Source organism: Aquila chrysaetos, chromosome 8, assembly GCF_900496995.4.
Source record: "Aquila chrysaetos chrysaetos chromosome 8, bAquChr1.4, whole genome shotgun sequence".
Taxonomy (NCBI): Eukaryota; Metazoa; Chordata; class Aves; order Accipitriformes; family Accipitridae; genus Aquila; species Aquila chrysaetos.
The window spans coordinates 3089057-3141862 of record NC_044011.1 but is presented as its reverse complement, the minus strand read 5'-3'; the positions used below and the strand labels follow the sequence as shown (position 1 = coordinate 3141862).

At 44.0% G+C, this 52806-nt stretch overlaps 2 protein-coding genes and 1 long non-coding RNA gene across 7 annotated transcripts; 2 read left to right on the top strand and 1 right to left on the bottom strand.

Annotated features, from left to right (window-relative positions):
• Positions 1 to 863: 863 nt before the first annotated feature.
• LOC115344369 (speckle type BTB/POZ protein) lies at positions 864 to 31613 on the top strand. Of its 5 annotated transcripts, none has more exons than XM_030021564.2 (11): positions 887 to 959; positions 4436 to 4507; positions 16744 to 16886; positions 17242 to 17363; positions 20449 to 20600; positions 20705 to 20832; positions 24499 to 24676; positions 25244 to 25299; positions 25747 to 25869; positions 29462 to 29604; positions 30346 to 31613. In XM_030021564.2, exons 3-11 carry the CDS (start codon positions 16809 to 16811, stop codon positions 30488 to 30490), a joined length of 1125 nt encoding a protein of 374 aa, XP_029877424.1. In that variant the 5' UTR covers positions 887 to 959; positions 4436 to 4507; positions 16744 to 16808; the 3' UTR covers positions 30491 to 31613. The 5 variants fall into 5 exon arrangements, with proteins under 5 accessions (XP_029877427.1, XP_029877424.1, XP_029877423.1 ...); XM_030021563.2 differs by lacking the exon at positions 887 to 959 and adding an exon at positions 1554 to 1877; XM_030021567.2 differs by lacking the exon at positions 4436 to 4507 and having other exon boundaries at positions 864 to 959.
• Positions 31614 to 38514: 6901 nt separating this feature from the next.
• Positions 38515 to 45664, top strand: LOC121233502. Its single transcript, XR_005933079.1, has 3 exons — positions 38515 to 41663; positions 41772 to 42198; positions 42893 to 45664. It is a non-coding gene; the product is annotated as an uncharacterized LOC121233502 (long non-coding RNA).
• A 2160-nt stretch (positions 45665 to 47824) lies between these two features.
• On the bottom strand, positions 47825 to 49932 carry NXPH3 (neurexophilin 3). The gene is made up of 2 exons (XM_030021582.1): positions 49833 to 49932; positions 47825 to 48581 (listed from the first exon to the last, which is right to left on the bottom strand). The coding sequence occupies exons 1-2, from the start codon at positions 49887 to 49889 to the stop codon at positions 47850 to 47852; spliced, it is 789 nt and encodes a 262-aa protein (XP_029877442.1). The 5' UTR covers positions 49890 to 49932; the 3' UTR covers positions 47825 to 47849.
• Between the last annotated feature and the right edge of the window lie 2874 nt (positions 49933 to 52806).

Sequence of the window (52806 nt, the reverse complement as noted above, 5' to 3'; positions counted from 1 at the left end):
ATCAGGCCTTGAAAACCCCCAATAGAGACTGTGTTGTCTCTCTGGGCAACCTGTCCAAATGCTCATCTATGATCACGATGAAAAACAATCTGATATCCAGTCTAAATCTCTCATTTTTACTTTTGTTTGTCATCCTCCTGCCACGTACCACTGTGAAGTGCCTGGCTCCATTTGCTTGATAACCCCCTTGTGGGTACCAAAAGGTCTATAAGGTCTCCCTTAAGCTTTTGATCTAGACCCCTGAATGACAGACATAAGCATGTTTGCTTTATAATCCTTTTCTCAAAATGTTAAAATAAATGCTGTGCTTTGAGAAAACTTACCAATCATCCTCAAACTTGGCAAGAAATTTTCATTGTGCAAGTGTGGGGAGCCGTTCTTCACAAGCACTGGAGACCCATGTGCTGAAACGGCCCACAACCCAGCCTGAAGTGAGAGAAGGGGGAAGAACTGTTTGTATTTTCACTACGTGACAGTAAGCCCAACCCTCAAAGGAACAAGGAGGAAAGGTGAAACCAGACCACACCACCACAGCAAGAGAAAAAAAAGTACACCCTCTCATCTCCTCTCACACCTCCTCCTGGAGTGGAGATTTAAAATAAAACCCTACACCAACTCCAAGCAGAGCCCTCAACCCTCACCCAACACCAGAAAAAAAGAGTTCTCCAAAGCAGAAAGGGGAGAACGGCGCGCCATGACCCCCGCCAGCCGATTCCTCACAGAGCCGCGAGGAAAGGGCAGCCGACGCGCGCCACCCCACTCGACGCCTTTCCCGCCTTTTCCCCCGCCTCCCTTGCTCCCCGTCCCTCCCCGCGCAGGCGCAGCTCGCCGCTCTCCTCTCCCCCCCCGCTCCGGTGGCGTGTCGCCGAGAGGCGGGTGTTGTGGGGAGCCCGGATGTGTCAGTTTAGGGCGGTATGAGGAGACCGCAAGGGGACAGCAGGCAGCGGTATCCTTCTCAGGTGAGGTGGGAGGGGCCGTGCGGGGAAAAGAAGCAAAAAAAGGAATTGGGCGAGGACTTGGAAACCTCCGCAGGGACGGGGGGGAAGGTAGTGTTGTCGTCGTCGTCCCCCCCCACCACCGCTTGCCTCTGCGAGGTTTATGTGGGGCAGCTCGCCTCTGTTCACTGCGGCAGCCCTGCCGCACGACTGGGAAGTGAGAGACCCGCACGGGCCTGCCCGTCCTCCCCCGTCTGTTTTTAAGTGGCACTGCGACAAGGAATAGCTCTTCGCCAAATAGTGAGCCGTGACACTTGAGGGGACCCCAGGGCACACAGCGCATGCTCCACCGCGCTGCCAGAATGTGAGCCGCCGAGAGGAGAAGCGGGAGGACGGGGCCCCAGCGCGCATGCGCAGCGGAGGGGAGGGGGGGGAAGAGGGCGTGTCCGGAGGGGCCGGCGCATGCGCGGAAGCTGGACTGGCGGCAGAGGGCGCGTGTCCAGGAGGAAGCTGGAGGCGGGCGGTTGGGTCGTGCGCGAGGGTTTATTACGCATGCACGGTGTTCTTGGGGGGGCTGGGGGGGGGGTGGCGGAGGCGTGGTTTGTCTGTTGCGCATGCGCGGCCGGGAGGGGAGCGCTGGGAACAGCCATATCCTGCTTGTTCGTCAACTCGGCGCCTGCGCAGAAGGCTTCTGCGGGGACTTGCGGAATATTGAGCCTCTGCATCTGCTTGGGGGGAATCGGAGGAGGAAGACATGCTGCCAAATAGTGAGCTCCAGCTGCTGGTGTTCTCCTAGGGGGGCTGGCTGCGGAGTGGGGGGCAGAGTCCGGGGGACGAGAACCCCACCCGCCGCACCTGCCTGGGACAGGGCTTCTCGGGCTTCCCCGCCTGCCTCGGAGCAGGGCTTCCTCCGGCGGTAGGAGTCACTCGTAGGGCCAGGAGGTAAGAGCTGTGGGGAAGGGGGGCAGGAGTTGAGAGGAGAGAGGGATCGGTCGCTCGGCTGGGTGGAAGGGTGCGAGCGAGGGAGCAGGGCCTGAGGGGGGGGGGAGAGGTGCGGCGGGGAAAAGTTGGGGGGAGGCCTGGTTAGGGGATTCCTAGAGATCCCCGGGCAGGGATAGAGGTTCAGTGGGGTGCCAGGAACTGGGTAAGGAAACACGAGTGGGAGAAAGGAAATAAGGGCTGGAGTGGAAAAACTGAGATGACTAACAGCATAACCAAGTAAGGGATGACAGGTTGTAGCTTCGCCACTGAGGACTGTGAGGCACATTTCTAAATCGGGAGGGAACTCGGTCTTCGTATGAATTAGACCCCAGGGTGTCTGGGATCAGTACTGGTATTTCTTAGCTGTGTCTCAGGCCTGTAGTGGTGTTTAAAGGAAGTGGTGCATCATCATGCAGTATGGAAAGGCAAAAGAATTCCCTTTCGCAGTTAAATGTGTTGCTAATGCGATTTGATAGCAGAGTGCTAGTGCTTGGTACAGGCATTATCTTGATTAGTGATAGATGATATTATAAAGGTAAAATATTATTCCCGGAGTATTTGTCAAGCTGCCTGTGAAATACAATTGTCTTTTTCTGACAGGAGGTTTTAGACGGGAGAAAAATATAGACTGTAATGTTATTTGTTGTCATTTTTCTGTAACTCAGCACTATTAAATGTGTTTACATTTGTGATTGTAGAGCGTCATTGTGACATAATGAAAAGGAATACTTTTTTGTGATCTCTTTTTTTTTTTTCCTTTGCTTTTAGAGTTCTAAGTGGTTATGTCTGGAGTGGCTTGATGGGAAGCCCTATAAAAGTCTGAAGAATTAGATTATTATTTGTGCTTTATAAAACAGAACTCTTTGGTTATAAAAAACCCTAAATTAGTTAAGTAAAACATATACCTGGCTTGCTTCTTTTTCAGTGACATTTTCTAACCAGATGCCCAGAGTGATTTGGTTTCATTATGTCACTTGCTTCATTGTGACCTGAAGAAAAAAGATTTTTTTTTTTTTTTTCTTAATGGTACTTCTGTCATGGATGGGTATCGAAATCAAGACAACATGATAGCAGAAGTACATTGCAAGCTGTCATCCTGTCACTGTATCAGTAGAGGACAGTAATACAAAACTGTACCTACCATAAGATCATAGAAATTACTAACAAATCTATTACCCCGATTTACTTGAGTATAGTTACCACTATTATAAAACTAATTGTGTTTCCTCCCCAAAACCTCCAGGATTTGCACATAGATACAGATCAGGGAGGGAGTTAAAACGGAAGGGTTTTTGGTTTGACACATGGTCTCAGTAAGCAGTACCATCGCTGATTGCACAGATCATAGTGGAGTGCTTAAAAAATACTATTTCTTGTGTAATTGGTCTTACAATTACCTGATGTTTTAACATGGAGAAGGTACCAGTACTGGCAATAGTATTAAGTTGATTAGACTTGATAAATGTTAAAAACAATTCCATTCACCAGAGTCTCCTGTCAGTTAGTTTCCACTGAACCAGCTTGACCAGTGGGGGGGGGGAGGTTTAGGGTTAATCTCTGAACTGCAGCTGAGCCTCTAGATGGACCTAGTGTTAGGTATGTACCGTGAACTGAGTTCGTTGCCCTGTGTGATTTTTCTAGATACCAATCCAGTTTACAATAAGAGGGACTTACCAGCTTTATTCTTGGCACACCCTTCTGTTCAGCATTTCACTCATGGGGCTTGCCATTCCACTGCCTGGCTCACTGTGGACCTGTAAACTTGAAATCATCTGCTTCATTTCTTCCTGGACATTATTTCTGCAAAATTGGGCATAAAGCTGGGAAAGGTATCTATTTCTTGTACGAACAGGAGCTATTGCTATGTTACGGATTGCATTCATAGTTCCACACTTGGAAATACCCACTGTAATTTTGTAAAATTCCTTCTCTCCTCCCAGCTTTGGCTCAATTTTCTGCACGATTGGAGTATTATGTAAGATCTTGCTGTATTCCTCCAACCTCTGACTGCTGGTGTTTCCTACTCAGCACAGAAAGGAAATACAACAAAAATGTTTTTTAAAAACAAAACAAAACAAACCCCAAATAAAAACCCTTTGAGAGTGTTGCTTCTTGATTCTCAGTCGATAAGCTGCTACTGCATTCTGTCTTGTACTTTGTACTTGAGAGACCTCTTAAATAAAGCATGCGTCCCAAGTTCTAGAAACACATGACTGTACAGGAAACTAGCCTGAGATTGAAGTATTTGTACCCTTGAGGAGGCAAAGAAGTTGTTGTTTTTCAGAAACCATATCTGTAAATATATTAGAACTTCTTTTCTTAGTTTCATGTTGTTAAGTGTCCCTTTAATGAAATCTGCAGCAGTGTTTTGGAAGGAAGGAGTTGAGTGATTCTGGAATTCTCTTCCTTTTTGCTGATGTGCATAGCTGAGAATTCAAGAAAATACGTAGCACACATGAAAAGTAATTTGTGGGTTTTTTTGTTTTTTGTTTTTGTTTTTTTCCTCTCCACATTTTTAGGACCGAAAAGATGCAGAACCACTGACTGTGTAGCAAATGCCTGGAAAAGACTTGGGAGTTCATTTTTATACTGTGAGTAAATTCTTTGGCTACAGGCAGGAGTTGCACTGTTGCATTCTGTGAGAGGTAGCTGGCTTTACAACTCTGTGGATTTTTAGACATCCATAGAGTTTTATAAAGTCAGGACCATGGGAGGGATTAAACACTCCAACATTAAATTCATAACTGGAAGATACTGTTTTGGCCATTGATAGAATAGAAGCCAGTAGGATACTGGTGACTTTAGATACACTGACTAGAGAAAATAGTATTAAAATTTTCATATTGAGATCTCAGTTCAGCTTTTCTTAGCATGTGTTGTAGGTCTTACTCAATAGCTTATATTGTATGACTGTGGACTTTAAAAATGGCTTTAGGTAGAAATATAGTGTGTATGTTGTGCATTTTAAATTGGCTCTGATGTAATACTTGGGCTGTGAATCATATACAGTAATGTTAATGCTTTTAAAAAAATTGATCCAACTTCTGGTAGCAGAAATAATTTTCCAGCAAAAAAGGATGCCCTTGTGCACACTTTTAAGAGACTGGCATACAGAAAAAGTCAGAATATTCATTTGAAAATATGCTAATTTCTGTGCATTTTAAATATTTAGGAATCTCATAAGTTCAGTAATATTGTTTCTGAAAATATACTGGAAGGTTTAGAACTCTAAACACTTAAATTTATTACATATTCAGAAACAATTTCCTGTCACATTGTGTGTAAACTTACAGGGTATAGTTGCACACTAGGATGCTTAAATTGCTGACTGATAGTTTAAGGTACTCTGAATCACTGATTTTTCTTTGGAGTTAACATGCCGCCCTTCGAGTTAATAGAGGTACAGTTGGAACAATTTCATACATGTCACTGGCATGTCTGACGTCACATCTATGTAGTATCAGTCTGAAAAGGCTTGTGATGTTCTAAAAATGGAAACTGTATCTTTTGATGTCAAACAGAACTTAAAGAATTACACTTTTTTAATTATGGATATGCAGGAATCGTACTTGTAGAGGTTCACAAAATGATTTGTGGGACTTAAACAGCAATGTGTAGTTGTTCAGGGTTTTTTTCCTCCTTCCATGAAGTCTAAGTCCTCGTATTTACTGATAAACAGCAATCTCCAAAATGAGTATAACGTGAATATCTCTGAGCTGTGACAAGAACTGATACTTAAGCCAGATTGCATGGGAGAGTAGATGGTCTAGAAAAACTTCCTGATCTTAGAGCCAAACAAGATGTAGAAGTTTGCTTACGGTACTTGATCAGATGAAGAAGTAACTTAAGAATGTGTGTATTTTTTTAAAGTGTGGCTTTAGTTACTGTTCTGCCCACATTCTTTGCTCATTGCTGCAGAAATTTGTTCAACAAATCATAAATCAGATCATAATTGTATATAGCAACTTTAACAGCAGTGGTTTACTAGTGGGAGACTTCCCAAGATTATTATTTCTTCAGCTTAGATTTTAAAGCTAGTGAGGCCTCACTTACCTTCTCTTAAAAAGAAATCCTTTTTATTTTTTATTTAAAATAGTGGATTTGCCTTTGTGTCTGAAAGAAAAGCTCAGATGACAGCCCTAGTTTTAGAGACATGCTGATAGCAGTGAGACTGGAGAGCAGGTGGAGACAAATACACTAAGTCGTCTGGAGCTGCTGTATAGCAATGCAGAGAAGCTGCCTGGCTGCCTCCCAAGTGTTGCTGCATAAAGAGGCTAGAACAGACGCTGACTGCATCAATGGAAAAGTTTTCAGTTAACGTGGCTAGAATCATGCCTACAGATTAACTGTGTTGACTGTTAAAGAATGTTGTCCTATCTGTCCCCCGCCCCAAATCCATTATCCATTATCTTATGGTGAAGGCATCATACAGTACCTTCCTCAGATGCATAGAAGGCAGGCTATTGTAGACTGGGTATCCGGACCTTATAGATCTGCCTTTGCAATTTCAAAATCATATTAAATAACACCACTATATTGATGCCTTCATTTCCTCAGCTGCTTTTTTGTAGAAGTGTGCAACCTCAACAAGTTGTGCTTAAAAACCACAGGTATCAGTTTGATTAGTTTCTTAGAAGCACTTGTGGGCAGTAAATGAAATTCAGAGAACAGTCTTTTACTACTGCATTTGAGACAGATGATATTTCTTAAGATTTACTGTTAGCTTGTGATTTCGTTATACTTGTTCCCAGAGAAGAACAGTGTCTCGGTGTCGGTGTTTGAATCCAGAAGTTTTGAAAATTGCTGTCACATGTTGTGGTCTGCCTTACAGATCTCTGCTTTCTAGCAAGTAAGACTACAGTGAAATGACTGTTGTTTAAATTTTATATAATATAATTTTAATCAGGGAGCGCAAGCACAAGCAGTATAGTATATTATAGTCAGCTGTATCCTCCTGGAAATGTTCTGCAACATCCGTGTTTAGGTTGGTGCCAACCTTACCAAACCTGCAAGTGTGATAAAAGTTCTAGTGTTACTTGGTAGTAAAGATCTATAACGTATGTGATTAAGTTGGTTCTTGGCTAGTGGCTAGTTGATATTTCTCTTTAGATAATACTGTCCAGTAGCTTATTGAGTTTTACTGTTGATGGGGAAAATAGTAGGAAGGCTTTTTAAAGTGTTCTTGGAAGAACAGAAGAGCGTAACAGGAAGAAATCAAAAGCAACAAGAACTGGTTTCTTTGAGGCTGGACACAGCTCATGGAGATGGCTTGTTGGTGTAAAAAGGGAAATAAATGCAGGTATCCTCTGGGAATTTGTTTTCATGTAGTTTTACCTTTCCCTCTGTTTTTTAAGGATTCAATAAATGGCTTATGCCAACAACAGCTTAGAGTGTGTAATTAAAATTAAAAGTCAGCAAATCAGTTCCCTGTGTCCAACATACTTCCTTGGAGATTTTTTTCACTTATAATACAAGTTACGACATTAGTGCCAAAAGCAGTGAAAAGAACGCACCTTGCTACCCTGCTACCGAAGTGTCACTAATATAAACAGACATATAATAATGCCTCTGGCCCAGTCTTTTTTCCTGTTGACTAAAAACGTATTAAATATAGAATGTCTAAGCTACCAAAATTTTTCTTTGCTCTTTGTCTTATTAATTTGATAATCTTGGTCTTGAATGGTAAGGATATTCAAATGTGGGTGTAGGTGAATGCCATAATTGTTATTTTCAAAGTGTGATTTATGGCAAGATGTGATTTGTTTGATGTTCATCTGAGTAAGATTATTAAAACTATGCTAGCAAAACCGTCATGCCTTATTGAAGTTGGTGTAATATGTTTTATAGAAAACACATCTGCTGGTTTTTGAGGAAAGTAGAGATGGGTTGGAAGTGGAAGTTCATTGTAATTTGATTCCCATCTCCTTCCTCTCCTTATTCCTTCTAATGTTGATGTCTGATAAGGTCAGAGAAAAGACTGAACACAGTAACTTTGAAAATTAAGGACTCTTCTTGCCTATAAAAACAGAAGTGTTGGAGAAGCATCACCTGATAGCATAGGTTGCAAACAGGAGTCTCTTTGAGTGTTTGTAATTGCTATTTATTATCTGTTAGAAATAGGTCCCAGAGTGAGCTTTCTGTTGGAATGAGGCAAGCGGTTGATTTCTTTTCATGCTTTTCCAAAAACCTGGGTTTGTATGCCGATTCTAAGAGTGCTTTTATTTGGCAATCATATGATCTTTACATTTAGCAGGTTAAAATAATTCTCATAACCATTTTGAAGTCATGCAGCAATTGCAAGTAGGTGAAACAATCCAGTAGTTTGATGTCTAGTTTTGGCCATGCATTGTAATGTCTAAACTGATTATTTGAAAGCTTAATTTCCAGAATAATAATGGCAGAAACTGTATTGCAGCTCAAGTTGGTTTTGATAAGCTCTTAGAAATATTAATGCAAGATGGCAACTGGAAGATGTTATGTGAGGACTACCAGATGTTTGTATTACTGGAAAGTTGATATAAATAAAAGGCTCCAGAGGGGATTATAGTCTTGGCGGCTTGCTAGAGGTCAGATCTGCAATCCCATTTGAGTGCTTTAGCAGTGTTTGGTACCAGGTCTCACCACATCAGATGGAAAAATGCACTCCTGCTTAATTTTCAGGTTTTGCTTCTTCTCTGATTAGACATCATACCACTTAGGCATTTTCTTCCAGTTATTTTCAACTCCTCAGGAATCTGTTGGGATTTTAGAGGTGTGAGGTATTTCTAGCAGTGTGTTGCTCTTACAAGAGCAGAACAATCTACAGAGGAGAGAAAAACCCCCGCTGCTGCCAGCCTGCTTTCAGAGTCAGAGGCTTCCCCAGGATATTAGGAGGTTTTCTGGGAAAGAGTAGTTTTCATGGCTTTATCTTTTAATTTGGAAGATGATTTACATGCCATGAAAGTGCAAATGTTTCACTTTAAAAAAAAAAAATTGCTAAAATGGCAACTGAGTTACTTGACAAGTGACAGGTAACAATTTACCCTACACCCTAGAAACTGAAGCTGTAAAATACTTTTATGATTTGCCTGTGAGGGAGGGAGACTCTACAATAAAAGAGTTCACGGGCAATAACAAAATCCTTCTTTTAAAAAATAAGATCAGGTTTCTTATTGAAGACAGAAGTCTGCTCAGGCTGATTGTTTCTGTAAAACCTAAGCTGGTGTGTTTGAGTAACATTTTTCCTTAGGAGAGGAGAGAAATGAGCAGGAATGGATTGGCAGGAGGGAAAAGAGGTGAAAAGGGGAATTTGGAGAAAAAGAAGTAAGAGATTTATTTCTTTTTAACATGCTTATGATCTGAATTAAAAAATTATGAGGAAGATTAACTTCTGAGGAAAGACAGTTTTGAAGATTTAAGCTTTAAGCATCTCGGGATGTACCTCAAGAGAATTAAAGATGGAAGTAGAAAGAGTTAAAGAAGAGGCAAACATCTGGTGAAAATAGGAGTGGTGACTTAAAGGCAACAGTAACTCTAAAATAAAAAAAAGTTTTGTTTGCTTTTAAGAATTTGATTGCTTTCTATATTTACTGGTGTGGATGTAATTCTAATATACTCTGGGTAATTTATAGTTAGGGTTGGATGTGATTAAAGGGGATACAGTTTTCTGCATCTGTTCAAACACCGGCTTGAAGCAGTCTTAGAAGAATGTTGAAAATAGGACTTAACTTAATGACTGAAGAGCAGAAATTTTCAGTGGAGGATTTGTTTATAAAAGCAGAAGGTTATTTAGAGAACTCTCGGCTGCTTCTTACCACCAACTTCCTCTCTCTTTCATTGGTTTAGTTTTAGCTGTTTGCTGTTTTATCTGGTGATATTTGGGGAGGAGGGGGAAGGGCTGGTAGATGGTCTACAGCTAAAGAATGATGGTGTTTCTTTTCGTACGAAATATATGTAAAACTTCTAATTCTCCTTACAGTGCTGATGTTTCACTGACAATTGTCCCATCCTTTAATAGTTTCTTACAAGTTTGTTGGGTTTTTTTTTCCCCAGTTTTATAACCGGAGCATTGGTTTAAGGGAAAAAAATTTAAAAACATTCCAAGAATGGAAAAGAAACAGTTTCGGAATATTTCTCAAAGTGGAATTTTGGTTACTGAATTCTAGTGGGCTGCCAATATTCAGTGCATTTTGAGATAACTCTATCCGTCTATCTTATTAACTGTGTTGAAGATTATTTTTCTAGGTAACTCCTCCACTTTTCCATGATCTTTCATCTCAGAAAAAAAAAAAAAGGAAAAAAAGTAATTCTGGATGTTCCAACTTGATAATGAGTTTTCTAAAATAAACTGAATTAAGGTGTATGTGTCACCTTAATTAAAAGCTTTTTATGCAGTGTCCAGAGGGCCCTGTAGTGACCTCGTGAATTTGGCCTTCTCTAATGTACTTGGCAACTTTGGGGTATAATAAAAAGAAGGTACCCATCCAAGTTCCTGAATGCCACTGATGGTATAATGAGGACAACTTACAAACTGAATCAGGACTGATATATGGTGCCTTGGAATCAAGAGAAAAGCACAGGCACTCCCAACTGTTGAGAGATCTCATTTGCACTGTATTTTAAGGAAACCAGGTTATGTTTATTGTCTCTGTCTCCCAAATGAGAAGTTGTAGTTCCTGTGGCCTGGTATGCATGTTCCACTGGATGCCAGTTCATTCCTTTTATCTCTCTGCTATGATTGTGTTGATTTTCCAGTCTGTTCTCTTATGACTGAAGATTGTAAATGAAACTCCATGTGTCATTTTGAGCTCAGCAGTTTTTGTGGCACTCAACAGGGTACAGGTTAAGTAAGATCTTTTTTTGGATTTAAGAGCACAGAAGGTAGAGAAGGTGTAATGCACACACACCTGGTTTTTGTAAAGTGTTCAAGCTTAATCCACCAGCCACTTTTTTTGGCATAAATTATTCTTCCCTCTAATTCAGGTACAGTTAAGTCTGTATATATCCCCTTTATGTTGCTCCTTCATAGTTTTTCTCCAGGCAGTGATTGGCTTATTTTGTAGAACTGTTCACATTTCTTTGTTCCAGAAAGATAAGCCTCTTGCTCTCTTGCTTTTGTAAAGCAGGCTTCCTGTCAAGACGTAGCTCTTTGGTATTGGTCACTTTCATCTTTAATAAGTGTTGATTTCTAATCTTAAGTCTATTTCTATTGGTACAGATTGTTTGCTACCTTGGTGCAGTCTCTTCGACACCACCATGTTAATAATTAGGCAACTTTGTGTAACCTCTGGAATTCACTGTGCCTGACTTTCAACCTGCATTTGTAGCTAGACAAGATTTCCTGCCACACAGGAGACATTTCAGTCAGTATGGCTTGGCAGTCGTTAGCACAGGGTCTGTGAATGCTTTGCCATCATTGCTTTCTTCTGTGGTATGCCAAGTAGGAAGAGTGGTATGACACCCTGTTTAGTGTATACATTAAAATCTGAAAACTTAATTCTTTTATTCATTCACTAGTTAGATAGCATTGAATCCCACTCTGCTCTTTCAGTTAACTTGCCCTTTTTTTTCCCCCCTTTTCTTCTTTTTCTTTCTTTATGGCAGTGAATTCAGACCTTCCGTTGTCCTTTCCAAGGCTTTGAAGAATGCAGGAAGATAATGGTCTTTTCCTGTGCTTCCGCATCTCATCGCCTTGTTTTATTGCTCCAATTATCTTTGTTCTGCTCCTTTTCTATGCGCTTTCTGCTGTTCTTGGATAGTCTTTGATACGTTGCTGGTCCAAGAAGCAACCACCCCAGTCTTTGAAACACTTAATTAAAAATATTCTTTTTTTACAGACTTCTGTAAGTTATCTTCTGCTGAATAAAACTTCCTGAAAACGAATAGACTTGGAAATTTCTGGTGTAAACTACTGCTTTCTTAAAAGGTAGTTGGTTTATCTTGATAAGTAGAAAATGACAGGCTGTTTAGCAAAAGTCTAGTAATTTTGAGGCCTCTTCTAGAATTGTTGAGTTGATATTCCCCACTTCTGTCAAGTCAAGTCTCTGCTACTCACAGAATAGTTTTGACTGCTGATTCCTACAGTAGATTAAGTTTTGAGCTGAGATGTCTTGGTACAGCTGCTAAGTCAGGAGGTAATTATGAGGACAAGGTGGCAAGGGAACATTTTCCTGTACTTCAAAAAGGTCTGATCTGGCTGCGGTTCTTAGATAAAATGTCTTCATCTGGAAGTTGTTGTGAATGAGGTGAGAATTATTCTTTTTCTTAACTGTTATCTTAACTATGTCCAGAGACAAGTGCTGTTTGTTATTTATATCCAAGGGAGTAAGAGACTTGCAGACTGTATGTGGGCTTGCAGGGGTCCAGAAGATAATATTTTGTATTTTGTTTCCTGTGACTTGATAGTTATGCCTGTACCCTCAAGTTTGTCCCTGCCTCCCCTGGCCAGAAAGAATTTTGATATCCAAACTATTTACAAAATGTTTTCCTAAAACCTCTGCCTGCAGCACTTTTTAATTCACTCCTACCTAGTTCAGAGGTGCCAGCACTGTTAGTGAAGAAGTGTGAACTGGTGAAGTATTAAGTGTTCATTAGCAGATAAACACCGGGCTGCCCTGCTGATTTCAGAAACTTAACTTTACCTTAGGTCAGCTGTGGTTCTTTTTAAAATGCATTTAATACTGGTCCATGCCAGAAGAGCGATTCAGCGTTTGAAGGTGGAACAGCACATGGCGATTTCTAAGGCACACTTCTAAGGATATACTTCAGTGACCTTTTATGTGCTTCCCCTGTTCGTCTGCATGCTAAGCAAGGCAAGTGGCAAGTTTTTCCTTACTGCTAATTTTTGCAAAAGGCAGTGATGGGTATTACCTGTTTATTCCCATTATGACTTGCTGCAGCAGTAGAAGTGCCAGTGATGTCATTTGATGACAAGTATTTGATGGTTGATTGCTGTATTGACCTAGGAGTATGTTGGAGTTTAACTGTATTTTTAACTGTATTTAACTGCCTCACAAAGCATCTGTAGAAAGCTTTGACATACCAGACTGAAAGTATTTTCCAAATAATAGAAAATCTTTAAAATCTAGAACCTTTGTCCCCTTTGGGCCATTTTAAAAGCGTAACGAGCGACACACTGGCATGCAGCAATTCTATTAGCACATTGTCATAACTTTTATTACCACCTGCCTATCCAAGCCATCTGGGGGAAAGGATATAAGATGTAAAAGTGACAGTTACTCAGAGGATATTAAATAGTCCTGTGTATCTCAAGCTCATACATTTGTGTTGCCTTTAGACTACAGAAGCTTTCTAAAACTTCTTTGCGTATGTAAGATGGAGGTAATATTTAGGTACATCTTAAAATCCTGTTGAAATACAGAAAGTAGCTGTTAAAGTTTCAATTTTTGCATCACATTATTATCTATTTCCTTCCCCAATTATATGATTGATGGCTGCAGCCTTCTGGAGTTTGCTTCTTGGAGACCAGTGAAAGGTACAGGAATTTAGGATTAACTTCTGCCCTTCGTCCAGGAAACTCTTCAACTTCTCAGCCTGTTCCAACAGGCTTGATGAATGTGCCACTGTAACATAAAAAGTTGTTGTTGTCTCCTCTTTCCCTCCTCATTAATCCCTTGTTTTCATGCCATAAAGGGAGGTGTTACCACTAAATTTACCAATTTGTCTTCAAGAAGGACCCACTGGAGTCTTTCAACTGCTTAATTACCTTTAGTGTTAAACCACTTCTCTACTGTATGTGTGGAGATACTGAATTGCTTCAGTTTACCTGGAAGTAGAAGTCGTCTTACAGAAAACTGCTTATTGTTGATAAATACTTCATGTGGAAATTGGTTCCTTATCCAAAATGTTCTGGATCTGTTCCTTGTAATTATTCTGAAGCCAGACAAGGAGAACACCATTGTGGCCTCACAGAGTCACCAGGAAGATGCTGATCGGACACTGCTGCTGACTCTCTGGCCATTCCTCACATGGAGCTTCAGGGTGTCTCATGGTGATGGGCTGTGCCCAAAATCCCTGTTTAGGAGGAAGAATGAGTAGGTTGTTGTGGCTTGAGGTTTAATTCACACCTCCGATTTGACCAGGTGTATGGGGAGATATATGGAGGGCCATAGTGTCGCTGTTTCAGAGAATTCAAGTTATTTTAATTAAGTTATTTTTACGTCTTTTCTTCATCCCTCTAATGCTTCTTAAATAAAAGTTGCATTATTTCTCACTCTGCATAAGGAAGTATTTTAAAAAAGACCGGAATACTTCTGTGTTGCAAGTAGTTTGAGTAAAAAGGCATTAGTTAAAAACTAAAATCACTGAAACTAACTACAGGTTTAACAACAACCACCAAAAAAATCTAATTTCATGTCCCACACGTGTGTTTTATTTATTCGTTGTGCTTTCTTCCAGTAAAACCTTTTCATTAGGCTTAGCATCTTGTTGCTCAGTGTGCAGACAGGTTGCTGTCTGTGAGGACATGAGCTTAAGAAACTTCATCCTTTCCCTGGCTGCTTATTCTCCTCTCACAAGTTTGTGTCCCAGTTGTTTGTGCCTGTGCTATAAAACAGATCACTAGAATAATTTAAATTAAAAATAGCTGTGAATAGAACAATGTAAAAGCCTGGGTGGAGTTGAGCAGTGCTTCTGTGAACCCCAAGGGGAAGGAGAAAGCTTGGGTCTCTCCTGCCCATAGACTAAAACCAGCAAAAAGGCGTCATTCCCTCAGCCATGGAGAGGAGGAGGTGTTTCTTGCTGCTTGTGCTGGAATTTCAGGTTTTATCCCCCAAAGACGGGTGACTGGAGACAGTGAAGCAATGATGTCCTCGGTAGCAAGACTGAATGTTGCCCATGGAAGGGCAGTTAGCTAAGTATTCAACAGTAGTGTCTGTTAATTGTGGCTTAGTGTGAATGACGTGAGTCGTATAATTTCATTTCTTTGGAGGAATTACGGTAATTTTAAGTTTTAATCTAATAAAACCTGCAGCAAGTACCTAAAGTGCATATTGATGTCCCTTTCTTTTTAAAATGTTGATTTTAAAAACAAAATTTAAAACCTTTTTTTTTTCCTCATTCCACGTGCACAGCACAAACTGCAGATGCAAGAAGTTTGTAAGACCGTTTGATCTGAGAGCATGCGGTTTTGCATTAGGGCTAGTTGTCTGCAGTTCAGATCTTACAGAGTCAGCTGTAGCTGTATTTCCCGGAGCAAAGCTCAGGAGCAAAAATTTCCATTGAGTTAAGTGTGCATCTCTACAGGGTGAAATACTTATTTCTTAGCTCCCAATAGCCAGTATCTCTTTTTCAGTGTTTACATGGGCTCACTTGTGCTTTTTTAAAGGAAATTAAACCTGAAAAGACCCCACTTGTTTTACAGTTAAATAATGCCTGTGTACCAGTATTTCAAGGTACTTTCTGAAGGTGCATAGAATTTAAAACCCAAGTACAAAGCCGTAAACTGGAGTGGAGGCTGATGTGAGCCTTGCTTGAGAGAGGTCTGGTCTGCAGCTGGACCCTGCACTCAAATCCAGACCTGCCCTGCAACTGTGCTTAAAGACTCCAAATTATGTTGATAGCAGTTTGTGGGGAATTATGTGCATATATGTTGATGTGCTTTTTGTGAACGTTCTCCTGTTTTGAGATGTGGGATTTTTAGGTATATATTCTCTATGCTTTCCACCATTTCCTTTTCAACAACTAATGACTTGGCCTTCTTCAAGAGTGTGAGTCTGTGCTTTACCCTTTCTCCCCCAACAACCCTCAGTATCAGCCTTTGTATTTAAAGCAATTCATATCGCAAGATAACAATTCTATGTCTTTTACTCTTTTTTTTTAATCCTTTCGAGTTCAAAACTAACAGCAATGGAGTTCTTGTGGTTCACTGGCTGTCCTGTGCAGTAAGAGGAAGGCAGATAAGTACCACAGAAAGTGTTTAGCAGAAGGCTAAACTGTAAGGCATGTGATGCTATTATATCTGCCAAAGTTATGAATCCTAGTTTCCAAGCTCATCTTTGAAAGTTATTTTGTGTATCTGCCTTAGGGATCAGGACTCTGAAGTCAGAGATGGGTTGATTATTCTATTTTGTTTTAAAACCTCCCCTCTGGTAACTGGGTGCCTGTTTTATCAGTTGTGCCTGTGTATTCATTCAGGTGTGTTGCATTGGTTTTAATCGCATATGTTCTCTGCAGATCACAGTTTGACTTGGCACTTGGGAACTTCACTAGCATATAAAGGCAATGAGAATTTCCTTTTGGCCAAAGGGATTCGGTTTGAAGGAGAAGTCATTACCAACACCTTCTCTAATAGTAAGGCTTCAGGAGAAGGTTTAAGCTATAGGAAGTTATTCTGTTGATGTTACTGGAGACACTCTGAACCTAGGGTTTTGTTTTGCTGCTGAGTTCGGGTTGCATGTTGCTACCTGTAGCTTTTTCAGATTAAGAACTTCATTTGTCAAATCTATCTCTGATAGTCTGAGACTCTCAAAATGAAAATAGGGAGTAAGTAGTGAGTTGAAATGGTAGCCTCAGGGTGAAGTAGTAAATCCCATGTCAAGTGGGGGGCTTCCTATTTGAGTCTTGGACTCCTTAAAGGAAATTATATGCTAGGCTTATTCCTATAAGGAGCTGCATATTGAAAGAATGAGTGGAGGTGGTATATCCCCTCTTCAGAAAACATATGGTAACACTTTAAAATGTTGAAATGTAACGTATTTTGAAGGTGCTAGGGGGGAGGGAGAAAGCATGATGGCTTTAAATTGTGTCCCATGAGATTTAACAGGACTCCTGAAATTTTTTTTTCTTTGTTCTTAGTTTGGGGTTTTTTTCTCTTTTTGGGGATGGACAGGGTGAAGATCAATTATAAATTTCTTCTGCTGAGTTGTGAAATTCTGTTTAATATTCAAACTGGCGATGTCAAGGGTGCCGAGTCCTCCTCCTCCGGCAGAAATGTCGAGTGGACCTGTAGCAGAGAGCTGGTGCTACACTCAGGTAAGTCCACACTGTGCTGAGATACTCTTGACATAACGCGATGAGAACCTGCGGTAAGAAGTTTAATCAAAACAAGTTTAGAGTCTGGATTTTCAGGTGATGTCTTGCTTGCTAACAGCGAGCATTCACCAAGGCAATAATAGAATGTTGTGCTTGGCCCTTGGCGGAAGTTTGGAGGAGGCAGTTGGAGAGGTCCAGCTGCCACTGCCAGCCGTTTCCAGACTCTTGTCTTGTGCTTGGGGGTCATTTGTCATGCAAGTGACTCAGTAAAACTTCCAGGTGTTCAGTTTTTGCCTTTAAGATGGAGGAGGTGAATGAGCATGACCCTAAACTGCCTATTATCCTCTCTCTTAAGATCAAGGTGGTGAAGTTTTCCTACATGTGGACCATAAACAACTTTAGCTTCTGCCGAGAAGAAATGGGTGAGGTCATCAAAAGCTCAACCTTTTCATCTGGAGCCAATGATAAACTCAAATGGTAAGAAATAGAGCAGAGAGGTTCACCCTGTTTGTACAACTGTGTGAAAGAATTTGGGCTGTGAGGTGGGTTGACCCTGGCTGGATGCCAGGTGCCCACCAAAGCCGCTCTATCACTCCTCTCCTCAGCTGGACAGGGGAGAGAAAATATAACAAAAGGCTTATGGGTTGAGATAAGGACAGGGAGAGATCACTTGCCAATTACCATCCTGGGCAAAACAGACTCGACTTGGGGAAAATTAAATTTATTACCAATCAAATTAGAGTAGGGTAATGAGAAATAAAACCAAATCTTAAAACACCTTCCCCCCACCCCTCCCTTCTTCCCAGGCACAGCTTCACTCCCAAATTCTCTACGTCCTCTGCAGCGGCACAGGCGGATGGGGAATGGGGGTTGGGGTCAGTTCATCACACGTTGCCTCTGCCGCTCCTTACTCCTCAGAAGGAGGACTCCTCGCTCTTCCCCTGCTCCAGTGTGGGGTCCCTCCTATGGGAGACAGTCCTCCACGAACTTCTCTGATGTGAGTCCTTCCCATGGTCTGCAGTTCTTCATGAACTGCTCCATGGGTCCCTTCCACAGGCTGCAGTCCTTCATGCACAGACTGCTCCAGCGTGGGTCCCCCACGGGGTCACAAGTCCTGCCAGCAGACCTGCTCCAGCGTAGGCTCCTCTCTCCAGGGATCCGCAGGTCCTGCCAGGAGCCTGCTCCAGCATGGGCTTCCCACAGGGTCACAGCCTCCTTCGGGCTTCCACCTGCTCCAACGTGGGGCCCTCCAGGGGCTGCAGGTGGATATCTTCTCCACTGTAGACCTCCATGGGGGGACAGCCTGCCTCACCGTGGTCTTCACCACAGGCTGCAGGGGAATCTCTGCTCTGGTGCCTGGAGCACCTCCTCCTGCTCCTTCTTCACTGACCTTGGTGTTTGCAGAGTTGATTTTCTCACCTGTTCTCACTCCTCTCTCTGGCTGCAGTTTCTGTTCTGCAGCAACTTTTTTCCCCTGTAATATGTTATCACAGAGGTGCTTCCACCATCACTGATGGGCTCGGCCTTGGCCAGCAGCAGGTCCATCTTGGAGCCGGCTGGCATTGGCTCCGTCGGACATAGGGGAAGCTTCTAGCAGCTTCTCACAGAAGCCACCCCTGTAGCCCCTGCCGCTACCAAAACCTTGCCGTGCAAACCCAATACATTCTACTCCTCGCCTCTGTGCATCACATATTTAAGAATTATCATTAAAATCCACATTGTTCACACAGTCTTCACAAAATTCACTTGTATCGACAAAGAAGAATTCTCCACACCAATATCAAAACAACATTGTCACAACACCAACAAAAAGCAGACAGTTTACATGCAATCCACCCCTTGTCCCTTCACCACAATTACAACATCATAAATTCCCCACAGTCATTCCGCTCTTCACTCTCTAGCTGTGTTCAGTCCATGTTTTGCCTGTTACCTCTCCCAATGACTATCCTTATCTCAAATTCCTCATGCCCCACATTGGGCGCCAAAACCAAAGGAAATATATTTTAAAAAAATACTTGTACTGCACACTTGTTCTTGCTTCCTTGGATGTACAACATACGCACAGGGAGAAAGTATTGTTGCTTCAGCATAGTGTTTGGACACACAAAACAAATGTGAGGATCTGGCAGTTTGCGGTGTTTCTCTGATAATGGAAAACATCAGAAGTAATAGAAGCCATAGCTGGAAGGGAGACTACATCCTGCCTTGAAGCAGAGATGTGCCGTGGAGGATTATTAATGTCTTAAGTTGGGGTTTTTTTGACTGATGTTTATCTTAACAAGTTCTTATAAGCTAATGAAAGTCCACAGCCAGTGTATTCAAGCTCTGTTTCAGCCTCGGTTTCAGTCCCTAATACTCCACGTTGTTAAAAAGATAATTTTTGCCTGCACTCTAAATCCTGCAATTTAAGACTATTGCTACTGTATTACCTTTCTCTTTATGGCAACTTTTCATGAATTTGGAGACTTAACATTGTTATTTCGATCATTGCTGTGTTCTATAACTCCCTTCTGCCCAGGACTTCCTACTTCTTAAAGGTGACGGGTTTTTTGCCCTTTTCCTTTCCTTTAAATCCTTTCTTATCTTCCCTGAGTTCTCAAGTAATTTCTAGTAACTCAGAGTGGACTTTGGTCGGAACGTGTATCTACTACGAGTCGTGTCTGACCTAGTAGATCCATGGACACCTGGTTCCTTACTTTATCCCTTGTTGCTGACATTAAGTGTTCTAGCATTTTTCTTTAAAACTCCTTTCTATAGATTGCGCCAAATCAGCCACTAAATAATATAGTGTGTGTATGTGATACAATTTGTGTTCCCTTCCTTTGGGTGGCAGACCTGTGCTTTCCTTGGACTGCTTTTTGTTATTAAATTACTTACCTTTATAACCTTTGCTAGTCAGATCTCATTGTAATGTCTAGATCTTTCTGATTTTTTTTGTCCTTGTGTGTTTGAGCTGTTAGTCATTTGGCCTAGATTTTGCTTCTTGTTAGATTCTGTGTCAAGTTTCAGGTCATGGAAGTGCTTATGAGTTAGCCTCTTCCTGCTCTTACTACCTTTTCTTCATACAGAAGTAGTTTTCTCTTTTTGCCCTAGTATTATGTTTTTGAGAAACTACCAGCCTTCCAGAAATCCATTTTTCCTTTCAGTTACTTCCTGTGGAATTTCATTTCTCTGAATTTGTTGCACTTCTTCAAATCCATTGCCTCCATTCTACTCCTTCTTTCACTTTCCCTTTGTGAAAGTTGCCATCCAGGGTGCTTTTCAGAAATTTAAACCATACACCCCTCCTCTTTTCTCCTGTGTTTTTTTTTAATTGGTTTGCCCACAGTTACAGCCTGTATATTATTATCTGTCTTGGAGATGTAGCATGAGGCTGACTGTAACACGCAGTTACACTCTATTTACCTGTCTGTTATTTTCTTGTGGTTCAGTGGCTGTTAAACAGAACTTGTTTGCTGTACATTTATTGTGAAAATTCTACAATGCCCTTTCTTTGAAAGCTATGAATGACCTGCCAAAAACTGTTCCTGACATCTCATTCAGATGCCTGCTTCTACAGGTGTTTACGTGTGAACCCTAAAGGCTTGGATGAAGAAAGTAAAGATTATCTATCCCTCTATCTGTTGCTGGTGAGCTGTCCAAAAAGTGAAGTTCGAGCAAAGTTCAAATTCTCCATCCTGAATGCTAAAGGAGAAGAAACAAAAGCAATGGGTGTGTAAAAACTCTTTCTGTCTGATGGTTCAGTTGTTTGTCTTTTGCTGTTTGATCAAGCGAGTCACTCAGCTGGTGTTTGAAGCACTGTATCTTTCTTTCAGAGAGCCAGCGAGCATATCGATTTGTACAAGGCAAGGACTGGGGATTCAAAAAATTTATTAGAAGAGACTTTCTTTTGGATGAGGCCAATGGACTTCTTCCAGATGACAAACTCACTCTCTTCTGTGAGGTAAGTCTTCCTGTGCAACTGAAAGAATAGCAGTTCCATTAGCTTAAGGTAGATGTGACCTTATTTTTCATCATTGCTTTTAAGGAGTCAGAGGTGTCAGGAGAAATACTGGATGTTTATATGGCGCTTAGATTTTATTTGTTCATGTGCATGTGTGTGCGTGCACCTGTGTGGCTAGTGGCTTTTTCTGTGTGTGATTCATCACATTTCCCTTCCATTTATTTTTTGTTACTTTATATTTGTCTTTTACCTGTGATGATGATGGGAATTAAGCATGTTTGATTATCATTTCACTTCTGGTTTAGAGTTATCATCCATCTGTTTGTACTCCTTAGTTTGAAACTCACTTGGGATAATAACCAGCCCTAGCTCTGTAGTGGAAACTGGCCCGCCTATTACTTGCCTACTGAACAAATAAGAGTTTTCTTTATTTTCCTAAGTGTGTCTGTACAGCCAACAGAAAGAAAAATTTAAGAAAAAGGAATTTTATAGTAACCACAATTTTTCTGTTCATTGTGTTTGTATTTTTCTACAACTGCTTAAAAAATTATTTCACTAATACTAATTTCAGACAAAGATGCAGACAGTTATTTCTAAAACTAGATATTTAAGTTTAGAAACCATAATGAGCAAATTTTTAAACTCTCTAATTCAGTGTCTTCAGAGTTTCTGCTGTCTTATTTCCATTGTCTTTTTAACTGCAGAATACCTCCTGTAGCTGTGATTTTTGCCAGAAGACAGGTAGAACAAGTTGTTCTCTCTTTGGATCTCCTGCAGTGTTTTTTATGGGAGTCTTTTCTTTTGCTGTGTTTTCTTTTAGGAGTGAAAGAAATGCTTCAGTCAAAGTTGTTCAACAGCTGGGGTTTTGTTTGTTTGTTTGGGGTTTTTTTTTTTTTCAGTTTTGTTTGGCCATCATAAGCATGCATATGTTTAAATTAACAAACAGCTCCTAAAGGATGTGTATTCAATCAGTAGCATAAATCATTACTGTCATGGAGGAAGCCCTTCTTTAATACTTGTAGCAATATGGGAGGAGAAGAGGAGAGTGTCTTGGATGGCACCTCTGTAGGTCTGGCAGTTACTCTTTGCTTCATGATAAAAGAGCCAGAAAACTTACAATTGTGGAGTGAAACTCAAAAATTAATGTCTGAGAAGGGAATTTGCAAGGTGCAAGGTAGATAAATCTGAGATCCACCAGTAGTCTTGGCAACTAGTACTAATTCAAGTCACTCCACTCAGTACTGAATTACACCCTTCAAAAGCTTCAGCTCAGTTTTTTTGTTTGTTCTGGATGAAGAGGAAACTTGCTGCTGGCTTCACCTGGCCTTGATATCTTCTGTTTTCTCTTTTGGTTTATTCTACAGTCTTGCATGTAAGAAATCTTAAGTTTAGTGATATCAGAGGGAAGGTTTCACTGTCTGGAAACAGTTTGGTGACAACTTTCAACAGCTTGGTTTTGGTTTTTTTTTTCCCTCCTCCTTTTTTTTTTTTTTTTTTTTTTTTTTTTCCCCTTCCTTCCCTGAGCTTATAAGTCTCTTAGCATGTAAACCAGTGTGCCATATGCTCTCCTAATGCTTCCCTGCTGGCCACAGGTGCCAAGTGATGCTGCTCACATCTGTACTTTCAGCAAGCATGTTTTGAATGTAGAAACTCTCTAAGGAGTTAGCAATACTGGATGTTGAGATGCTTGTTATGTGGGGATGTGTTGGAGTTTTCTGTAGACCAGAAGGTTGCTGAGTGTTTCTGTTGCACCTTCTCATTGCTTTATTAAAGTTAAAAGGAAAAAGCCTTTTATCCTCTGTTCATGTCCGGTGCTGAACACAGATAATGTCTTGCTGAAAATGCTGTTAAGGCAGAGAATGATGTTCTTTGTTAAGCATTTCAAATCAGCCCTCATTTAGTTGTCAGTTTGGGGATTTTTTAACCTTGGCTTTGCAGGTGGGGTTGATTGTTCATATCCCAACTGCATTACTTTTTGTTGTTTAAATTATATTCCTACATCATAGGTAAATATTATTCCAGTAAATCTCCGAAAAGAACGGTGTTCCCAAAGTTATGGTAATAGCTCTCTCCTAAGCTAGGTAGCATTGGTTCCTTTGCTAAGATGTTGAAAATAGCTTAAGCAAAACCTTATCTATTTTGACCTCTAAGACTTGTCACCACTTGGAATCTACCAGTCTAAACTCCTTATGTAAAAAGCCATGTAATAGATTTTCATGCTAGTAACTGACAGACTTTCAAACGTGAAGAGGATTTATTTGTTGAGTTGAGACATAGCAAGTCTTTTTCAGCAAGGGATCTACATCTTAGAATTCCTTTTTAATGAATCTGGTGAGTTTTCATCCATCCTTGAGTCCATGTTGCTGGTCTAGATGTCACAGGGCAAAAAGATGATGTAGCTGTCAAATTAATGATGAAGAATATTAGCTTCCTCACATTTGCTCTGGCTAATCATTAGTGTCATTTGGCAAGCAGCATCTGATATTGGTTTTTGTTTTGAGTGTTGTATAGTTTATACAAGATGTGTCTGCCACCAGAAACCCACTGGACGTTTCTCAAGAGTGGGGGTATGTGCTGTCAGCAGGTTTTTTTCCTTAGAAGATGCTTCTGTCATCTCTCTCACTTCATAGTTTACTTCCCCTTTTATGTAACTGTGAAGCTTCCTTTGCCGTCCGTTTTTCTTCTTTGGCCACTGGTTATTAATAGAACTGAAATTTAACTTGGACTTGACTGCAAATCTAGGGAATAGTCTTATGTATGCTTCCCTGTCAATCAGCTTCTTCCTTTATTCTTTGTTATAGCGGGGGTAGTATTAGTCACTCTGATCTTTTCTAATTGGAGTCTGCTGTAGAAGGCGTATGATTTACTGTGTGTTTAACAATAATGGTTTGGTGCTGAATAGGCTCTTAATGGTTCCCTTTGTGTAGGTTATTCATCAGCCAGTATGGCTACGTATGGTCCCTGCCTAACCATGTCTGCTTTAGAGCAGGTGATAAGGAATCTGTCTGGCTTCCCCAAATCTTCCTAATTACTTGACATAAAGCTGCTCTTTTAAACTTAGTGTTTAGGGGTTTTTATTTTATTTTGTAATGTGATTGAAGCATTGAACTCTCAAAGAAATTTAGAATCAGAAGCAGCAGGACATTTGTGGGGGGCAGACACTGCCCTTGCATACATGTGTGGATGCAGTGCTTGGTTATAGAAGCTCTCTGTATACTTCATTTTCATTTGTACTGCTGTCTGTATTGCATTATTGATTGGGGAGGGTTTCAGAGTGTTGATAGAAGGAAAAAACTAGGTCAGGTGTGGTGTCTGTAAAAGCAGAAAAATAAGGTTCCACTTCCTTAGGAAACCATCTAATAAAGTTATGATTAAATTGCATAGAAGTGCTGTTAATTTGGGGTCGAAAAGAAAATCTGCTGGTGTGATTTAGGACTTGGGATAGAAACTCTGGAGGAGCAGAGAACAGGGTTAAGGCAGAGTAGAAAGGATGCTTTTAAAATGGAGACATTTTTAATCATACAGTGATTCTGCTGGAGAGGTGTGGGTTTTGCTTTGCATTTTGCTTCACCTGCCCTGGAAATAAAAACTTCCTGTAAGGAGATTAGTTTTTCCAGTGTGGGTTTTTGAGTTTTTGGGTTGTGTTTGCTTTCTTTTCCCCTGCAGGTGAGTGTGGTACAGGACTCTGTCAATATCTCCGGCCAGAACACTATGAACATGGTGAAGGTACCAGAGTGCCGCTTGGCAGATGAGTTGGGAGGACTCTGGGAGAATTCGCGCTTCACGGACTGCTGTCTGTGCGTTGCAGGCCAGGAGTTCCAGGCTCACAAAGCCATACTAGCAGGTCGGTATTGAGTTGAATGGGCCTTAGTGGGATAGGAGACAACAACATGATGGCAAGTGGGTTTTTTTGAGTTACTTCGTCTTTAAAGGAGGCTTCTGCAGCTCTTTTGATTAACTGCAGAGCTGTAGTAAAAGACCGTTTTGTGAACTATTACAGGGAAAGGAAGTATTTGCTCCATTTTTAATTGCCTACTTCTGGCCATGGCAAGGATGGTAGGAGGAATCTTTTGTGACTGTAGTGTACTATAACGTATTCCTAAAGCATTTGTAAGGAGAAGTTCGCTCATTTCCAGAGGAATACTTTCTTGTAAGGTCAAGAAACATACCTTGCCACTCGTACTCTTCAGCCTTGGTTGAAAGGACATTAATAAATTCTCCCATATCCAGTTTGAAGCTGCATCAGCCACATTACATTATGTCACAACCTATACTTCTTTACCAGTTGTACCCAATTTGCCCTATCTGCTATAGGAGAGTTTTTCCTGCATTAAGTAGCAGGCAACACTTAGCGCATCCTGAAGAGTAAAAGAGCATTTCTAACTGTGTTTTATTTTCCCCACTGCCGTAGCGCGTTCCCCGGTTTTCAGTGCCATGTTTGAGCATGAGATGGAAGAGAGTAAAAAGGTGAGTTCCTGAAGGAAGGAGAACTTCTCCAGCTAAGTGAATAGCTCTGTAGTCAACTCCTAGCATCACTGGTCAGATAACTTTCTTAGGTAGTGTTTGTGACTATTGTCACCTTTTAACTGTTTTTCTCACATTAGATGCAGGTCTTTACTTCAGCTGTCCTGAAGGGAGGAAGAAAGGGATCAAGGAGGCAATTGTTACCTTTGTTACTCTTGGGGAAAGAGTCTGGGGTGGGATAGGGAGAAGTAGAGAATGTGAAGTACAACTTAGAATTTTTCTTACTCCATCTACATATTTTTCTTTTTTTTTCTTTTTCTTTTTTGCAAGTAGTACACATTCTAAATAGTTTGTCTGTGTAGCAAATTTCTGAATAGCGAAAGAGCTTGGGTAGAAGGAAGCCTTTAGCCTCTTCTCAGGATCTTAATAAGCTTCATTTTTCTGATACAGAATCGGGTTGAAATCAATGATGTGGAGCCTGAAGTTTTTAAGGAAATGATGTGCTTTATTTACACGGGGAAGGCACCAAATCTTGACAAAATGGCTGATGATTTGCTGGCAGCTGCTGACAAGGTACAGTTGGGATTTATGGGTGTTCAGAGAACCAGGAATGACATGTGCCTTGCTTTACACAATGCTGCAGTAAGCTTTTCATGTGATCATTGTGGTTGGGCAGTTTCTTTGAATTGGTTGTGGCTTACAGGTAAACCTGGATGTAGTATAAGATACCTATAAGATAGGATATACATATAAGATACCGATAGCTGTATAGATACATATCTTAACATATAACAATCAGGAATTTATGTCTCTACTGCTCATTTTTAAGCATTTTCTTAAAATTTCAGAGGACATCTCTATTCAGCATAATCTAGCATAAGAGCTGGGGGTGTGAAGAAAATTTAAAGGTGGACCTGGCGATATCTTTTTTTTTTTTTTAGTGTGATTATTACCAAATCTCAAAAGTAGTGTTCTGTCTTGGCAAACAGGGCCTGCTTCTCCTTCTGGTCTGGCTGGTACCAGCAGCTTCAAGAGATGCTCTAAAGTGATGGATAGCCAAGAGTGGGAAGGTCCTGTTGTTTATTTTCTTTTTGCAGTGGCAGTCCCTGCTGTTTATGGAGAGAAGGGGTGCACTGGAGGAAGCCCTATTGCCTAACCCATCTGTGGTTTTGCAGGGTCCTTGCCAGGGAGGTGTCGGGGATGGTCTGACTGGAAGGCTGCTGGTAGTCCCCGTCTAGCAGGCGCAGCCCTGTGGCCTTGCCAGCCAGACAGCCGCTGCCTCCTTCCCTTTGCAGCACCAAGGACAGAAGAGAGTGCTCTGCTGGCCAGTGAGCCGTATTAACCAGTGAAAATTCGTAATATATAATGAAAATTTTATTTCCTTTTTCTTTTTTCTCTTAAAAGTGAACTTAGTGCTGGTGAAAGATGCCAGTTTGACAGCACTGGAGACTAAAGTCCTGAATTTATCCATCGAACAGGTTCAGCACGGGTAGCAGCAGTGCAAGATTCTCCACACTGCCCTGCCAATGTGCCTCAACTCTGACCTGGAGGGACCACCTCTAGGGGTGAGAGCGTAGTTCAGTCTCCATGCTTCTTCAGTCCTTGGATTCTCTTGTGGGTGCCAGTTAGGGTGGTGGATTTTAAGATGTGGATGCATGTAACCTTGTTCCACGCAACCACCACACGGCCATCAAATTCCCTGTCACTGCGGACCTAGGCTTCATCAAAAATGCTGATTTTAGAGGTGAAATGCTCCATATGCCATTATTAGGTCACTGCAACTAGAATTAAAATGGGAAATAATGCAAGGAGATTCTTGGCCTGATTATAATCATTGCCACATATATTATTCAATATTTAAAGAGTATTGATTGAGAGCTCACATACCATCTTTAACTGAGACAAGTGTAAGTAAGAAGCAGTACATTAAGGACAGAGTAGGCTTTAACTTTGAGTTTCCTGGCTTTTAGTGTAGGTTTTTTTCCTTTTAAACTCATTGTGTGTCTTTTAAAAGCAGAAATAAAAAATCTTTCATGAAAGCGCATAAAACATCTAATATTTACTCAAGAGACTGAAACAGCTTCTTCTGAGTTCCTCCTGTCTCTTGGGGAAAATATGTAATTAGACCAAAACCAAAACAAAGCACGTCTTCTCAACCCAGGAGATACTATTTCAGCCTCTTGGGTAAGTATGCTATTAGGTAGGGTGGGTTTTTTTTGAAGTGTAATTAAGAAAGGGGGGAAGGGGAAATCTTGCTACCTGAGAGTAATTAGAAGCTGAGCTATTTGTAGTGAAAATCGAAGTAAAAATTGTACATGCGTGGAGGAGAATATTCAATTTACAAAAGGAATAATTTTAAGCTTCGTTTGCTGCATTTTAAGTTACTGACAGACAATAATATAAACTAATGGCTTGCCCCTCATTTGAAACTGTTTTAGTTACTGATACAGATTAAGCAAGTAAATTTGATTTGTCTTCTCAGACGTTCTGGTGAGAGAAAACTGTCCTGGTTATGAGTGCCATGCCTCAATTGAAGTAATTATTATCACTGAGTCTTAAGTGAAAAAATGTTTTTATAATCTAAAATTATTCATTTAAATTTAATCATAATGGGATGAAAATCTCAATCAGAACATAAAATCAATTTATAGTAATAGCGCTTATCATATGGCAAGCCCTCCTGTCGTCATGCAGATTAGCTTGTTACCAGCTCCCTGTGCAGGTTGACAGAGCAGTCCTTACTAATCTGTTATCTTTTCTGAATGCGGCCTCACATACTGTATACCATGTCATTTCTAAGTTGCCTAAAAAAGCCTTATAAATAATATGAAGGATACTCTCAAATGCAGTTAATCAGTCAGATTAAAAAAAAAATTAACAATTGTAAAGTGTGGTGGTTTTTTGGGCTTTGGTTTTTTTTAGAAACGTCACTCAATTTGAAGTCATAAAGTGAAGAAGTCTTAGCTGTGTTTAATCTTTAGGACAGTTTATGTAGTGTTAATGTTATTACTCATAGAAGAACTGCATTAGAATTGACTACTCTCCTAATCCCTGTGAAATGTAATCATGGGATCTAGAATATTCAGAAATATTCAGGAATATCAGTTTGTTTCATCCAAAGAGCTGCAAACCCCATAATCAGATCACACATACCAAGATTTTCAGAAGTATCTCAGTCTCGCAGTTCCCAGCTATGGTATTCTAAAAGACTGAGGTTTGGGGTTTGGGTTTCATTTCTTGATAACAAGTGGCTTATAGTTTTCTGAGTATTGACCTTTTTGAAGTCTGCCCAAGACCACTGTGTTGCTTTTGAAAGTCTTGGCTGTGTCTGCATGTTTCAATACTGACTGAAGTGCTGCAGAAAGTAGAGTGTGAAATTTATTAGATAGCACTCTTCTTCTAAGCATATCCTTTGAATTTTGCAAACCATTGACATGGCCCAACCCTGTGGATCTAAAAAATGTTGAGACAAATGCACAATTGAATGGTAGAAATTCTTAGGTTGAGAATGTGAAGTTAGAATACAGCTTTTGCCAGGGCATTACAGACATGCTGTGATGTTTCATTTCCAGCTGAATAGCCGCAAGAAATCAGGGACATTTGTTTAACTCTGTAGTGTTAAACTAGTAGCATGTACTTGAGCAAGGCTGATCTTAATGTGCAGGTCATTAATGGCAAAGAAATTGAGTGAAAACCGCCTAAACATCACTGGAACACCTATGGAGCATTCACTGTGAGATAGGTCTTCCCACTGAACCCGGGTAATACTGTCATGCAGTAATAGAGTGAGAATAAAGATTTAGCTTTAGCATTCTGTGCCTTGAAGTAACTGAGATAGTATTATAGGTGACCTGAAATTCTCATTTCAAAGCATGAACACAGCACCAGTAAGCCTGTAACACAAGAAGGCCGGTATGAGTTATGGTGGGTATGTTTCCTCTCCATTGCTTTCCTCAGGGTGGGGCACATCATGATTCTCCTTTTTTTTTGCTGGTCACTACTTCTCTGAGTACAGTTCAGATGCATATAGCAAAGCAAAGAGGTCTGTTCAGCGTAATAGAGTAGTTTGTTACTGAAGAGTGAAGGAGCACAAGTAAGGCTTCATGTCAGGCCTGATGAGGTGTTTTCTCTCCTTTGTAACTGTACTTCGGCTTGTATTTTGCAGTATGCTCTAGAACGTCTGAAGGTGATGTGTGAGGATGCACTGTGCAGTAACCTGTCTGTGGAAAATGCAGCTGAGATCCTCATTCTAGCTGACCTACATAGTGCTGATCAGCTGAAAACTCAAGCAGTGGACTTCATTAACTAGTGAGTTTACTTTTGTTCCAGGATGCAACAAATCTAGAGGAAAGTGTTGTTTATTAGCAATAGGGTTAACAACTTGTAAACTGTCACATGCAGGGGAGATTCTCCTCTATTTTGTTTAGTTCTCCCATTGTGATTCTTCATTTATCTGGCATCCCAGAGCGGCATTGCCCTAAGGGCAGTTTAGTCTTGTTCTGCTGGGACTGGTCAGAGTGTACAGGAGGACTGTCTCTGTGAGCTATTATGGATCTCTTCCTAAGATCACAAGAACTTTTAGGTAGTAGAATATCAGGTAGTCCCTGATATTGAGGGACTATATGCAACTCGAAATATAACAGACCTTTCAGTTGATGTAAAATGACTACCAACTACTTTGATGTCTGGAAACATTTTTAGTCCTATTTGTCAGTTAATACAGTTTTTCTCAGTACTTTCTATATTGATTTAAAATACTTCCATGCTGAGTAGTCAGGGTAGATGAGCATTGTGTTCCTGCTGTCCTCCACCTGGGATCATGTATGTTTGAGCTTTTCATCCTTAAGTTGAAGGACTGTCTGGCATACAATTGTGCCAGCAGAGCCAAAGCTTGGAATGTTTGCAAAAGATACCTTAACGTACATCCAGAATGATCCTACAACAGTACACTAAAAATGTCGGGTTTCTCGGGCATGTGGAAAGAATCTATTTAGTTAACCCTTTTTATCCCCAGTTGATAACTTCCAATTTATTCTCTCTTACTTCTAGTCATGCTTCTGACGTCATGGAGACATCGGGCTGGAAGTCTATGGTAGTATCGCATCCCCATTTGGTGGCTGAGGCATATCGCTCTTTGGCCTCTGCACAGTGTCCCTTTCTGGGACCCCCGCGTAAGCGACTGAAGCAATCCTAAAGTCCTGTCTGTCACACCACCCCATGTTTTTCTGGAAGCAGCATCAGCTGTTGCTGCTGTAACCTTGACCACCAGGTAGACAGCGAAATCTGTGGAGCTTTTACTCTGTTGTTGGGGGGAAGAGACTGCTTCGTGACACCCAGACTTTTTAAAACAGCACCAAGTAACTTGGGGAGAGGGGGGTGGGTGGGCCTGGGGCTCTGGGGCTGTTCAACCTAAAGAATCCCTGTCGCTGCATCGTCTGTGTGTTCCCTTCGACTTGGCTGAGTCAATTAAGTACAGGGTTCGGTTTAGGCACCAACCCAAGTCGGAAAAACCCAGCAGTGGTACTGGGGAAAACAACGTCTCTGCGTCTGGCAGCACAGAACAAATCGTCAGATGCCTGGAGCAAGAGGACATTTTAGCTTTGGAGAGCGTTGGAGGGTTAAAAAGAATTTCCAGTGAGGTTCTGGAAAGGAAGTACCTGATGGGAGCTCCAGTAGTATTTATATCAAAAAAAGAGAATTTAAGTCCTTCCAGCTGAGCTAAAAACTGGACGTTTGTGTAACTCCTTATTGCCATCCAGCAACAAGAAGATCAGTTTCTCTGTTAGTAGCACTTGTATGTTAATTGCAAAAAAAAAAAAAAAAAAAAAAAAAAAAAAAAAAGAAAAAACCCCCACCTTTTATAAAATGACAGGTTGAAGTGAAAGGGGACAGTGAAAGGCTGTGTGTTCTGGAGGGTGTGAATAGACTGAAGGCAGCCTTTGGCAAGTCTGTATTGGTTTTGAAAGGACTAGAAAATCCTTGATCTGGAGCGTGCTCTCTGATGAGAACAACAGTTACTGTTTTTAGATATTGTGGGAAATGTTTTTGGCATTTTTCCCTGCTTTATTTCCCTCCTCCCCCTTTTTTTAAAAAAAAAAAAGGAGAAATTTTATTGTTCATGAACGCTGCGTCAAAAGTCCCTGTCCTGAGTTGCTAAATGATTCTTAACAACTGTTTGTACCTGACTTGCAGACTGTATAGGAGCCAGTCCTGTTCCTTTCTATTAGTCACTCTTCTTACAGGGAAGAAGTTTCAAAATAGCTGGTAACGTTGGTTTTTTTTTTCTTTTTGAAAATATAAATAATTACTATTTTGTACTGTGTGGTATCTGTTGTCTTTTTTTTGTTTGTTTCATTTTCAAGACTTCCCAGTTTAAAACCGGCTCCCAAAAGGTTCAGTTTCAGTCTGCTGCCATGTACTGATAGTGACATGCTGTTCCTGGAACTCAGATGGGATTTATTAAGGAATGTTGCACACAAAATTGCAATGCAAACCTGTGTTATTTCTCATAGCAGGTATTGCCAAAATACTAGAGAGCATGGGTTTTAATAATAGCAGTGTGAAGCTGACCCATGGTCCTTCCTTTTACCTGTAGCTGTTTAGATGTGGGAAGGAAGAATAGTATAAGCTGCCATCTGTTTTATAACATTAAGGTGCAACGCAGGATGTCTGGGTAGGATAGACACCATCCATTTATGTCATCATTAGCCCCAAATCTCCAGGGAGGTTAGATTGAAATACGCAGTGCCAGGACAGTGGCAAATTGATCTGACCTTAAGATGGTCAGGTAGGGCACGTAATGGATTACAGAGAATAACTCTGTTTTGTCTAGAAAATAGATTACTTATCTGTTGTCTCTGATTTTTCATTCTGTTATCATACTTTCTCTCGCAGCCTCTTGTCCCTTGTGTGAAGGAGAATTCCGTTCATACGCTCATGTGTTTAATCTAGCTGCTGCCTATTTTTATCAAATGGTGACTCATGAGAGGGTCCATGCCCCTTTTTATGTTCCCCCACCGAGGCTCTCATCATAAACACACAACCGTCTGTATAGTAAAGTCTTCCTTTTACGTGGTTCACAAATTCCCACATTACATCTATTGCTTGAACGCCACTAATTCCTTTTATATTGGATTTAGCGTGCGTTTCCTTTTAGGTAAGCAAAGCATTTAGTCATAACGAGATTTTCTCCACTACCCTGTCAGAACTCAAACCCAGCATTTCTAGCTTATAATTGCATACAGGCGTGAAAAGTTCATTGCCATGTAATTGCAGAAGTTGTCTGTGTGGCACAGAGATGTCTAATTACGCTGCAGTAACTGCATTGTTTACTGAAATATTCAAACCCGAACGAGACCTTTTATCCTTGTCACATTAGAGTGACCCAACTGCTCAAGGAGTGTCCCTGGCTCAGCCTTGCCCTGGGAAGCAGACATGCCTAGAACAAAGTAAATGGCTGTTCATACTGCCTGTCCTTGGCCTTTTCTGGGGAGGTATTTACAGGAAAGCGATACACATTTGGCAGCCTCCTTCCCTGGAGGATGGGGAGATACCTGCAGGAAAATAATCTGTTCTGGGGCCTGTCTGTCCCAGCCCTTCCTGCAGAGCCAGGTGCAGTTGTAGAGCACACTGTCATGGAAGGTCTGAAATGAGATCCACGAAGGAGGCGACTTGTTCAGATTGTTCCAGTTGCAGGTGAATTAATGATTTATTTGTCAACTTCACTTTTTTTTTGTTTGTTTTTTATTGTAAATGATACAGCTGAAGCCATCTGGTTATAACAACATCAGAGCTAGAGCATACTGTTCATAAACCTCCCACTGACATCCTCCCCTCCCCAGATCTGAAATGTAATTCAAGTTAACTCACAATCTGTGGCATGTGTTGTTACTGCAGAGATGTCCATGCCAGTTGAACAGTTGGAGATTTGAATTCCACAAGGAGATGGCATATTTATCAAAACAGTATTTCAGAGAGACATTTTTAACGGGTCTTCTACACTGTGGTTGAGCTACCACAGGTCTGGATTCAGAATTTAGGTTGGGCCCCTTGCTCGTGCTTTTAATTCCTTCTCTTCCCCCTCCTCAAGGGTGTTTACGGAGAGACATTTCATCCCTGTGTGCAGTCTTTCATGTGCTTCCTTCTCCCTATTATCTCCTTGCTCCTGCTTCCTCTGCTCGCTTTTGTGCTGACCTACGAGGGTTGCAGCCTTCATCTGGGGGTGGGAAGGAGAGACGGGAACGAGAAATACCTCAATGAATCCCCTGACCTCCTCCGGCAGCAGTAGGATGTGCGTATGCCCTACACCCAGAAGCAGTCTGCTCTGTCTGAGGATCCAAACACCAAATATTTTTTACTTGGCCAAAAGATTTCTTTCTGGCTGCCCCTTGGGCTTTGTTATTACAGACTCAGATTCTATTGAGGTATTTTTCTTATTGTGTGAGTTTTTCCAGTTGAAAGGAAACAGCTTGTCTGCTTATGAGCAGAACAAACAGCAGAGTGGGGAGAGCTGCTGTGCTTTGAAACTCTCTCTGGCTTTGTTCTGGTTCTCAAACTGCTGTTAAGGACACAATACCGTCTCTCTCCTTTTTTTTTTTTTCCTCTTTCTTTCTTCCCCCCCCACTTCCTTGAAGGAGCCAAAGATCTTTTTTTTTTTTTTAAACCTTCGTTTCAGAAGGTTTCTCAACTTCTGTGCAATTTATTTTGCAAAAGGCTTTGCTAAAATAATTATCTTTTTCAGTCAGCTTGGGCCATGCAGTTTTTCTTTCTCTCATGACTGCCATTTAACTTGTGTTGCAGAATTACTTAACTCATTTATTTCTAATGACTTTTTTTGGTTAATCTAATATGAAGACATTTAATTACAGAGGGTGTATTTTTTTTTTTTTTTTTCTGACCTGCTGCCCACTTGGATCTTTGGCTGCAATTCCAGACACATGCTGCAGCAAATTTGGCCTTGGCAATCCCAGTTTCTTGTGTTGTGTTACATTTAAAGTTAACTTTAAAACTGCTGGTGGAGGTGCTGATGGGTGCACAGCAAGAGGCAGTACAGCAGGCGCATGCAGCTTGAACTGTGCAGGAAGACAATGGGCAAAAGAAACTGGGAGACAGCAGGGGAAAAAACCCAACAGCCCATGAAATAGTTGAGGAAATAAATTGCAGTGACCTGGAAGGCTTTTGGAAAATACATATGATAAACAAAGCAGGAGCGGTTCAGCGTAGGACTGGGCTTTTAACCCAGCTGAAGTTTGTTGGGCAGAGCGCAGGCAAGAAAAATCAGCTGAGCTTTGGGTTAAGTTTGGGTTTGGATTTTGCATCGTGCTCCTACTTGATACATTAGACTTTGTCTCTGAGACTGAATTATTAAAATCACTTGAGGAAATATGTTAATTGATGGGGTAAATTGGGAAGGGATGGAGAGAGGATTGCAATTATTCCATCAAATTACGAAAAGTCACAGGCAGGAGAGGTATAAAATGTAGGGCTCCTCTTTGAATAATTGAAAAGCATCAATGGCCAAAAAAAAAAAAATAGTAGTTAATCGAGATGGTGGATGATAAACTGGATGGGAACAGGAACGCTTCCCCCAGCCCTGCAGAAGAGAAATGACGTCCTGTGTTATGTTGGAGTATTTTTCTCTAATCCAAATGCAGAAATGTTACTTGAGCTCTGCCATCGGGAAACCGAGCAGGGATTGAAGAGAAAATCGTTGACTTTTGCCACTGGGGAGCAGTGTTGAGGACAAGAACTCTTCAGATGTTTGTACCGAGCTGCTAATGAAGCTTTCTGAGCCTTGAAATAGCCAGAGGTTGCGCATCTAGGAGTAATGAGATGAAAACGAACAAATGAAAACCATTTTCAAACTGTCGTTCTACTTCTTCTGGAAGGCTCCTGGCAGATGTGGAGGTTATCCCTGAGCATTTTGAGTCATTTAAAACCTACTAGAGAAAGCACTTCGTCAAACAGGGATCTGGTTCCGACACAGGGGGAGGTGGGTGTGCTGGTCCTCTATGTTTAATAGCGTGGCATCCTGGAGAGTGACGTCCTTGCGTGGATATCTGCAAACCTGCTCCTCGCTGCCACGTCTAATGCTATAGCTGGAGTGCTTTTTATTTGCTTTTTTTAATCTTAGCGTGGTAATACGAAGCAATATAAGTGTTAACTCTTAAGGTGGTTGCATCTCATAGCTGGGGTGGGTCCTTTTTTCCTGTTCACGCCTACTTATTCAATGTTATCATAGGACTATGAGGTTTTGGTTGCTTTTTTATTTTGCGTTGGGAGGAGAGTTTCCCACCGTTGATTCTGGTTGTTGCTGCATTGCAGTTTGTCCGTGCTTCTCTTCTTTCCCACTAACTTTTTTCACTCCTCTAGGCAGGTGGCGTTGGCAAAATTATTGCTTATTACTGAATTTTTGCCAAACAACAAAACACTCGACAAAAATAGCTAAACAGGATGTTGAGTTTTTAGTCTGTGGCCAGGCTACAGCTCGCAGCCAGCTCCGGCGGCTGTTGGAGGCTCATCAGGGGTTTCACCCTCCTTGCAAGGACAACCGGCCGATGCTTTTTGTGGCCAGCGATGAGAGAGAGCTGGCAGACTGGAAGTTTTCTCTTTATATTGTCTATGTTTGTGGATTTAGGGAGGTTGGCTTCTATCCTGTGTGCTGTACAGCAAGAAGACAGCAAACTTGGGCAAGATAATTATTGTGTCTCGCTGTCCCAGTTTGCTTATTGCAGTAACGGCATTCTGTAATGGTGTGTTCACCCAACAGCAGCCTCAAAGTTAGTCTGTCTTAGGATAGGAATATTTTCAGTTAGAACGGACTTACAACGATCATCTAGTCCAATTGCCTATATATCTGTGCAGCTGAGATGCGAGTATTGTGTTGCATGCTTGCTTCTACATATGTGGGCTGCCAGGAAATCGGTTCACGTGCTGTCCATGCCCTTTGCGGTGGCTCTGCTGAGGGGCAGGCACTAGCTCAGTCGCTTGCAGTCACCGCTTACGACTGTAAAACATTTAGACTTAAGTGAGCAGGACATACTCTGGTGGGATATAATAATTCTCTCTCTAGAGGATGTGAAATTAAAATGCCTTTTCTTTATTCACACTCATAGGAGTGTGATGTCACTCCTAACTCAGATTCTCCTGAATTTAAAAAAAAAAAAAAAAAAAAAAAAAAAAGAAATAATCAAAAATAAACCACCTTGCAGATTTGATTTCTAATGTGATGTGCCAGATGGTAAAACCTGAATTAGGTAGCAGGCATTACTTAGCTGGGGCCTATAAACAAAACTGAACTACGAAATATTCTTTAATGAGCTAGATTTATTTCTAGGTGCTGAAGCCTCAAAAGGCAAGGGAAAAAGAGAGGCATTTCACATACGTTAAATGTTTAAATAAGCTTTTCTCCTTCCTTTCAGCGCCACAGCAATAACTCCATCCCATTCCAGGGCTGCTGGGACTTCTAAAACGCATAATTCTGTGAGGTTGTAATTATTGTGGGTGCTTTAGCATGGCATGGAGCTGGGCTGTAGGACATAAGTGGTGTTTTTGTTATATTGATGAGTGGTTTGCTTTTTAAATCTTGTCTATATATTCTTTGACAGCGTGGTTCTCCAAAATTAAATCTAACAAATGCCTTTTACCTAATGCCCGTGAACCAGCACTGCTGTTCAGCGCTTCTCTGCCAGCTGTGATGATACAGAGTGATTGATAGGTACGGGTAGATATTTGCAGTGTCAGTTCAGCAGCGGCTGACGGGCAGCATCACAGAGATGAAACGCTGTGGATTTAAGAGCTGCAGCTGTTTTGACTGGTGGCTCCATTTGTGTTTCCCCTCTTGTCCCCAGCACTGGCACCTTGTGCTTCTCCTTGCCTGCAGCATGTGGAGAGGAACTTCTTGGGGTTTTGATGTTAGTGGACTTTCCTGGTTGGTGAACAGTCACTAGATATTTAAAATACATGTCATTACCTTCCCCCTAATATTTGAAACCTCTGGCTATGGATTGGTGCTATAGAAAAGGCATGTGGCTGTATGCTTTTGTAGAATGGCGATGTAAAGGAAGAGAGAAGAGGCTTTAGGAACAGTGAGAGGAGAGCTTGATGCATCAGAAAACAGGTAGGCTGTGTTTAGGTGTAGGTAATGCATACAATAATACTTTATTTTTCAGAGCTCTTCAGTTGTTTTAAAACAACAACAACAAACCAGCCCAAAACTTCAAATCTTTGCTATCTTTGGGCTCTCAGTATCTTACCAGAAATGCTTTTCTTTAATAGACAGAGGTCTATTAAAGACAGGGGTCTCAGAGCACAATTGGTTTTGACACTCACAGGGCCCACTGTTGGCAGTCTCAGCAGAAAGCCGTGCCTAGACTGGGTCTTCATGTTTATTCCCCATTTGTTAGTGTGGGAGATTTAGGGATGCGTGCATTGCCACTCCCTCTGCTCATGCTGTTCTTGGCAATGGATGGATGACTAGAGAGCTGCCAAGAAAAAATTGGGCCAGTACCTTGTTTTCAAAGGTTTATTGGATGTTGCAAGCATGCTATAATGTCACATCTTGTGGTCAAAGAGTTTTAAGCAATTTTAAGCGCTGCTTCCACCTGTTTTCCAAGCTTAATTCCCAAAACAGAAATAAAAAAATCACGAGAATGCCAAGCCCACCCTTTTGCTCATAAAAATGTAAATGGGAAGTTGTGTCTTCTGAGACCTGCTTATGCTCTTTTGGTGCTTTGGGGATGAAATAGCCCTCTTCCAACCAAATGAAGAGGGATGTTTTTCCAAAATTCAGTTCCATCCCTAGACAAAAACAACCCTGTGTAATAGAAGCAGACCTCAAAATGAGGAGTTTTCACAAAATAGTAGCTGTAGGGAGATTTCTTCCATCAGCACCTATTAACCACAAATTTGTCCCTGTTGTCTCAGATCAGCCATAGAGAGAGACTCCTTATAATGGACCCCAACTATGATTTACTGATGTAGGGCTTTTCTTAGAGAATAATTTTTAAAGGGACCAGAAGAAATAATCTGGCACAGCCTTGTGTCCCAACACAAGATTATTTTTAAATCAGGTTGAGACCTCTTGACTGGCATTAACTGGCAGTTTATAATCTGTGAAGCAAAAATACGTGGATCTTCTTGAGGTTACTTGCTGTAGCTTGAGATGTCAGGAGGATGTGGGTTAACATACAGGCATCCTGTTTTCCAATTGATTTACTTGTGTGCGTTGCCGCTTCAGAGCTTGCTTCTGTTTATTTTCAATACATAAGGGAAGAGATCATGCAAAATTTCCAAAATGGTAGATAAAATTCAGCCAGTTTTAGGGGTGAGGAAGAGGAGTGGTAGAAAGAAGCCACTGAACAGCATTTACTGCTTATCATTTATAAGTATATGATAGGATTGATAGCTGCTCAGAAACCCTTTCACTTGTGTCCATTTTTTTTAAAGTCCTACTATAATAGGTAATTAAAGTATACTAATTGAATTAAGATCCCATCTGTCTGAGTTCAGCAAGCCAACAAGTCCCTTAATTAAGATATCATGTTTGCTATAACAGAGGCTGCAAACACAGAGCTGGCCACCAATGGTATAAGCAAATATCTGTCTTCCCGTGACAAAGTGCCAGAGCATCCAGTGGGCTGTGGAGATCAAAATAAAATCTGCAAGATAAGCAGCACTTGCTCGTGGGATGACAATAAATGCAAGAATAGTTATGCTTCCTCTGATAGCTGAGAAAAATGCCAATTGGAGCTGGGTGTAAACATTTTTAAGCACTCAGAGGTAGATGGCAGCGATAGTAACTAAAAGACTCTGTGTTGGGTATCTCAGCATCTGATCACCATCACAATGGGATGATGTCTAATATTGGAGGCAAGAAGAGAGAACATAGTAGTTAAAATCAGTGTCTTCAGGCAGCAATTTCAAAAGGTTTATAAAGTACCAGTGTACCCTCAAACTGATTTGCAGACACAGTAGGCTCCTGGGCTGCTCCACCATGGGCTGTCTTCACTTCTTTATTTAACCATGCGTGTATAGAGTCCATTGAGGAATCTCCTTTTAGATGCCGTATCTTCACTGGTTTTGTTGTTGGGATTGTAGTTTTCTGAACAAGACATCAAATTTAAGAGCTCCTGTGCCTGAAACTAGGGATTTCCTTCTAGTCTGGGCTGCTGTGCCCATGACACTGGTCTCTGAACAGGACCCTTCCCAGGAGATGGTTTCAGCCAAGGAACCTGCTGAAATTCTCATTTAGTTTATAATTGTCTTTCTACATTTCCTCCAGTAGCTTCAGCCTAATGAAACTGTGTTAGGATGCTTTAAAAGTCTGGAGGAAAAATGTGCACATGAATGTAGGTGCCTCTTTGCAGCTGGAGGACAAGTCCATGTCAGCAGTGCATGAAAGCAGGTCCCCAGTGCGTGTGGTTTGGATTGAGACATGACGCAGAGGTAGGGAGAGGAGGTCGGTGATTCCGAAGGGTGACAGCGGTGACCGAGCCAGCTGCATCCCACCTGTGGTGACTTGCTCCAGGACAGTTGTCCTTTTCCCCTTGATCTGTTTTGGAGCAAGAAAAATGGGGGGGGTTTTGCTGCTCGTAAAGGAATTTTCCTTGATGGAGAGTTTGGGAGGTAGCGTAGGAGGTAGTGTGTGTCCGTATTCAGTGTGTGGGGAGCTTTCAGGAGGAGCACACGCCACTGGGGATCACCCCATGGTCTTCCCAGTGCACCAGAGCAGGGACCAGGGCAGGCATGAGGCCGTTGGTCTTCCAGAAGGATTGGCAGAAGCGGAGGGAGCAGGAGAGCCGTCGGTCCAGGATAAAGTCCTACAGACACGTGCTGAAGAGGCAGGCGTGCGTCTTTGACGGCGCGATGCTTTGAGTAGACCGCAGAAGACAATTTTTTTTCCCCTTATGGGAAAATTTCCCAATGAGGAGGCTAGATGAAAGCGGACGCTTCGTGATGCAGTTTGAAAGCGAAGAGACATCTGCCACAGATCAGAAAAGCCTGGCAGGTGGAAAACACACCAGCCCTCCCTTCTCCCTGCCTTTATCCTGTACGTGGCACATCTCTGTTCCCCGTGTGTCGCAGCCACCATGCTGACACGGGCTCTGTGCCGCTCGACGAAGATCAGCAGCACCAGAAACCAGAGCTCTGCTGTCCCAGAGCGCGGTGGTGGGGCAACACACCGACCTCCCCTCCCTCAATCCCAGCCGGTTTGTACCTTCCCCCTAAAATACCGCACAAAGCTACAGGAGCTGGGAAGATTCTGCAGCTCGAGAGCACATGAGTGAAAACTGAATTATTTAGCATATTTTTTAGTGCAAGCAGGTGTGGGGTTTGAAGCGGTTTGAGTTGGGAATTCTCTGCAGAGGAGTTAGGGTCTGGTGGGATTTGAAAGAGCTGGACAAGTTTTCCATTCCTGTCCTCCTCTTGCTGCCTCTTGACAGCCTTTCCTTTTTTTTAGGTCTGGATTCTTGTTCTCTTTCTTGTGTTTTCCATCGCCTGTAACTTCCCCCTCTCCCTTTATTTCGCTGAAGCGCCTGTGGATGCTGCTGTAACGATCTATTGAGCACTGACAGCGTGCTCGACGCCGCGTACCAGCGTGCGAGGCGATGCGGCCCCTCGTCCCGGGGGATTTGGCCATCTCCTGCAGACACTGACAGTGCGGTTCAGACCATCGCGAGCAACCAGATGCTAGTTCAGCTGGAAACAGAGCCGCCGAGGCTTGCCGAAATCCTTGGCAGGAGGCAAGGACTGGCTTTGGAGGTGGTTTTGTTAGAGGCTGCGGAGGGGGGCTTGCTCTGTGCGTGTGTAGGTTTTGGTGCGTTTATTCAGGTTTTTTTATTTTATTTTATTGTTTTTAGAAGGCGGGGGGTGGTTTGCAAAGCTGTGTGAGCACTGAAGCAGCGTGCCCTTCGTCCCGAAGGGAGAGGACGGGGACGGACACACAGAGGTGGCTCGGGCAGCTCCACTGTGAACCACGTCAGAGTGGTTTTGGACCAATGTTCCCCCAAAATCTCTTTCTCCCCCCAACCACTTTGTTCAGGCATTTGGGACCATGTGTGCGCGTGAGCATCAGACAGACGCTGTTCTCCTCCACGATCTGCTCAACTCCATCTCGCCCAGATTTTTCCTGCAGCCTTTGGTGCTGGTTAATCCCCGACTCCGCTCGTAGGGAGGGCTCCCGTGTGCACGGGCTCAGGGCTGTGACACCAGCTGGCCCAGCTCTGCCTGTCCCCAGGGGTACAGGGAAGGACAATTTGGGCAACAAACGCTAATCCAGCGCTGCTCCTGTGCACGCACACAGCCAAGAGCTGTGACTGCAGCCACCCTCGCACCCCAACGCTTTTGGATAATTTTGTGCAACCCAAGTAAGTCTGAATTATGCATACAGCACTTAAATGGGAATATTTCTGGTTTTTTAAAAAAATCACTATTGTACTCAGCTCTTCTTGTCTCTTTGTTTGCAATCTAACAAGACACGAGAGGAAACCCTCACCACGATCCGGATGGTAACAGATACGCTCCAGCATGGCAAATGGCAAACCGCACCGTGAGCGGTGACCTTAGGGGCCTGGAGGAGAAGGGGTTACTGCATCACATCTCCCTCCTACTTTTTGGACACAAGCCTGTAGGAAACAAGACATTTGGGTAGCAGATGGGTGCTCTGGTGGGTCTGGAAACCTCTCAGGCAAAAGTAAATCCTTCCTTCCCAGCAGGAGGTTCAGGCCTTATTCTGCAGAACAGCGTGTACGAGCTGAGCTCCCCTAAGGGAGCAGATTGCCCTATTCCTCCGGCGCTTGGCTGGATGCCGTCCTGCCACCAGTGCACTGAACAGCAAAGCAATCCTGTTGCTTAACCCTCAAGCCCTGTCCCTCAAAGGGAAGCAGCGTTCGATGCTCTCAGGTAGGTGAGGGGTTTTTTTTGGGGGGAGGGATGCCAGTGGGTGCTTTTCTCACCCACCCGCTCTGCACGGCTCCCTCTCCGGCAGGAAAAAGCCGCTGATGGGCGAGCGGTTGTTGTCGTGATGTGACGTTACACATTGCAGCTTCTTTCTGGGAGAGCAGTGCACTCTGCCATTAATTGGAGGGAAAACAATCAGAGACCTGCTGCTTTTGGAGTTTGTTGAAAGCACAGGAAGATGGGGAAATGTTGGTGTTTATGAAACGGCAGCTGGTGCAAAGCTCTGGCAGGGGAGCGGGAGGAGGAGGAGGGAAGCGGTTGTATTTGGGTTCTGGGTCTAATTGGCAAAACTGTAATAATTCTTAGATCAAATACATGATGCATTCAGCCCACTTGCATTTTTAGTCTACTGCGTGTAATAACAAGTCATAACACTGGGGATTTCATGAATAATCATTTCTGCTTGCCTCCCCTTTCAATGGAGGATTTCCAGAGTGCTTGACAATCGTGCAGCCTCACTCCATCCCCAGAAGGCAAATGAATATTATCTTTATAAAGAGAGATAAGGCAGACTAGACAAAGGCCTGGAATAACTCGGTTAAGTTTATCAGAAAAGCCAATAGCATGATCAGGATTTATGCCCAGGAATTAAGATTCTTAAACCGCTTGGAGAATGAGATGTCTGTCCTTACCACAGCTTGTGTTGGCACCGCGAAACGTGGTCTGTGAAGAGGAGAAACCCTTCCCTTAGCAAAGGAAAGATGACACACAGCAGCAAAGAGACTTCAAGAGGACTTGAAAGGCGCATCGGCTCCCCAGAGAAGGCGGGGGGTCATGGGCCGGAGCGGGACCCCTGGCACCCACGCTGCCCCGGCTCCGCTGCTTGACCCGTCCTGAGGTCTTGGGCAAGTGCCATCGCTCTGTGTTCAGCGTGATGCTGGCCTGGCACTAGCCATAACAAAAATCGGATCCAAAGTTGCTTTTATGCACACAGAAGAGCAGGAGAACCAGCGACATTAATGCATCCAGGAGCTACCTATGGCTATTGAAATGGGGGATTACAAGCATAAAGGCTTGGCTGACTCACTAGACCTCATTAAAGTCTAATAATCTCTATAAAGATGCAGCATTGCACATACGCAGCAGCCCTAGCCCGTCTGAGCTAAAGCTCAGCAAAGGCTCTATTAGCCATTTGAGAGTTTGGGCATGAAACCATAAAATGTGTTTGTGTTGTGAACGCACTTAGGTCAGGATTCCCTCCGTGAGGCTCAACCTCGACAGTTTGGTTTAGGAACAAAAGGGCCAGGCTTGTCCCAGCGAGGGATGTTACGGCATCTGCGATGTCGCTGGCAACCCGGGGAGCTGTGCTGGAGACTTCGGGGGATGCAAAAAACCAGAAGCAACAAAAACGTTAAAAGCTTTGAGCTTCCACTGCCCTCCAAGCAACATGTTATACACTCACCCAGCTGCAGGAACTTCAGTATCGCCAGCCTGAAAACTTATAAAAGAAAACCTGGGATGGACCGTAAAGCAAGCTAGATGTAGAAATTGTGAAATGCAACACAAGTCGAGGTTTGTGTTTGTGTTTTGACGTCTAAGCCTCCAGAAATCCCATTTTCTTGGGTTTTTCTGTAATTAAGCCGATTGATTGTTTTTTCTGGAAGCTGAAGTACTTGAGTAACCAAGTGACTCTGATAGCCACTGCTCTGAGAACTCCAAATACGCCAAATTCTGGTGAAAACCTCAAAGGTTGGCACCTCTGCAATGTTGATGCCTTCAAAGAAGTTCTCGCATCAAGTAGGGCGAATAACCTTTTGTTGCTCATTAGTTTGCCTGGAGGCTTTTAATGAACAAACTTCCTTCTTGTTTGAGAACTTGGGGTCTGGCTGGAACCTGCAAAAAATGTTTGTGTTTGGAAAAAACCTGACTGACCCCGACTTGAGGAAAATTGATGCCTTGAAGCTGTCATAGCGGTGAGAAGGATCTGGTTGTGCCATCCTTGCATTAAATTGTACCTTCCTGTGAGATTTGTCCTTTCCGAAATCCTGGAGTAATGCATTAGCACATTTTGGAGGTGAGAGCTGGCCGTGAGAGTCTCATTTGAATTTGACGCCACTGCTGGGTTTTTTTGGATATCGTAAATAGGAAACGGTAAGGTAGAAGAGTAGAAAGACAAAGTCTGATTGACTGGAAGATTACAAAGGGAGAAGAGGTCCCAGTAACCTACAGAGAGATGGATTTAGGTTTATTTGAGGTTGATTAGTCCTAATTATTTTTTACGATACAGGGCCAAATTAATAAAGGAGCACTTGGACTGCGCAGAGTTGAGAAAAATGATCTTAATGGGAGAATTACTCAAACATTAAACAGCATTTTAAGGAATCGTAGAATCATTTAGGCTGGAAAAAACCTTTAAGATTATCAAGTCCAACCATAAACCTAGCACTGCCAAGTCCACCACGAAACGCGACGTCTCATCACTTTGGTCCTTAAAAGCGGAGGAAGCCGAAGTGGTGGGAGCCACCACCCTGGGATGGAGACTGATGTTGGGACAGGGGAGATGTTGCGGGGGTTGTATCCCTGCAGCAAGTCCATCGGCTCCTGATTTTTTTCTGACTCATCTAATCCCGGTGCTGGGGAGCCCGGATTGACTCGTCCCCACCAGCTCTAATGAATGCAATTAATGGTCGGGGGCTGCTGGTTGATTTTGGTGGGAGAGTGGAGCAGGCTGTTCTGGGAAGCCAGTTTCTAAATGTGCAGAAGCACAGGTTAGCTTGGCTGGGAGGCTCATGAAATTTAAATTAGGAGGATTTTGTGGGGAAGAGGAAAAAGTATTAACAAACTAAAGAGAGCTAATTACTGGAGATGGAGAACATTCGCTGTGTAGTTGTAGATGACAGCAGTAAGTAGTTCCCATCAGGGCTTTTCTTGCTTTGGAGACAAAGAGGTTGGCCATCCACTGAGTTATCAAAGATGATAAGGGGCTGCATTTTATAAATGGAGATAGGCTCTAATTGCAAAAATGCCTGTGAATACTTCCATGGCACTTTGCTGAACCCTGGTGTCACGGAGGATTTTTGAAGTCTGCTTTCCACAGTCATTACATACTGCTTCATTTGTAATGAAGTTTGCAACTCATGGAACTTCATTTGGATAAATTTTAGCTCCCCTCACCCCCAAATCTATTTTATGTCCATCTGCTAATGGGGAAAGAAATTAAACCTTGGTTCCTTGTGTAATATTGCAGCAGAGGCAGTCACAGGGATTTAACTCCTCCGCTTGAGAAGCAGAAACTACTCCGCGGCCAACCTCCACCGTGCAGCACAGCTTGAGCAACACCCCACAAAGCGAATAATCATAAGCTATAAGCAAATGCATTCAAGTACACCTTAACTTAGTCCTTAATGAGGGAAATTTTACCAAATGAGTCCGTGCAAAGACTCTCCCTTGCATCTCGTTGTAGCAGAGGCTGAGTAGGGGGGGGTTATGGGCAGGGGGATTTGGGGGGGGGGGGGGATTTTTTGCTCTTGTATTGTTTGCCCTCCAGCTCAGCGAAATCCTTCTTTTCTGAGCACGGGTTGTGACTCTGCTAGCAGGAATCCTCTTCTCCCAAGCCCGAATAATGGCCCGTCCTGGTCTCCTAGTAACTGCGGCTGCCACATCACTTTTGACAATGGTGCATCCTTTGTAGCCTGGTTCTCTGCTCCTGCTGTCTGCTCTGTTTCTTCAAATGGCAATTGTCTGAAATTTCTCCAAATGAGCAACTTCTGTGTGTGGTGGTTTTGTTTGTTTTGTCTGTGCTGGCAGAAAGGGGTTTAACGTGTCTTTTTGTGTTTCTTCCTTAAAGCAAGCGTGAACCCTTGGGGAACATACTTTTGTGAGATAGCTTGTGGTAGAGGTTTTTTCCCCCCCCCCAATACCAAATATTGCTCCTGTTATTTTCTGAAACCATGCTCTCAAAGCATTTTAAACTTTCTGTTCTCGGAGTAAAAGTCTTCTCATTGATTATTGCACTAAAAGGCTTTCTTTGCTCGATGTATTTTGGAACTGGCCTCTGTCTAGATGTAAAAGTGTATATAATGAAACTTCGCCAGCAGCCAGCAAACCTCTCTCCAAGCTTTAGAGAAGGAATTTGACTTGTGAAGGCTGAAGCATAAAACCTGCTCTGGTGGTAATACCTGCCCCGTAACTCTGCTGGGGTGTACGAGGATTTTTGGAGCTGGCTTAGTGCTCTGGATATGGGGGGTTATGGGGGAAAAGGAAGGCCTGGGGGGGGAAGCTGCTTTTTTTTGGTCTTCTCTGGAGGAGGGAATGTGTCCATGTAAGTGGGAGCCTGAAGTTTGGATGTATGGGGAAGGGGAGAAGGTTGGGAATACCCATCAGTGGTGCAGAATGGGCCCATGCACAAGCAATAGCAACCGAATGTCTGGGTGAAAGTCCGATCCCGGCAGATCCCAAAACCGGACCCAACGCCCGGTTACTAGAAGAGGCGAGTTCAGACGCATCTGAAGGGAGCTGAATTTGGGCACAGGTCGTGGCGATGCCCTGTGCCTCGTTCACAACCCCACCAGTTTATTTTCCTTCTCCCCTGAGGAGACTGAGATTGCTCTCAGTAAAAACACTTGACCTGCCTCGGTGCCACCGTGAAAACTTTATTCTCTCTCTCAAGGACAGTGTTGTTGTGGGTTGTTTTTTTTTTTTTTTTCCCTTCAACGTAAATTAAATGCTACAGTCAGAGCTCCACTTCACACACACGTACGCACGCGGGCACGCACCTTTGCACCGAGGAACGGCAGCGTTTGGAGCTGAATGTGGCCGGGCAAGGGTGGGAGCGGGCGCTGGGGAGCCGGCAGTGATACGAAGCACGGATGAGATGAAGGGGAAACGCATGAATCACAGTGTGTCAGGGGAAACACATGAATCATATATTGTGTCAGCAGATTTGACAGATTCCACCAGGATTTCTCTACGCGCGGATCCACAGTTTCAAGTCCCTGAACCCCCCCCATGCCATGGTGTCCAGCGTGAGCTGTGGCGGGGGGACACCTCGGGAAGGTCCCTTCCCACCCGCCCTGGCTCCCCGTTTCCATCCCGGCAGCCCTTTGTACCCCGACGTGGGAAAACTCAGCTCCAGCTCCTGCAGAACTCGGATGTGGGGGAGATGATGCGGCTGCCCATGGATGTCTTACAGCCATGGAGGGCATCAGGTGCCTTTTTCGCCCCCTGAGGTCTTCCCCTGGCGCCAGGCTGTGTAAGCCCGCTTCTGGAGCCCTCTTTGCCTGGTCACCAACCTTCTAGGACCATGTGGCCTAGATCCAGGCAAATCCATTATTGCACTGAGAAACACAAGTCCTGATTGTAGCTTTATGTCCTATTTTCTGTAACCTAAATTCAGACCCTGCCTTCACGTACCAGTCTCTAAAGACCACGGATCCAGGCCAGGTTTAGCGATGCCGGTACCCCACAGCCTAAAATTCCTCCTCTTGACTTTGGAGCTTTTGGGGAAAATGGAAAATCCTCCTCTTCCTTCCTTGCTTCTGGTTTCTAGGGACCACCGCGCTCCCGCCCCCGCTTACAAAACCGTCCCCGTCCCTCCCCCCCCGCCCCCCCAGCACCCGCCTGTCACCGGGGCATCCTGCGATGGGCAGAGCGCATCATCCCGAGGGGTAGTAGGGTACGTCGCTGTGATAGTTGTAATCAGGACACACTTTCTGCACGAGCCTGTAGTCTATGCTGTAGAAGGTGATGTAGATGCAGATGACTTTGAAAGGCTTCGAGCAGACCCAGGAGACGTGACTTTGGGTGTGCTCGTGGTAGCAGGTCTTAGATGGGTCGTAAGTGCAGAGCGTGGTCTTCTTGGCACGATCCACTTTCTCGTACTCCACGCGGCAGTTGAAGATCTTGGATTCTTTGGCCTCGATGAAGATCTGTTGCTCCAGGTCAAACTCCACTGCCTTGGTAGGGGGGACGAGGCTGACGGAGATGTTCCCTTGCCCGGTAGAGTTGTGTCGGAAGAAGACGTTGACTGTGCCGTTGCCATGATCTACCACCTTTCCAGTGATTAAGAGGTTCAACTTCACCGTCTTGATATTGGAATAGAAATCTCCCCAGCCAAAAATTTTTTTAAGCTTGCCTGAGGCTGGCCCCAAGTCCCTCTGTCCTCTGGGGTGTGGAGCATGGTCCCGCTCGGACAGGTTGTCCAGGATATCCCATAACTCCCGTGAACTGCTCACCAGCTCCAGGAGGGTCATATTCTGCAGTAAGGTTGGAGTTAACAGGGACTTTGGAGAGAGCAGCCCTCTCGTCTTCTGCACTTGAGCTCTCTCCTGGGTCTTGGGTTCATGTTGCTCTGCACCTTTCCCTGGTTCTTCTTGGCCACAAATCACCTGAACATAGCGATGGTGGAGAGTGAGAGATGGGTGACGGGTGCCTGCCCCCCTTGCCCAGTCTTGTTCTCCAGGGTCACCCCACTCCAGGGTCACTCCAGACATGACTCAGCCATCCTCTTTCCCATCCTGGCTTTCCTTATTTCCCTTTTGTCTTGGCTTTTCTCTCTATTTCTCTCTGTATTTCCCTTCTGGTAGCAATTTTTCCCGTCTCTCATTCTCTTGTGGTTGCTCGGGGAATGGGTGAAGGGAGCTGGGATGGGTGCTTTTGCTCATTGATGGTGCAGCCTGGCAGTGGCACCTCTCTCAGGGCAGAGCATCTGCACCCGGGGGATCTCTGCAGATGCTGGGGAGAGGGTGCTATCGGGGAAAGCCGCACACCTGCAACAAGGGTGCTCACCTCGTGGCCTTCGCACCGATCTCGCTGCTGACAGCGTGTCCCATGGACCCCTCTTCTGACCTCCAAACTGTACCATGCTCTGGGGAGACACAGAGCTGGGAGCAGTGGGGCAGGACGCAGAACAGCAAACCGCAGAGGTGAGTTCTCACCCCGAGGAGATGCCCTTTGCCTCTAACGGCCACGCGCGGGCTCCTCTGCAAACTCTCCTCCTGCTAGCGTGGGGGGTCTGCCTGCCACCAGCTGCGGACCCCAAAATAAGGACAGACGGGGGTTGGGGAGCTGCCAGGGTGGGGGCTGCCTTGCTGCCAGGCTGTGGGCACCCAGCGGGTACCCAGCGAGCTGGGAGGGTGCCCGGGCGGGAGGCAGATGCTGTAACCCCATCGCTTTCGGTGCTGGGGTGCTGAGCAAATGCCCACCGTGATCCCTGGGGTGCGAAGGGCTCACCTGGCAGAAAAGGCAACGGAGAAGCCAAGGTCGAGGTCGGCCTGCCAGGCTGTGCCGGAGCTCTGCCCCAGCCTGGGGGGCCGGGGGTGCGGGTGAGCTGGTCCCTGGCAGCTCTACCAGGACTGCTGTGCTTGGGGAGGGGGGGGGGCTGCAGATTTTTAGGGTGATCAGGGGGTACCTTTATCACCATCCCTGCATGCGAGCCCACCCCGCTACCTGCTGAAAAATAACAGAAGTTTTGGGACGCTTGTTTTTTCAGGGGATGGGGTGGGGGGGGGGGGGGTGGAGGTGAGGGGAGGGATAAATTGATTTGGGAAATGTTCCTGGCTGTCAACCCCCACCCCGTCCCTTTGGCAGCACGACCCCCCCCCCTCCCCAGGCCCCCCTTCCCCATCCCCAGCGCTCACCAGCAGAGAGATGCTCCCCTGGATGAGGAGGACGATGCAGCTCCGGGGAAGATGCATTTTCCAGCCGGTGCCGCCCGCCTTCGCCGTATCTCAAATTTTAGAGAGGGTTTGGGTGGGTTTTTTCTATTTTTTTTAAATTCCCCCCCCCCCCCTTTTTCCCTCCCTTCTTTTTAAGCGAGAAACGTCAGCGAGGGAAAAGAGGTGTTCCCCTTTTATAAACCCGTTTCTCTCGTCCCCCCCCCGGCCCATGGTGGCTCCGGCAGCTCCCACCCCGTTGTGCCGGACCGGGCGACGGGAGGCGGCTTCACCTGCTGCCGCTGCCGTTCCTGCCCTCTGCCTGCTCCTCTGCCTGCTCCTCTGCCTGCTCCTCTGCCTGCTCCTCTGCCTGCTCCTCTCTGCCTTCTTGGAGACTCACTGAAACTCCGCTCCATCCCCTCCTCGTTCCCTCCCCTGGCAGGTGCTGGGAGCAGAGCGGCACCTCCGAGCGTAACCCTTTGCTGTCTGCAACCCAGGCAAAGCAACGCAGGGCAAGGGATGGGGGGGGGGTCTCCTGGGGGTGATGGAAGGGGGCTCAGAGGGGTTTGGCAGAGGGTGTGGGGGTGTACTGGAGGGCTGGGGTGCCGTCCCGCAGGGATGTTCCCGTTGCTCGCCAGAGAGGAGCATCCCAGGCATGAAGGGAGTGAATTGGGGTGGGGGGGAAATTGGGGGGACCCACCGAGGTCACTGCCTCTGCCCCTACAAACTGCTTGATGATCTCTCATCGGGGGAACAGGCGGGACTGTGGCGTTACCCTCTGTCCCGGGGCTCAGCTCTTCCCCATCTTCTTCCATCCAGTCCAGCCATCAGGAAAAGGTTTCTTCTCCTACCAGTCCCCCCCGCAGCCCTGGGGGGGGTTGCAGAACTGGGCTGCGGGTCTGGCAAAGGGAGGCATCGCTCAGGGCAGAGCGGTTGTGCCCTTTGGGAGGTGATGGACGAGGCGAGGGGAGACTTTTGGGGCCTGGATTTATTGGGGAGGTTGAATTTTTGTTCCTCTAATACTGGCTGCTGCAGCAATGTTTCCTCCCCTATCGCGTGGCTGTGCAGTCTTCTTTCCCTCCCCACCCTTAAAAGCATTAAAAATAGAGAGAATTGTAATATTTTCAGGGTCTTTTGATTTGGGGATCTGTGTGTGGCCCCTTCTACCCTCTTGAAATGGATGTGGAGCTTTTCCCTTTTCCCTGGAAGGTCCAGCATCTCCTTTGCAAGAGGTGCAGGCCGGGTAGGAAGTTTATTTTGAATTTATTTGTGATTTTGTGTTTATGGACATGCGTGCGTAAGTCTGGGCAAGAACGTTCTCCCCTTTCCTCTGCATGGCAAGGGTGGGAGGTGGCGAATCATAGCCGTGCCGGGGCACTGCTGCCCTTCAGTTTGGGAAATCATAAAAGGAACAAGGAAATGCAGATCCTGTCCCCCCCAAGCCAGGCAGTTTGAGTTCTATATTATTCCAGAAGTAAAGGGATGGCAGGCAGCATTGAGCTTAAAAAGGAAACAGAAGCCACTGGTTTGCTGTTACAGAAAGACAGATTTGTTCGTGGTGGGGGTTTTCCCACAGTTGTCCTTTTCCCATCCTTCAGCAGGAGAAGTTGCAGTACCAAGCAGCAACTTGCCAGGGACAGGACTAGAATTAAACCCTGTGTTTTCTCAACCCTTAGGCAATGATTCCTCTTCTTTACCTTCCTGTCTGCATCCTTTTCGTATTCCCCCTTTCCCTGAGCTGCTTTGGAAAGCCAGATCTTGCAGCGATGCTAAAGATGAACAAACTACGGGGGGAAAGAGCACGTTGTGAGATGCAGGATGCTCTCACCGAATGCCCTGCTAGCATTCCCATCTGCACAGCAAACTGGTCCAGCTTTTGCCTGCGATTGCAGTGCTGGGATCTGGACAGGGAGGTTTCTTTTGCAGTTTTGGGGAGGGGAGGAAGGTGGGTGACAAATCTGCGTGGTGGCTGCCGCCCGCTGCCTGCATCTAAGGTGCCTGCCTGCAGCGCTGCCTGTCACCTCCTGGGTTTGTTGGAAATCTGAGTCAGGTTGGAAATACCATCTTGGACAGATGCCATGGGAATTACCTGGGGGTTGAATCACTTTTTCCTCTCTACTGAGCAACTTGCTTGGTGTTGATGGTACTTGCTCCCCTGGAGTGGTGGCATTTTGGGGCACAGGAAGACAAGATACCTCCTTAACGCCAACGAAGGGTGAGGAGCCCGGCGAGCCCGGTTCCCCCAGCTGACCTGCACCAAAGGGAGCAAAGGAGTGACAAATCCCTCAAAAAAAGCTTCCTGGTAGCCAGGGCTATTAAGCTCCAGAATATTCATCCAAGAGCGGTGCTAGAAGGACCCTGGGGCCTCCTAAAACCAGAAGGAACACAGCGTTGGAGGATATATGGCGGCACTAATGCTGTCCTGGCCCCAGCGGCGTGCTGGATACCTTTAATAGGCTGCACGCCTCTAACTACTGTGATTTCGATAAAAGATCTTCATAAAACTTCCAAATGCCTGTGCCATCACCTGCTTTTCAATCACTCCAAGCACTGCATCTCCTGCACAGCCTTCCTGGAGCCGTCGTGATGCGTGGGCTCAGGTCCACGCCACCATCCTGCCGTGCTGGATGCATCCCACCTATTCCCACGCTAGTTCTGGGTGGTGAAATGCTTTTGGGGAGCAGCTCTGTGGCTCCGATTTGGCTCCTTGCGACTCAGCGAGGCTGAGCTGAGGTCAGCACAGCTCAGGACGAGGAGGAAGAACAAGGGATAAAAATGATTTAATGTGACTTTCTGGGTTTCCTGGTGTTTGGAGGGAGCTGGGGACTGGAGTGGCATAAAGAAGGACTGATTTAGGAGCTGCTCTAGCTCGTCTTGTGCTGCGATGGCTCCCTCCGGAGCTACTTAAATAGCCCGTGCGTGGTGAGCATGGGGCTGGAGCTTCCAATTTCCCGGGGTG

Excerpts from the sequence above, each read along its gene's own strand:
- NXPH3 (XM_030021582.1), bottom strand. The coding sequence starts at position 49,889 with ATGCATCTTCCCCGGAGCTGCATCGTCCTCCTCATCCAGGGGAGCATC. Across the intron at positions 48,582-49,832 it reads AGGGGAGCATCTCTCTGCTG|GTGATTTGTGGCCAAGAAGA; the intron begins GTGAGCGCTGGG and ends CGCTATGTTCAG.
- LOC115344369 (XM_030021567.2), top strand. The coding sequence starts at position 16,809 with ATGTCAAGGGTGCCGAGTCCTCCTCCTCCGGCAGAAATGTCGAGTGGA. Across the intron at positions 25,300-25,746 it reads AGATGGAAGAGAGTAAAAAG|AATCGGGTTGAAATCAATGA; the intron begins GTGAGTTCCTGA and ends TTTCTGATACAG. Across the intron at positions 25,870-29,461 it reads TGCTGGCAGCTGCTGACAAG|TATGCTCTAGAACGTCTGAA; the intron begins GTACAGTTGGGA and ends TGTATTTTGCAG.